The sequence below is a fragment of the Medicago sativa genome, chromosome 5 (genome assembly GCF_051527215.1).
Source record: "Medicago sativa cultivar Bolivia chromosome 5, Bolivia_mono, whole genome shotgun sequence".
In the NCBI taxonomy this organism is placed as follows: domain Eukaryota; kingdom Viridiplantae; phylum Streptophyta; class Magnoliopsida; order Fabales; family Fabaceae; genus Medicago; species Medicago sativa.
In genome coordinates this window covers 53,403,870-53,474,791 of record NC_140753.1, presented here as the reverse complement: position 1 = coordinate 53,474,791, position 70,922 = coordinate 53,403,870, and the positions used below count along the sequence as shown (strand labels likewise).

At 34.7% G+C, this 70,922-nt stretch overlaps 7 protein-coding genes and 1 pseudogene across 11 annotated transcripts; 6 read left to right on the top strand and 2 right to left on the bottom strand.

Annotated features, from left to right (window-relative positions):
• The first annotated feature begins 3,348 nt into the window (after positions 1-3,348).
• On the top strand, positions 3,349-4,624 carry LOC146922990 (F-box/kelch-repeat protein At3g06240-like). The gene has a single exon (XM_085715751.1). It carries the CDS (start codon positions 3,420-3,422, stop codon positions 4,533-4,535), a length of 1,116 nt encoding a protein of 371 aa, XP_085571877.1. The 5' UTR covers positions 3,349-3,419; the 3' UTR covers positions 4,536-4,624.
• Positions 4,625-19,819: 15,195 nt separating this feature from the next.
• Positions 19,820-23,121, top strand: LOC146922989 (cysteine-rich receptor-like protein kinase 26). The gene is made up of 8 exons (XM_085715745.1): positions 19,820-20,396; positions 20,517-20,753; positions 20,932-21,057; positions 21,178-21,311; positions 21,486-21,696; positions 21,811-22,048; positions 22,162-22,312; positions 22,574-23,121. The coding sequence occupies exons 1-8, from the start codon at positions 19,844-19,846 to the stop codon at positions 22,922-22,924; spliced, it is 2,001 nt and encodes a 666-aa protein (XP_085571871.1). The 5' UTR covers positions 19,820-19,843; the 3' UTR covers positions 22,925-23,121.
• A 2,892-nt stretch (positions 23,122-26,013) lies between these two features.
• Positions 26,014-40,779, top strand: LOC146922988 (cysteine-rich receptor-like protein kinase 44). Its single transcript, XM_085711645.1, has 8 exons — positions 26,014-26,142; positions 38,112-38,331; positions 38,551-38,676; positions 38,809-38,939; positions 39,226-39,436; positions 39,551-39,788; positions 39,920-40,070; positions 40,229-40,779. The coding sequence occupies exons 1-8, from the start codon at positions 26,014-26,016 to the stop codon at positions 40,577-40,579; spliced, it is 1,557 nt and encodes a 518-aa protein (XP_085567771.1). The 3' UTR covers positions 40,580-40,779.
• Positions 40,780-41,438: 659 nt separating this feature from the next.
• Positions 41,439-45,355, bottom strand: LOC146922987 (putative inactive receptor kinase At5g58300). 2 transcript variants are annotated; one of them, XM_085715749.1, is made up of 3 exons: positions 45,055-45,355; positions 42,735-44,010; positions 41,439-42,289 (listed from the first exon to the last, which is right to left on the bottom strand). In XM_085715749.1, exons 2-3 carry the CDS (start codon positions 43,930-43,932, stop codon positions 41,673-41,675), a joined length of 1,815 nt encoding a protein of 604 aa, XP_085571875.1. In that variant the 5' UTR covers positions 43,933-44,010; positions 45,055-45,355; the 3' UTR covers positions 41,439-41,672. The 2 variants fall into 2 exon arrangements, with proteins under 2 accessions (XP_085571875.1, XP_085571876.1); XM_085715750.1 differs by lacking the exon at positions 45,055-45,355 and having other exon boundaries at positions 42,735-44,198.
• A 2,697-nt stretch (positions 45,356-48,052) lies between these two features.
• Positions 48,053-48,708, top strand: LOC146922986 (uncharacterized). Its single transcript, XM_085711644.1, has 2 exons — positions 48,053-48,061; positions 48,151-48,708. The coding sequence occupies exons 1-2, from the start codon at positions 48,053-48,055 to the stop codon at positions 48,706-48,708; spliced, it is 567 nt and encodes a 188-aa protein (XP_085567770.1).
• Positions 48,709-50,752: 2,044 nt separating this feature from the next.
• On the top strand, positions 50,753-55,277 carry LOC146922985 (cysteine-rich receptor-like protein kinase 29). Of its 3 annotated transcripts, none has more exons than XM_085715747.1 (8): positions 50,753-51,633; positions 51,754-51,990; positions 52,178-52,303; positions 52,424-52,557; positions 52,817-53,027; positions 53,125-53,362; positions 53,529-53,679; positions 54,561-55,277. In XM_085715747.1, the coding sequence occupies exons 1-8, from the start codon at positions 51,078-51,080 to the stop codon at positions 54,885-54,887; spliced, it is 1,980 nt and encodes a 659-aa protein (XP_085571873.1). In that variant the 5' UTR covers positions 50,753-51,077; the 3' UTR covers positions 54,888-55,277. The 3 variants fall into 3 exon arrangements, with proteins under 3 accessions (XP_085571873.1, XP_085571872.1, XP_085571874.1); XM_085715746.1 differs by having other exon boundaries at positions 51,004-51,633; positions 52,808-53,027; XM_085715748.1 differs by having other exon boundaries at positions 51,004-51,633; positions 51,754-52,032; positions 52,214-52,294.
• LOC146922984 (pentatricopeptide repeat-containing protein At3g42630 pseudogene) lies at positions 54,572-57,877 on the bottom strand (annotated as a pseudogene). Its single transcript, XR_015012658.1, has 2 exons — positions 55,558-57,877; positions 54,572-54,762 (listed from the first exon to the last, which is right to left on the bottom strand). The product of XR_015012658.1 is annotated as a pentatricopeptide repeat-containing protein At3g42630 pseudogene (transcript).
• A 3,374-nt stretch (positions 57,878-61,251) lies between these two features.
• Positions 61,252-64,261, top strand: LOC146922983 (low affinity inorganic phosphate transporter 8). Its single transcript, XM_085715742.1, has one exon. It carries the CDS (start codon positions 61,597-61,599, stop codon positions 63,268-63,270), a length of 1,674 nt encoding a protein of 557 aa, XP_085571868.1. The 5' UTR covers positions 61,252-61,596; the 3' UTR covers positions 63,271-64,261.
• Positions 64,262-70,922: the final 6,661 nt, after the last annotated feature.

Genomic DNA, 70,922 nt, shown 5'->3' with positions numbered 1-70,922 from the left:
GAATTCATATTGGTTTACTTTGCGTCCAAGACACAGTATCACATTACATATATCAATGTTGTGTATCAACTGTCTGTTTTATAAATCTAAAGATGATATTGAAACACATCTATAGTATTTAAGAACATTAGTTATCGAACAAAATGCTCAAATTTGGAATGAGCATTAATGCGCAAAGCTTGGGTTTAGCGCCTTGGCTCTTCTGCAACCTGCGTTCTTTTTATTTTTCTAAACCTTCTGTTTCCTAGGAGAAAGGGCTATGATAATCTGAATTTTGACTGAGAGGTAAGCAAAGTTTGATCAAGGATTGTTCCAGTTAAAGTCAAATTCAAGTACTAATTATGTGTTGATCGATTTACATTAATGTTTTTCAGTGTGTCCAAAATGTGGTTTCTTGTTGTATCAAATCTACTTTGCATAAAATGGTTCCAATTTCCGTTTTTTTCTTTGGGTAAAGTGACTAAGTTAGTTGTTAGGGATCGAACTGTAGACCTCCTGCAAAAACTCTTTTAGAGTCCCTTAGATCACCAATCAAACTACTTATTTGAGACTATTTCTTAGTATTTACCCTTGACTTACCCTTATCTTTTGCGTAGGTTCCTAAATTGTATGAATCGAATGATCTCATAATAAACAAGTATAGCATAAGACAAGAAAGTAAGATATACTGTTGAAAGTAAAAAAGAAAATGTTAATGGCTTCCTTTGGTTTGATCAGCATCATGATCCTTGAATTAGTCAAAAGTTGTGAACATGAAAACTTGAATGCCTAAAATAACATGGAGCATCTGAAAATTTAGAATTCTTACAAAGAAACTTAGAACTTGAAACATTATACCGTAGTGTTCTCTCTTACTATCAGTTGCTTCAGAAGTTAGGAATAAAAACTTAAGTGTCTACATAATCTCAGAATATGTACTTTTCTTTGTGTCATACATTAGATTCAGACTCCGAAGATGTACTTTTCTGCAACTCATGGCTACATAATCTCCACTATATTTCCATCTTTGACACACAAGCAAGTGCAGTCTGAAGCATCTGCACCATCTCTTCTTCAACATATTCTCCTCATAAAAAACTTCAGCAGTCCATTTCCTTGCCAACCACCGACCTAACCCACCTTGAAAGATCAACCATGTCATAATCATAACCATAATATCCAAATGGAGTCTTCCTTGTAAGCATTTCAAGAAGGAGTACACCAAAGCTGTAAACATCACTCTTCTAGGCGGTGACCTTCCTTCCTTGATTCGGAAGCAACTTCTGGAGCACGGTATCCGTTGGATTTTGACATGGTTATGATTGCATTGTCGGTTCCATGAATTATTTACTCATACTTTAAATATAAAAATATTTCTTACAACTTATATTATCATAATAATCATTAACAGTTAAAAGAGATATTAGAATAATAGAACAAAAGACATTAACAGTAATGTTAAGTTATTTTCATATTATTGGTTATGTCCAATATACCAAATTACTTAGTTGAATCTATACTATATATAATGAGAGAGAATGGAGAGAGAGAATAAAAACATAATGTGAGTATGAGAGAGAAAGTTGTCAAGAAGTTGTCACAAAGTGGATGTACAAATATCATTTCTCTAAATATATGGTAGGGAATTATAAGTTACATTGCTAGTAAACATTGATGTAGGAGTGGAAATGGTGACTTAATAAGTTAATAGTATCTAATCATGATTCATTATCTCAATTATACCCTTAAACAACTTTTTCTATAATAAAAATCGTTGTTGGTGTCATTAAAAAAAATTAGATTATACTTTTTTTTGTTATATTGTTAGTGTCATTGAAATAAATAATCATGATTAGTTTGGTTTGTTATAATTTAAAAGCAGCAAATATTTATATTTTTAGTTTTAATCCAAATCAAAATTTCATAAAAAAAAACACGGTTAATATTTTTCAAAAGTTAGCGCAATAAAAAGAGCGGAAAGACAATGTCCGTCTTTTCGCTAGTATATATAGATTTTTTTTATAGATGTATGATCTATATATTCATGAAGTAAAAGATAAATTTGTAAATACTTAGTTGAATATATATGGATTTTTTATCCATAGATATATGATGTGTTGAATTATTTGTTATAGATCAAGTGATGCTGTGTAACTTGTGATCCACTAGTGTGACTTGCCGACTCATTATGACATTTCTTAAGGGAAATCATTAAAACTTGTAGACTCATTAATTAACTTGAATGACACATTAGAGAAAATAATTGTTAACTGCCGCTTTCATTTATCACGAGCTTTCATTCATCACGAGCTTTCCTTACACATAATTCCTATTTGTTAACTGTCTCTTTCATTCATCATGAGCTGTCATTCATCTCGAGCTTTCCATACACATAATTCCTATTTGTTATCCGCCGCTTTCATTCATCACGAGCTTTCATTGCACATAATTACTATTTGTTAACTGCCGCTGTCATTCATCCTGAGTTGTCATTGATCACGAGCTTTCCTTACACATAATTCCTATTTGTTAACTGCAGCTTTCATTCATCACGAGCTTTCCTTACACATAATTTCTATTTGTTAACTGCCTCTTTCATTCATCATGAGCTGTCATTCATCACTAGCTTTCCTTAGACATAATTCCTATTTATTAACTGTCGCTTTCATTCATCATGAGCTTTCCTTACACATAATTCCTATTTGTTAACTGCCTCTTTCATTCATCACGAGCTGTCAATCATCACGAGCTTTCCTTACACATAATTCCTATTTGTTAACTGTCTCCTTCATTCATCATGAGCTGTCATTCATCACGAGCTTTCCTTACACATAATTCATATTTGTTAACTGCTGCTTTCATTCATCATGAGCTTTCCTTACACATAATTTCTATTTGTTAACTGCCTCTGTCATACATCATGAGTTGTCATTCATCACGAGCTTTCCTTACACATAATTCCTATTTGTTAACTGTCGCTTTCATTCATTACGAGCTTTCCTTACACATAATTCTTATTTGTTAACTGCTGCTTTCATTCATCACGAGCTGTCAATCATCACGAGCTTTCCTTACACATAATTCCTATTTGTTAAGTGCCTCTTTCATTCATCATGAGCTGTCATTCATCACGAGCTTTCGTTACACATAATGCCTATTTTTTTAACTGCTGCTTTCATTCGTCACGAGCTGTCAATCATCACGAGCTTTCCTTACATATAATTCCTATTTGTTAACTGCCTCTTTCATTCATCATGATCTGTCATTCATCACGAGCTTTCCTTACACATATTTCCTATTTGTTAACTACCGATTTCATTCATCACGAGCTTTTCCTTACACATAATTCCTATTTGTTAACTGCCACTTTCATTCACCATGAGCTTTGCAGAATAAGCCGATTTCACTGTGACACTCTTTTCGTCTTCCATTTGCATTGCATGTTAACTGTTCAACAAATGGCTCCAACAAACGAGAAGAAGGTTAGTAATGGTAGTAACTATGTTTATGATGACATTGTTTTCTATATTCTTTCCAAGCTTCCTCTCAAATCTATTAAGCGTTTCTCTTGTGCTCGTAAATCATGGTCTCGTTTGTTTGAAAACCCTAATTTCACCAAAATGTTCATTATCAATTCTCATCCACTCTATCATGATGCTTGCCTCAATCTAAGCCAGTCTCCCGAGTTTCCCATTTCTCATGATTTAAATAATTTTTACCTTCTTTCTGGTGACAAGTTTCAGAATAAACTCAAATTGAAATTTCCCCCACCATTTCTCGATCCACAATTTTCCATTATTCGGATTTTAGATTGTGTTAATGGCATTCTTCGTATCATCGGCAAGACTGTAGTTGTATTTTGGAATCCTGCTACTGAGGAAGTTAAGGTCATTCCTCCTTCTCAACTTGAGTTTTCCTGTAGAATTATGGATCATGGATTTGGCTATGACCATGTTAAGGATGACTATAAGATCATCCAATATGTGGATGTTGTGGAGGGTCATGACCCTTTTTGGGAGATATATAGTCTAAAAAATGATTCATGGAGGAAAATGGATATTGATATGCCAAGTCGTGTAAATTTTGATAATGTGAGCTTGAATGGGATCTGTCATTGGTTGGGAGAAGCAAATGATAACTATGATATAGTTGTTGTGTCATTTCACTTGGGCAATGAGGTGTGCTTTGTTACACCTTTACCCTCTTTAGAAGAAATGGATTATGATTCTGACAATGTAAAACTGCAAGTGTTAAATGGGTCAGTTGTTGTGATAGTAAATCATATAGAGACAAAGTCTTTTCACATATCAATCTTGGGTGAAATTGGTGTCAAGGAATCATGGGTTAGACTCTTCGATATTGGACCCTTGTCTTGCATTATGCGTCCTATCATAGTATGGATCAAGGGCAATATAATTGTTAGAAAAGATGATCAACTAGCTTGTTTTGATTTAACTACCGGGGTGATTGAGGAGATTGGTGTTAAAGCAGAACAGTTTTGCCATATTTTCATTTACAAGAAAAACCTTCTTCCATTTGGAGTTATAGACAATTAATTGTATTTTTAGCCTTTGTGTGGAGTTTTCACCCTCAAGGTTAGGAGTCTAGTTCTTAGGATTTGATATTTCATTGCCTAGGTTTAACTTTAAACTGGCATGTTAGTTGCTCATATTATATGTATTATCATGAGGTAGAAGCATTTAGCATTTAGCATTGAGAAGGTTTAAAGAGTATGATGTGTAATAGCATGTTGTTATCTCTAAGGTTGTCTTTCTTGTAACTTTAATCGTAAAGATTATGTATTGTGATGGATTTTTATGCAATGTTTGTATTATTGTCCAATGATATTTTAACATTTGTTAACATAACAACTCTTGATATTCTCACTCAACACTTTACTCACTTTAGAGGAGTACAATTCTTACTTACAACATCCGCATTCAAATATTATGCGTGGCAGTTAGCACTCAGAAAGCTGATTACCTCTTCAAGTATCTCCCACCGCTTCAATAAATTTTGGTTCTTCTAAAAATATGATATCTAGTCTAGATAACGACTGCATTTAAAAGAACTGATTATCAGCTTACTTGAGTTCATCTTGTGATATAAATATTTATTTCAGCTTTTAAGATAACTTATAACACGTTCATAAACTGTTTTTTACTTATTTTTCAATAAGCTTTTTAAGGATAGCTTATATAGGAACAACTTAAAACTAGTATATGAAAACGGTTTAACCACATCCTCTCTTCGAATAAATAGCTTATACACGAGTACTTACATAATAAATGCTTATTCATTAAGTGCTTAATCTAGCTGATTATACAAACACACCCTACTTTAGCATCACATAAACATAGGTACTAGAAGTTAAGATATTCAATTCTTACACACTAAGCTAAGTGTTTATGTACAAAAAAAAAATACTCCCTCCGATCTCAGATATATAAGGAAAAAAATAGAAGTCAAAGTTGATGTATATGAGACAAACTTTTAACCAAATACATCAACTTTGTTTGATTTTTTTTTCTTCTTATATCCGAGACCGGAGTATGTTTTATAAATAATTTTGTAATTTAAAGTGTTTGGTACATAGTAAAGGAAGTGAAAATAAGTAACGAACCAGTGATGATGAGTAGTGAGGACGAATTTGATAGTAAGACCAAGAGAATTAGAAACTTCTAGAACCTTCTCAGGTTCAACTGGGTCCCCCACCGCAGCTTTAGTACTCTCATCAACAATCCTGCAAAAATGAATATTAACAAATTCATAGATTGATTGAGCCAGAAAATGAAAAAGTGAACAAAAAAAGCATACTGCAAAAATGAATAATAACAAATTCATAGATTGCATTGAGCCAGAAAATGAAAAAGTGAACAAAAAAAGCATAATCTTACAAATATGAATAATTGTCTTCCAGGCAAGGAATGTGATGGATTTTCATTTTCTCTTTCTTTTTACTTATTTTTTTTTCTTTAGGTAGCCTAGTGACTGGAGCTCACACATTATAAAGGTAGCCTAGTGACTGGAGTTCACACAAAACTTATTTTTTTTTCTTTAGGTAGCCTAGTGACTGGAGCTCACACATTATAAAGGTAGCCTAGTGACTGGAGCTCACACATTATATTTTTTTTTCTTTAGGTAGCCTAGTGACTGGAGCTCACACATTATAAAGGTAGCCTAGTGACTGGAGCTCACACAAAACTTATTTTTTTTTCTTTAGGTAGCCTAGTGACTGGAGCTCACACATTATAAAGGTAGCCTAGTGACTGGAGCTCACACATTATAAATGTGGAAAAGTGGGGTGTCAGGGGTTCGAACCCCTGCCTCTGCATAAATTATGCAATGTCCCTACCAATTGAGCTAAGCTCACGGGGACATAAATAAGTGTTTTATAATGTCACAATATTATAATATTTTAAGCATAGGTTAATAGCAATTTCAATTTAATTATATGTTTTTACATTTTAAGTCTTTTTTTAATTTAATTACCATATTATTGGTAAGAAGTTTCTCATAACTAATCTTGTTATAGAGTCAGTAGAACATACAAGATGATTTCTTCCCTAATTTTCTATACAAACAAGAGACAAAATCGAATCTCTAATCATTGCTTTAAAGAGTCTAAGTTGGTTACATGTGTGTATAGATTTTATATTATGGTTGATTTTATTGTGTTTATATATATTTCTTTTGAAATTATATTTAGTATCATTACTTACGAGAGAGTACCTTTGAAAAAAGTTATTTTTGTTTAAAATTGATTTTGAAAACGTTTATGATAGAGTGAGTACCCTTAAAAAAAAACTTATGTTAGAGTTGATTGGAATTTCCTTTTTATTACTTTACAAGATTTTGGTTTACTCCTCTAAAAAATAAGATTCTGGTTTATTATTATTTCAAAAAAACAAAAAAATTGGTTTATTACTCTTATTATAAAGTGTCTTCTACTTTATCTTTGAAGTGGAATAACGACAAACTAAAGAGTTTTATTCCTCAAAGAGGCTTAAGGCAAGGATATTATATGTCTCTTTATCTTTTCTTCATTTACATGAAAAAACTTTCTATGTTAATTCAAGAGAAGGTTTAATCCAACGAATGATACCTAATCAAAATCTCCAAAAACGGTCCAACTATTTCCCATTTATTATTTGTAGCTGCTTATCTTTTGTTTACACAATCTAAATCCTCTCAAGCCAGAATAGTGAAAGAGGTCTTAGAGAAATTTTGTCGTGCTTTTAGGTTGAAAGTTACTCCCTCCGTTTTAAAATGAGTGTCTTAGAGAAATTTTGTCGTGCTTTTAGGTTGAAAGTTACTCCCTCCGTTTTAAAATGAGTGTCGCTTTAGCCAAAAAAAATTGTTTCAAAATGAGTGTCGCTTTCGATTTTAAATGGAATAATAACTTTTTCTTTTCAATTGTACCCTTCAATTAATACTATGTTACACTACTTCCAAAATATTATTTTTTCTTTAATGAAAAACAAACCAATAGTTGATTAGGATAATTTGGTAAAATTGCTATGACATTTGACTACTTTATTCCATTCCTTAATCTGTGTGCAATTGGCTAAAGCGACACTCATTTTGAAACGGAGGGAGTAATATTCAAGAATCTTGGTTCATGTCTTTTGCTATAATATCTCTAGAAACAACAAACTAAATAAATTTGCTTATTATAAAGTACACTGGTTTCCTTATGTTATCTGACAGGATAAAAAAATGTTGCCAATTTGCTTATCTCATGGATCACATCAATGGTAGATTGCATAGTTGGAAGACTAAACTCCTTATCATCTTTGTAGGTTTCAAAATTGTATGGATAAAATGGTCTCTTAATAAACAAGTACATCATAATAGAAGAAATCAAGATAAATTGTTGAATGGAAAGAGAAAATGTTTAATGACTTCCTTTGGTTTAATCAGCACCGTGATCCCTGAATTAGACAAAAGTTGTGCAACATGAAAATTTGAATGCCTAAAATAACATAGAGCATTTGAAACATTCGAATTCTTACAAAGAAACATGAAACTTGAAACATTATACTCTAATGTTTTCTCTTATTATTAGTTACATCAGAAGTTAGCAAATAGAAACTTAATTGTCTTAGTGTTCATACCTTAGATTTAGACTCAGAAGATGTACTTTTCTTCAACTCATGGCTACATTATCTCCACTATGTTTCCATCAAGTGAGAGAAGTTAACATACATTAATCGGTATACAAATTGCTATGGGAAAACACTTGACATCTAAGTGTGGAAAATGAATTTGTTTTGGCCATATACGTGGATGAAAGAGTCAAGTAATGGATGACTATGGGACGCATCGTTGTGCATAAAAGCATGATGGGGTGAACACTTCTGAGTCTTGGTTGGCTGAGACAACATCCATTCTGAATTGTAAAGTGAGAAAGGTTCCTTTTTTGTATCTGGGTCTCTCCATTGGTGGTAATCCTTGTCGGTTAGCGTTTTGGGAACCTGTGTTGCATTCTATTAAGTCTAGATTGTCCGGGTGGAAAAGCAGTTTTCTTTCTTTTGGAGGCCGATTGACTTTACTGAAATCCGTCCTGACCTCTTTGCCTGTTTATGGTCTTTCTTTCTTCAAAGCTCCGCCAAGTATAATCTCTTCCATTAAATCTTTTTTTAAAAATTTCTTTTGGGGTGGGAGTGAGGACCACATAAAAATACCATGGATTAATTGGAATATTATTTGTCTTAAAAAGGATGATGGCGGGTTAGGGGTAAGGAAGTTGAGAGAGTTTAATTTAGCTCTGTTAGGAAAGTGGTGTCGGAGGATGTTAGTTGATAGAGGTGATTTCTGGTATAGGGTGTTGGTTGCTAGGTATGATGAGGAGGCAGGGAGGGTTGAGGTTGGGGGCCGGAGTGGTTCTTATTGGTGGAGGGAGGTTGCTAGAATTAGGAATGACATTGGTGATGGCGGGGAAGGTTGGTTTGCAGAGAGGGTGTCACGAAAGGTGGGGGACGGGGCTGATACCTCCTTTTGGTATGACAGGTGGTTAGGAGGTGTTCCTCTTTGTCAGCGTTTTAGTAGGTTGTTTGATCTAGCAGAGAACAAGTCGATTTCAGTGGCTACTTTGTTCTCTCTAGGATGGGAGGAAGGGGGTGAGGCGTGGCAGTGGAGGAGGAGGTCTTGGGCGTGAGAGGAGGAGATGGTAGAGGAGTGTAGGGTCTTGTTATCTAATGTTACTTTGCAGTCTCATATTTTAGATACTTGGCAGTGGCATCCCAACATTGCGGGGGGCTATTCGGTTACTACAGGTTACCAGGTGCTCACTTCTCAAGAACCCCCTATCCTGGACGCTTCAGATAACCTGATATGGCATTCTCAGGTGCCATTGAAGGTTTCCATCCTAGCGTGACGCTTGCTTTGTGGCAAGTTGCCGACAAAAATTAATTTACAAAATCGTGGCATTCTATCGGCCGCAGACACCTATTGTTCGGCAGGTTGTGGGCAGCTTGAAAGCGCTCAACATTTATTTCTTCATTGCGATGTTTTTGGCATCATTTGGCAGCAGGTCTGTTCTTGGATTGGTGTTGTAGGTGTTGATCGCCACAGCCTTCGTGCACATTTTGTTCAGTTTACTAATTATTTAGGTGGCACAAGGGCTCACGGATCTTTTTTACGATTGATATGGCTTCTCTGTGTTTGGCTAGTGTGGAATGAGCGTAACAATAGACTTTTTAATAGCTCTCACACTCCCAATACTGAGCTTATATATAAGGTTAAATTTCATTCAGTCTGGTGGTTGAAGGCTAATAATGCCGCCTTTGTTTTTGGTTGTCAGCAGTGGTGGTCGGACTCGTTAGTTTGTTTCAGTATCGGCTGACTGTGTGCTTGTGTATTTGTTTTCAAAACTCTGTTTTTTTGTAAACGTCTTCTATAGTACGTTTTGTGCTAGAAAGGCGTCTCTGTTTATGTGAATGTAAATCCCATTTTTGATTCTTAATTTTTTTTTTGCTTGTTCCATGTTTACCGTGAGAAATATCCCCATTTTTTTTGTTTCGATACTCATGTCTCAATCAACTCTCACGGGAGTTAGTAATAATAACCACTAAGGAGATCCTGGGGTTTCGTCGCATCGCCGCTTTCCCCTGTGAGCGTGTTGGTTCTCGTTACGTTTAGGTTTCTCCTAATCTGTACGACTGTTGTCTCCCCTAATCTACTCATCATGGGTAATTATGGTGGTGTTGTCTCCCCTAATCTACTCATCATGGGTAATTATGGTGGTAAGGTACGTGTGTATCTATGGTAATTGGGTCAGGTTTCAATTGAATGGTTTATGTTTTATATGTGATTTCATAATCCGATTCTGCTCAAAAAATGATTCTCAGTGGCGTGGCCAATTAAAGTTAATAAGTCTTGGTTATGGATATTGATTGGATGGGTCTGATCATGATTTTTATTACCCTCCATTGTTGAGAACCGAAGCTTTTTTTTTTCCAACCACCTGAATCTCATATTACTCTAGGTATTTGGCTCTTGTGTTGATTGATAATTCACACTCGGTACATGTTGCTGGTTCAGTATGATCATGTTTCGTGTATGTGCTGCTGTTTAATATAATCATGTTTCATGTCTGGTTGTGTATTTCTAAAAATGAGTGTAATTAGTTGGAACTGCCGAGGCCTGGGGAGCCTGAGTGCAATTCCTAATTTAAAGTTCCTAGTTCGGTATTATAAACCGGATGCCCTCTTCCTTAGTGAGACTTTAGTCTTCAGAAATAAAATTGAGGAATGTCGTTACATTCTTGGCTTTGATAACTGTTTTGCTGTTGATAGACAAGGTCGTGGAGGTGGCTTAGCTCTCTTTTGGTGTAATTCTTTTAATTGCCGTATCACTAATTTTTCACAAGATCATATAAATGTTGAAGTTGATGATGGCTCACGGGGTAAATGGCAGTTAACAGGATATTATGGCTTTCCAGAAGGTAGTCGTAGAAGAGACTCTTGGAATTTTATACGGCAATTGGCAAACAGTAATTCCCTTCCGTGGTGCATTATTGGTAATTTCAATATATCCTCCATGCTCACGAAAAAAAAAGGAAGAAGGGTGCGTGCTCCTTGGCTAATTAATGGCTTCAGGAAGGCAATTCAGGATGCAGGCTTGATTGATATCTCGCTAGAGGGGTATCCTTTTACTTGGTTTAAGAGTCTAGGTACAAACAGAGCAGTTGAGGAGAGACTAGATCGTGCGTTAGCCAACGAAGCATGGTTTCAGATTTTTCCAAGTGTACAGTTGGATAATTTAGTTGCACCAGTGTCTGATCATTACCCTATTCTTCTAAACTGTGTTCCTAGTGTTTGTCCTATTAGAGCTAGGAGAAACTTCAAGTTTGAAAATGCTTGGAGACTTGAGCCGAGTTTAGTTGATGTGGTGCATTCTGGTTGGCAGCAGTTCAGCGGAGGAGATTTAGTAACTAGATTAGAGGGATGTGCCGAAGAGTTGACACACTGGAGTAAGTCTCATTCTAACAAACTAAAAATTGATATTGAGGAGTGTAGAAGAGATTTACTCCGATTCCGAGGGACGAATGATACGAGACATTATGAAGGTTTACAACGGAGAATGACACACTTGTTAATGCGAGAGGAAGCATATTGGAGGCAAAGAGCCAAAACTCATTGGTACAAAGATGGTGATCTCAACACCAAGTTCTTCCATGCTTCAGCCACAACAAGGAAAAAGGTTAATAGAATCTCTTTTTTAGAAAATGATCAGGGTGTGCAAGTAACAGATGAAGCAGGGATGGCAAGTATGGCTAAAGAGTACTTTCATGAGCTGTTTCAAGCTAAAAAAAGTGTGAGAACACCAGTGCTGAATGCACTCAGACAAGTGATAACAAATGAGGACAATGTTCATCTTACGACACCTTTTCAAATGGAGGAATTCAAGGACGCGATGTTCTCGATGCAATCACATAAGTGCCCAGGACCTGATGGATTTAATTCGGGGTTCTACCAACATTTTTGGCAATTATGTAGTCCAGACATTTTTCGAGAGTGTGTATCTTGGTTAACTCATGGTCAAATTCCGGCTTCTCTAAATGCAACAAATATTGCTCTTATTCCAAAGGGCACCGAGCAGAGGACTATGAAGGATTGGAGACCAATAGCACTATGTAATGTTCTATATAAGTTGTTGTCGAAGGTGCTTGCAAACAGATTAAAGATAGTGCTGCATAAATGTATTTCTGAAAATCAGTCTGCATTCGTTCCAGGTCGGTATATTTTGGACAACGCGATGGCTGCAATTGAGGTGGTACATTACATGAAGTCGTAAACCTCAGGTAGGAAGGGGTCTGTGGCTTTGAAGTTAGACATCAGCAAGGCATATGATCGCATTAATTGGTTGTACTTGAAAGAAGTTATGGAAAAAATGGGTTTTTGTCCGCAATGGGTGAACTGGATTATGATGTGCATTGAAACTGTAGATTATTCAGTACTCGTCAACCAAGAATCAGTAGGGCCTATTATTCCGGGAAGAGGGCTTCGGCAAGGGGATCCTTTGTCCCCGTATCTTTTTATATTGTTTGCAGAAGGACTATCTGCGCTTATTCATCAAGCAGAAGTCCGAGGCGAATTACATGGGGCAAAAATTTGTCGGAATGCGCCTATCATTACTCACCTATTATTTGCCGATGATTGTTTTTTATTTTTCAGGGCTACAGAGGCGGAAGCGCAAAAAATGAAAAGCATCCTTACAACGTATGAGGAAGCTTCAGGCCAGGCGATCAGTCTTCCTAAGTCTGAAATATTTTATAGCAAGAATGTGGGTAATAATCTCCAACATGTGGTCACTTCGATTTTAGGAGTTCGGGCGGTGCTTGGGACCTGCAAATATCTTGGTCTACCTTCAATGATTGGAAGAAATAAAAAAACAACCTTCAGTTTTATCAAAGATAGAGTTTGGCAGAAGATAAACTCATGGAGTAGTAAATGCTTGTAGAAAGCTGGCAGAGAGGTAATGATAAAATCTGTTATGCAAGCCATACCTTCATATGTTATGAGTATATTTTTGCTACCCACTACGCTTGTTGACGAGATAGAAAAAATGATAAATGCCTTTTGTTGGGGAAACGGTGGAAATAGTAATAGAGGCATTCGTTGGTTATCTTGGGATAAACTCACTGTTCATAAAAAGTTTGGAGGGATGGGCTTTAAAGATTTAACGGCTTTTAACCTGGCGATGCTAGGAAAGCAAGGGTGGAAATTTCAAACCCAATCAGAATGTTTGGTTACTAAACTGTTCAAGGTTCGATATTTTCCACGTAATGATTATATTAATGCGAAGCTAGGACATAATCCAAGTTTTGTATGGCGAAGAATTTTTAGTGCAAGGATGGTGGTTCGCTCAGGTGCTAGATGGAAAATCGGCAACGGGACTAATATCCCAATTTTCGAAGCACCTTGGTTAAGTGATGGTGGCTGCATTTCAGGCGCAGGCCAGTCAAATGAGGTTGTACATCAGACAAGAGTTAACTCTCTTATTGATCATAATAATCACAGTTGGGATTATAATGTAATCAATTATTATTTGGATTATGAAACAGTGCAGAAAATTATCAAAACTCCCCTCTTTCGTCAGGTGGAGGAAGATCAATTAATATGGAGAGCAGAGAAAAACGGGCATTATTCCGTTAGGAGCGCATATCGTTTGTGTATGGAAGTTATAGCAGACAACTCCCACCTTCACCAAGTCGAAAATTGGGATAGTATTTTGAGGCTTGGGGTACCTCCGAAAGTGAAAAATTTAATTTGGAGAGTATGTCGGGGCTACTTACCAACGCGAGCAAGATTGTTAGATAAAGGGGTAAACTGCTCATCTTGGTGTGCTTTATGTGATGAAAGTTATGAGGATGTAACACATGTGTTGTTTGACTGCTACAAAGCAAGAAATGTGTGGAGAGAAAGTTGTTTATTAAGTAAGGTTAATATTGCCATGCAAAAAAGTAACACAGCAGCTGAGATTATCTTTACTTTGTTACAGGACCTGTCACGAGACCAAGCTCAAGTATTTGTAACGATCTTGTGGAGTTTATGGAAGAGTCGTAATATGCGTGTATGGCAAAATGTAACAGAAACATGTCAAACTGTTATAGAGCGTGCACGGTAACTTCTGTTTGGTTGGAGAGTAGCGAATAGCAGCAAGCAAAGGTATAGTGTGGCTGGTAGTGCAGCAGGTTTACATAATTCTGAGCATGTGGCAGCAGCTGGAGAAGGTACAGTGCTGTCAACTCAGTCACGGTGGCAGAAACCGACAGTAGGCAGGCTGAAATGCAATGTAGATGCATCATTTTTGGATGCTCTGAATTGTGTTGGGTTTGGATTGTGCATTCGTGATGACAGCGGAAATTTTATTAAGGCTAAAACGTTGTGGTCGAATCCGGTGTGCGCAACGGACGTCGGTGAAGCTTTGGGACTTTCACATGCGATTCATTGGGTGCGAGAATTACAACTTACAAATGTGGACTTTGAATTAGATGCAAAGAAGGTTGTAGACTACTACAATGGAGGCCATATTGACATTTCCGAGTTTGGTGCAATCATAGACGAATGTAAAAGATGTTGTTTCTCTTATTTTAAAAACTCTAAGGTTGAGTTTAGTCGGAGACAAGCGAATGAGGTTGCTCATACTCTAGCACGAGAGGCCACATTCTTAGCTAGTCCCCACGTTTTTAATGATGTACCTCTTTGTATTGAGACTTTGATTTTTAATGAAAAGCTATAAGCTCTGTTTCTCTAAAAAAAAAAAAAAAAAAAAAAAACCACTAAGGAGATGCCACTGGTCATGCCGTTTAAAATACGCGAGACTTTACTTCCAATTTATTATTGACTTTGCTATTTTCTTGACTTGTCTTATGTCATTTTATGCATTGACGCAATGACTTTCATTTATCATCGCAATTATTTCAATTTTAATTATTTTCTTTAAATGACTGTAAACATTTATTTTTTTGAGGGAAAAAATATTTAAACATTTATTAAAAATTGTAATGCAAAAAGGACAGACAGATTTACGATCTTTATAAATAGTGAAAAATTGTGGTAATTATTAGTACCCCTCTCTCAAATATATATATAAGATTAAAGGCCGAATAAGGGGACATAAATGAGACAACTTCTTTAGACCTCAAATAATTTTAAGTTTTAGATTTAGTATATTTTTAATTTAATTTAGTTTTATTAAGAATTTTCAAAGTTAAATGATATTATTGTTTAATTTCACATAGATTGTTTGATTGCACACGTAAATAGTCATATACCTAAAACTTTAAGATTTTTAGATAAAAATATGATGTCAATTTTTTGTGTGTCTTGCTCAAATAGATGAGTTCTCGGCTTCCTATGAAACACGGACACTCCTCAGATTAGGCGTGTTTCGGTGTCGGACACGTGTTGTGTTCGACATCGGCACATATAATTACATGAATTATGTGATTTTTTTTTAAATTATTAGTTGTGTCGGCGTGTCAGTTGGCTCCTCTCATGACCCAATCAAACCCATTTAAAACATTGTTTCAAATAAAGTTTGTTATAAAGGGACAACAAACATCACCCAGTTTAGTTTTCATATACCAAGAGCATAATATCATACATAATATGAGATTTAAAATTTGTTGTAGTTTTCTCCTTCTCATCATAACCACATTCCTATGTTATGAAACCATAGCCCAGCCAGAATTCAATCCATCATGTGCTAATGATAATGGCAACTATTACGAGATGTTTTGATGAGGCTTTCGTGCCAAGACTAATTATGCTGTTGAATTAAAATCCGCTGCGAAGTTTTGAATATTTATGTTGACCAATTTATGAAGGATGAATTGTTATTTATTCCATTTATGATTTTTAGGAAGTGTAGCATTCCGTTTATGTTGAATGACTCTGATTTATATGTGAAATTTTTATGTTGGAAAAACGGGGTGTTACATATGGCAGATAGCTGGTTTAGGTGATGAGGTAGGTGTCATAATTCACAATAACATTATAGTGGAAGACGTTGTTTTTGCACTATTTTATAAGCTCACAGACGACCATAAACAGTGCATGGCTGCGGTGTTATGGAGCCTTTGGAAACACAATAATCTCAAATTGTGGCAAAATGAACAAGAGCTTGTGTTCATGTTGTTGATCGGGCTCGACACCTAATGGACGAATGATTGTCAGCAAAATCACATTCCCAGCCTTCATCTATGCAGAACGGATCAGAACATGCCGGAGGCACCTCTCAGCAAAGCCTACAACCACAGTCTCGGCATGTGCTTCCACCGCCAGCAGGTTCTTCTTTGTGGCAGAAGCTACAACCAGACAGAGTAAAGTGTAACATTGACGCTTCTTTCTCTTCCTCTTGGAATCGTACTAGTATTGGGGTCTGTTTACACGATGAAGATGGCACCTTTATCCTTGCTCAAACTATGAGTTTTCCTATAAAGTATTCTGTTGATGTTGGGGAAGCTCTTGGTTTGTTTCATGCATTGCAATTGTTAGAAGACATGCAATTCGATAGTGTGAATTTTATAGTCGACTCCAAGGTAACCGTAGATGCTTTTAATTCTCACCACCATGATGCAACAAACTTTGGCCAAGGCATTATAGCATGTCATAATATTTTCTCTTCCTCTTTTGCAAACTCTATGACGGAGTTTAGTCGGAGACAAACAAATGTAGCTGCCCATGTTCTTGCCGGTGAAGCCACTTTAACAACTAGTCCCACAATTTATTATGAAGTACCCAATTGTATTGAATCTATTATCATTAATGAAATGCTACAAACAAAAAAAAAATACAACGTTAATAAAACTCGGCCAGAAATTAATTTAGTGAGAACTTTGAGTCATAATTCAATTAATTTAATTGTAGTTGAATTGAACAATGAATGGAAAAAAAGTAAAAATTTTAAAAATATATAAACAAATAAAAAATGTAAAATATGAACCTCAGTTAAACCAATATCAGTTTAAGCGGTTCAACTCAATTTAATCTAAGAATTCTGCTCTTCCCCCAGCACATTTCGCTCCCACCCAGCTGAAAATATTATAATGCCCCTGCGTTAGTTAACTAACGAAAGTGTAAAAATGTGTGCAAGTTAAGTTACGTGGCGCGTGTTAACTCACGCATAGTGACTACTTTTTTTAATTTATTTACTATATTCAAATTATTTTATTTACTTTATTCTAATTTATTTGTTCACTTTATTCTAATTTATTTATTTTCTAAATTATTTGTTCACTTTATTCTAAATTATTTATTTTCTAAATTATTCGTTCACTTTATTCTAAATTATTTATTTTCTAAATTATTTATTTTCTAAATTATTCGTTCACTTTATTCTAAATTATTTATTTTCTATATTCTAATTTATTTATGCACTTAAAATAAATATTTATTCGAGTTGGCTAATTTAATAAATACAAATATAAATAAAAAGAAATGAACTAAATTAATATTTATTCAGATTTATTCATTAAATACAAAATTAGAAAATAAAAGCAAATATAAATAAAAAGAAATGAACAAAATTAATACATATTTCAACATCTCATTTTATTAATAGAATTCATACAATAATTGATACATTCCCTCAAAAAAAATAAATACAATTATTGATACATTTATTCAAATTCACTAAATAATCTACTTATTTTCTTTTTACCCTCTTGGGGTAAATAGTGATCGGTCATGGAGTAAATAGTGAGCAACCTTCTTGGAGGAAATACATCATCAACCCTTGGGCTAAATCTAAATCTGGTTCTTTTTATATCCCATGAAGATTCTTTTTACCCACGGTAAAAAGTTTTTGGGGTAAAAAGAAGCGGATTTAGTTTTGTCCCAAGGGTTGATCACTTCCTCCCAGTTGGCTACTCACCATTTACCTCAAAACTGACCACCATTTATCCCAAGTGACTAGAGACTATTGAAAGAAAAAAAAAGAGAGAAATAGAGGGAGAGAGTGAGGAGGGGGAGAAAGTGATATGGTGTGAGAAATTATGAAAGTATGGAGGGGTATTTATAGGTGGGAATGGTAGTATAGGTTATAAACACCATTAATGTGGTCAAAAAAACATGTAGATTGAATGTTGAAAAACTGACCAAAGACCAAAAAACGTTTGTCAGTTCTGACCATCGGCCAACGTGCGTGAGTTAACTCGCGCACAGGCCAGTGGTGCGTGATTAAGTCACGCATAGCTTATAACGTGCGTGAGTTAAGTCACACAGCGTGGCTTAACTCACGCAGGAGTATAATTGGCCAAACAGTTGGGCGCGAACAAAAAGTGCAGGAGAAGAGCAGAATTCTTGATCTAATTCAAACCAAACTGTAATGCAGTGGAGATCAACCCAATGACAAATTGGCCAATTCCAGATTCGACCGGTATGCTTTGTAAAAACATCGGAAAAATAATCACTCCATATAGTTAAGTTTTTGACAACATGCAAATTTGGTAACCTTATACCATTAGATTTATGTGATGTGATATTGATGTTTTTGTTATTTGTTTGTGTCTTTGTAAATCAATATTTCAATTAATGCCATGACTATGGTCCACAAAATAACACATCTATGTTGGTTGGTAAATGTGGAGCATGATCTCTTACCGTTAAAATAATGTTTTGAAAACATTGCAAAAACGGTCATTCCATGGGAGAAAAAACAAGAGTTGGCATTATACAATTTTTTATGATAGATGAAAAAGTAAAAACAAGACAAAGAAACTAAGACATTCGTTGCCTAAAATTCCAGAGACACATACAAAATAAGGTTCAATTGAGGTGGTGGAACAATCACTTTTTGAGAAGAAAAAGCAATTTGCATGAATGTGGATATCATGGTGAATTGGTGATGCTCCTTAGAAATCAAATTCAAAGTAATCTTGGAGTCGGATTCCATGGTTACCGTGAGAAATGTCCCCACTTTTTTGTTTTGATACTCCTGTCTCAATCAACTCTCACGGTAATAACCAATAAGGAGATGCCATTGGTCATGCCGTTTAAAATACACCAGACTTTTTCTATTTTCTTGACTTGTCTTATGTGATTTTATTTTGATTCATATTGAGTCATTGACAATGCATTGGCGGAATGACTTTCATTTATCATCTCAATTATTTTCATTTTTATTTATTTTCTTTAAATGATTGTTAACATTTATTAAAAAAATATGTAATTAATACATTGGAAATCATTGTTTATTTTGAAATGCTTAAAGAGTGTCCCGTCCGGAGCACTCGTTAACAATACTCATAAATAGTGAAAAATTGTGGTAATTATTAGCACCCCTCCCTCAAATATAAGATTAAAGGCCGAATAAGGGACATAAATGAGACAACTTCTTTAGACCTCAAATAATTTTAAGCTTTAGATTTAGTATATTTTTAATTTAATTAATATACTATTAATTTCGTTAACCCTCTGTATAAATTTCATTTTGATCATAGATATATAGTTTTATGAAGAATTTTCAAAGATAAACGGTATTATTGTTTGCTTTTACGGAGATGTTTGATTTCACACGTAGATAAGTCATATACCTTAAAACTTTAAGATTTTTAGATAAAAATGCGATGTCACTTCTCGGATTAGACGTGTTCCGATGCCGGTCACGTGTCATGTCCAACATCGACACATATAATTAGACTGCATTATATGATTTTCTTAAATTATTAGTGGTGTTGGTGTCCGTGTCGTGTCTGATGTCCGTGTCCGTATCCGTGCTTGATAGCCGGCTCCTCTCATGACCCAATCAAACCCATTTAAAACATTGTTTCAAATAAAGTTTGTTATAAAGGGACAACAAACATCACCACCCAGTTTAGTTTTCATATACCAAGAGCATAATATCATACATAATGAGATTTAAAATTTGTAGTAGTTTTCTCCTTCTCATCATAACCACATTCCTATGTTATGAAACCATAGCCCAGCCAGAATTCTATCCATCATGTGATAATGATAATGGCAACTATACAATAAACAGCACATATCAACACAACCTCAACACACTTTTATCAACTCTAACTTCCAACACAGAAATCACCTACGGTTTCTACAATTTCACTCATGGCGAAGACAACAACAAAGTATATGCCATAGGATTATGCAGAGGAGATGTTAATCCAAATGATTGCCGCAGTTGTCTTAACAATTCAAGAGTTCTTCTAACACAAAAATGTCCTAACCAAAAAGAAGCAATTGGTTGGATTGATAGATGCATGCTGCGTTACTCAAACCAGTCGATATTTGGACTAATGGAAACAGCACCTGGATTATCTATGTGGAATCCGTTTAATGCAACGGATGTGGATAATTACAATAAAGTATTGAGAAAATTGTTACATGATTTGAAAAATCAAGCTGCAACTGGTGATTCTATGAAAAAATATGCTACCGCAAATGTAACAGGTAGTATAAATATAAAAGTTAATTAGAAAATTTTAGCAATAGTTTTTGTTTTTAAATACTAAACTACTACTAGCAAGTCTAGCTAACTATTCTAACTAACATTTAAATTTCTATTAACAGGTCCAAATTTTCAGGATATATATAGTCTAATGCAGTGTACACCTGATATAAGTTACTTGGATTGCAATCAATGTTTGGATCAAGCTATAGCTAATCTTCCATCTTGTTGTGAAAATAAGATAGGTGGGAGAGTTATTAGACCAAGCTGTAATCTTAGATATGAAAGTTATAGGTTCTATGAACTTAATGTTCAACCTCCGCCGCCGCCACCTACTTCACCATCTACTAATCACAAAGGTATGCATGCATGTAATCCTTCAATTTTTATCATTATTATATGAACAAAAGCAAGTAAAGAAAAAGAAACAATTAGAATAGCAAATTGAGTTCTAGAGTTAAAAGATATAGACACAAGAAAATAATGATTGATCATAGAGTTTTTATAAATCTTACTAGGATTTTCTGATTTGTGTAGGAAAGGATCACACATCAAGAACTGCCATCATCATAGCAGTCCCAGTTGTTACTATTGTTTTGGTGCTATGTTTCATCTGCATCTATTTAAGACTAAGAGTGAAGAAACCAAATGAAAGTACTAGAAGTAAGTCTAAGGCCTCCAAACATGAATTTTTTTATCACTTTGTTATGAGCATGGTATCTGTTTCACCTATATATGCAACATAACTGTTTTTTCTTTTTAACCAACTATGGCATATCTCAGTTCCTTCAGAAGATGATGAAGAAATTACAACCTTTGAGTCATTACAATTACCCTTTGACACTTTAAAAGTTGCTACAAATGACTTCTCTGATTCTAATAAACTTGGGGAAGGCGGATTTGGAGCTGTATATCAGGTAGTTGCTTTCAGATAAATATGATAACTAGCAAAAATAAATTAGCAGTGAAATTTTTAAATATGAAATTTTTCTTTAACTTGTTAAATTTGGTTAAAATATTGTATTACTTTGTCAAAATTTGGCTAAAATAAAATATATTTACTGTACTTACAACTAGTCGCGTCTTTTCAGGGTAGGCTCTCTAATGGACAAGCGATCGCTGTTAAAAGGTTGTCCATTAATTCTGGCCAAGGAGATAAAGAATTTAAGAATGAAGTGCTTTTAATGGCCAAACTTCAACACCGGAATTTAGTTAGACTACTTGGTTTTACTATTGAAGGGAGAGAAAGACTACTTGTCTATGAATTTATTCCCAATAAAAGTCTTGACTACTTCATATTTGGTATAATTAGAATATCGTCATAATTAGATTGTTGCTCTATCATTCAACTTTGTTTCATGATAAAGACTAACTTTCGTGATAGCTAAAATGCGGGTGACTTTGTTATGTATGTAGATCCACTGAAGAAAGCACAGTTAGACTGGGAAAAGCGCTACAAAATCATTCAAGGTATTGCTCGAGGCGTTCTTTATCTTCATGAGGATTCTCGACTACGCATTATACACCGTGATCTCAAAGCAAGCAACATTCTCTTAGACGAAGACATGAATGCTAAGATCTCAGATTTTGGCATGGCAAGACTAATTCTTGTGGATCAAACCCAAGCAAATACAAGTAGAGTTGTTGGAACCTAGTAAGTGTTGGGTTATGTTTGAACTTACATATTATATTAAGAGCTTGATTTAAATCATGTCAATATTTTTTGTTTACTGTTTTCATTTACACGCAACAATATTTGGCATGTAGCGGATATATGGCACCTGAGTATGTAATGCATGGAGAATTTTCAGTGAAATCAGATGTCTTTAGTTTTGGTGTACTAGTTCTTGAGATTATATGTGGCCAAAAGAATAGTGGCATTCGTCACGGGGAAAATACGGAGGATCTATTGAGCTTTGTAAGTCTTCCTTTATTCATTATTGTTGGTTATGAGTTGTATTATTTTGATAGATAAACTTACCATAAAGAATCGACAAAACTGTAGATGGTTAGCAGAGTTTAAAAATATGGTTGGGAATGGCATATAGAAGTTACATCGAGTAAATATCACCATAAATTTACATTGCTAGTAAACATTGATGTAGGAGTGGAAATGGCAACTTAATAAGTTAATAGTATCTAGTTAATCATCTAAAATTGAGTAAATATATACCTGCAGGCATGGAGAAGTTGGAGGGAAGGAACAGCTGCAAATATTATTGATTCATCACTATACAACAGTTCAAGAAATGAAATCATGAGATGCATTCATATTGGTTTACTTTGCGTCCAAGACAACGTAGCTAGAAGACCAACCATGGCTACCATTGTACTCATGCTAAGTAGCTATTCTCTCACTCTCTCTTTACCTTCAGAACCTGCATTTTTTATGGACAATAGAACTAGAAGCCTTCAAGAGATGAGGCTGTGGGAAGAGAATTCAGGGACAACAAGATCGAGTCAATCCACAAGTAAATCAGCTACAGAATCAGTAAATGAGGCTTCATTTACTGATCCATATCCTCGTTAGATTCTGAGTTTATATTAATTAGTACCATCAATGTATTCAACAAAATACAATGTCTTCAAACTCATAATTTTTTCTACAAAGTCTTGCTTAAACAGACTACATATCCTGTTTGTAATATAACTAGTATGGAGAACCTGTTAACTTGGAGAGATGATCGTCGAAAGAATATATCATACATATGTCTGTTACAATTATAATCTGTTATGTTCATTAATTTAGTAGCAACCGCGTTTAAGAATAAATCACAGTATCACATTACATATATCAATGTCGTGTATCAACTGTTAAGTACTTCATTTATAAATCTTAACACGTCTATAATATTTAAGTAGGCACATCGAGAGCATTAGTTATGGAACAAAATGCTCAAATTTGGAATGAGCATTAATGTGCAAGGCTTGGATTTGGCGCCTTGGCTCTTCTGCAGTAACTGCTCTTTTTATTTTTCTAAACCTTCCGTTTCCTAGGAGAAAGGGCTATGATAATCCGAATTTTGACTGAGAGGTAAGTAAAGTTTGATCAGGGATTGTTCCAGTCAAAGTCGAATTCAAGTACTTAGGGTTGAATTAACCTTATCTGAAGTTCATTAACCATTTGATGTCTTGATTTACATTAATGTTCTTTAGTGTGTCCAAAATGTGGTTTCTTGTTGTATCAAATCTACTTTGCATAAAATGGTTCAAATTTCCGTTTTTTTCGAGCAAAAATGACTAAGTTAGTTGTTAGGGATCGAACCGTAGACCTCCTGCAAAAACTCTTTTAGAGTTCCTTAGATCACCAATCGAACTACTTATTTGGGACAGTTTCTTAGTATTATTTACCCTTGACTTAACCTTATCTTTTGCGTAGGTTCCTAAATTGTATGAATAGAATGATCTCATAATAAACAAGTATAGCATAATTAGACTAGAAAGCAAGATATACTGTTGAAAGAAAAAAAAATAAAATGTTAATGGCTGCCTTTGGTTTGATCGGCATCATGATCCCTGAATTAGTCAAAAATTGTGAAACATGACAACTTGAATAACATGGAGCATCTGAAAATTTAGATTAAGTCTGATTAAAACCATATTGAGGGTGTTATTTCTCGAATGATTACTTACGTTGCAGTGCGTAATCGAAAAGGTAAACTGGACTGTTTTATCCTGTAGGCGGCGCGGTTATTGATCTACCTTGCACAAACTCAGGTAGTGCCGCGAAACGTCTTAAAAAAAAAGTGACTTGGTCGTGTCTCAACCCAGTAATATCTTCGGTGGTGATTTCTTTTTCAAAATGGTACTTTTCTAAATCCGAAAACAACAGATAGATATATGAAATGACAATATTTAGTAAAAACTCACACACATAAGCGGATGAGTTGATATTCGAATCTCAATCACGATATTCGACCAATTTTTTTTTGGTTTAAATTTGTAATTGGTCCCTGCACTTTCAACAGATTTTGGTATTGGTCCCTGCACTTTTTTTTTGTTGGCATTGGTCCCTGCACTTTGTAAAAATATTGGCATTGGTCCCTGCACTTTTTTTTGTTTGGCATTGGTCGCTGCACTTTGTAAAAATATTGGTATTGGTCCCTGCACTTTGAAAAAATATTGGTATTGGTGCCACATGGCATGAAATGATTGGGATCAATACCAATATTTTTCCAAAGTGCAGGGACCAATACCAATATTTTTACAAAGTGCAGGGACCAATGCCAAACAAAAAAAAAGTGCAGGGACCAATTCTAATATTTTTACAAAGTGCAGGGACCAATGCCAAACAAAAAAAGTGCAGGGACCAATGCCAAAATCTGTTGAAAGTGCAGGGACCAATTACACATTTAAACCTTTTTTTTTAACATTTTTATCGGTTAAGATTTTTGACGGACTTATCACACAAATGAAGAAGCCAAGAAGGTGCTTTGTCCATTACCGTGACAAACACTATTTTGTTTCTCTATTCATTCATCCACTCAGGTCTCAATCAACTCTCAGCAACCATATGTCACAGGTCATGCCGTTTAAAATACTTTGCTATTTTCTTGACTTTTCTTTATGTGATTTTATTCTGTCAATGTATTGACGCAATGAATTTCATTTATTTTCTCAATTCATTTATTTAATTTAAATGGTTGTAAACATTTCTAAAAGAAATTGTGATTTTATTCTGTCAATGTATTGACGCAATGAATTTCATTTATTTTCTCAATTCATTTATTTAATTTAAATGGTTGTAAACATTTCTAAAAGAAATTGTAATGCAAAATCATGATTAGTATTAAATTATCAAAGATCTACCAGATGGGTGGTTAAAATATACAGCAACGTTGAAATTATTAAAAGGAATTTTTCCTATGATTCTAATAACATCTAGAGATAATTTCTTTTAGGAAAAAAAAAAAAGTTAGAGATTTGTCTTTACATCATACATTTATCATACTTGTTGACGTTCTAATTAAAAATTCCAAATAAAGAAGTTATTTCAATACATTTATTTAAAAAGTTAAACATTTCAATTTCTAATGCGACTACCCATATTTTAATAAAATATTATTATTTTAAACTCTTAGACCGTGTCCTTAGAGCATTCACTAGCACTTGATTATACTTTCTAGGTTTTTTTTTAGAGAGGATAATTTTATAGTTATAAAGGACAACAGACATAACGTGGTTTGGTTCTCATACCAAGAAGAGCATAATCATAATATGAGATTTATAATTTCTTGTAGTTTCCTCTTTGCCATAATAATAATATTAATCCTATGTTATGAAACCATAGCTCAGACAGATTATACTCCATCATGTGCTGATGATAATGGCAACTACACAAAAAACAGCACATATCAACACAACCTCAACACACTTTTATCAACTCTAACTTCCAACACAGAAATCACCTACGGTTTCTACAACTTCTCATTCGGCGAAGACAACAACAAAGTATACGCCATAGGATTATGCAGAGGAGATGTTAATCCAAATGATTGCCGCAGTTGTCTTAACAATTCAAGAGTTCTTCTAACACAAAATTGTCCAAACCAAAAAGAAGCGATTGGTTGGATTGACAAATGCATGCTGCGTTACTCAAACCGGTAGATATTTGGACTAATGGAAACATTCCCTGATTTTTCTATTCCGAATCCATTCAATGCAACAGATGTGGATAAGTACAATCAAGTGTTAGGGAAACTGTTGTATGGTTTGAAAACTGATGCTGCAACTGGTGATTCTAATGCAGTGTACACCTGATATAAGTTATTTGGATTGCAATCTGTTGGAACAAAATGTGTTTAACAATGAACCTTAAAGAGTTTTGATGATAACAAGGTATTAAAAATTGTAAATTGGATTAGCTAATATTTGTTCAAGTGTACAGGACCATAATTATAAAGTTACATCATCATTGGTTCTGAATGAGCAAATAAAGAGCAAAAGAAATTGAAGCTTAGATGATTCTGAAGGCAAAGCGCTCCTGAAGTCAAGCTGCTCCTGAAAGAAATAACGCTCCTGAAGTAAAGCTGCTCCTGAAGAACAGTGCTTCTGAAGACAAGAGGTCCAGAAGCCACATCATCAGAAGCTGCACCATCAGAAGCTGCAGAAGTTGCTTCATCAGAAGCTGCATCATCAGAAGCTGCATCATCAGAAGCTGCCTCATCAGAAGTCATTTCACCAGAAGCTGAATCTCAACTGGATTTGCAAATGATTCAAGAATTGAAGATTTATCAATGCAAAAGCTGTCCATTGGATTCGTAAACACAAACAAAGAATTAGTGGAATTTTGCAACGGTCATTTCAAAGGTGTCTGAAGGCCTGTGCTTGCAATTTGGACGAAAGCGTTGACATTGTACTTTGTACGAATTGTACAACCACGTTCTCCACTACTCTGTTTTGTGTCCACGCTTCAAGACAAGAAAACAGCTCCAGAATACGGTCTCGCCTGCATATATGTTCCTTTGGATAAGGAATGGATTTCAAATTGGTTCTTCATAGGACAACAACCAAATCAGGCAAAAGATCATTGGTGAAAGATCAAGCTTCAACAACGACTCTTTGGTGTGCTGGCAATTTCACAACGTCTCTTTCACACCTCTATATAAAGGAGTGAAGACTTAGAGTTTTGGTAATGCAAGAACGCTGAACGAAAGACTCACAAGATTTTCACAAGTACCAAACCTCTGCTGAAATTGTTCTGCATTCACTTAGAATTTCTGTGTCTCAAAGTCATATCTTAGAAATTCTTAAGTCCATTGAGTCTGTATCTGATTTGTATTGTGAGCACCTCTGATTGTATATCAAGTGTTCAACCTTAAACAATTTTCTGTGTAATTTTGTTTAGTTAGGAAGTCTCTTGCAGTTGTGCTTGAGCAGGAAGTCTCTTGATTGTGTTCTTGAGCAAAGGAAGTCTCTTGCTTGTGTGCTTGAGCATTGGAAGTCTCTTGCTTGTGTGCTTGAGCATTTGTAATCAGATATTACTCATAGTGAAATCTCCTTGGAAGTGCAAGGGGGACTGGACTACTTCCGGTTTGTGGAAGGAACCAGTATAATTGCTTTGTGTCGTTCTTCTTCTCTCTCTCTGTTTTATTCCGCTGCATTTAGATTCTGATTATCACTTCAGAAGCTGTCTCACTTAGCTTCTGATCAGTGTGTTCAGTTTTTAGGAGAAACGAAGAATTTTTCAAAACACAATTCAACCCCCCTTCTTGTGTTTTTCTCACCTTCAATTGGTATCTAGAGCCTTGGTCTGTTGTGTAACACTTAACCGTGCAACAGTCAAAGATCTGAGAAAAACATGTCTACTCCTCCTCTTACTGGTCCTAGTGATACTAGCTATAAACATGTCTCACATGATTATAGTGATAGTAAGAAAACCAGTGTTGGAAAAGTTCCAAAGTTCAATGGAGATGCTGAAGAGTTCTCTTGGTGGAAGACCAACTTTTACAGTTACATCATGAGCCTAGATGAAGAATTATGGGATATTCTGGAAGATGGTGTTGGTGATTTAGTCCTTGATAAAGAAGGAGCTGCTGTGGATAGAAAGAAACATACTCCAGAACTGAGGAAACTCTACAAGAAGCATCATATTATCAGAGGAGCTCTTGTCACTGCCATACCCAAAGCAGAGTATATGAAGATGAGTGACAAATCCACTGCTAAAGCTATGTTTGCTTCTCTCTGTTCAAATTATGAAGGGAGCAAGAAGGTCAAAGAAGCAAAGGCTCTCCTGCTTGTACATCAGTATGAGTTATTCAAGATGAAGGATGATGAAACTATTGAGGAGATGTACTCAAGGTTTCAAACCTTAGTTTCTGGGCTACAGATTCTAAAGAAGAGCTATGTTGCTTCTGATCATGTAAGCAAGATACTCAGAAGCTTACCTGCCAGATGGAGACCAAAGGTGACTGCCATTGAGGAAGCTAAAGATTTAAACACTTTAAGTGTCGAAGATCTTGTTAGTTCTCTCAAAGTTCATGAGTTAAGTCTTAATGAACATGAGTCTACTAAGAAGAGTAAATCAATAGCTCTTCCATCCAAAGGCAAGTCATCAAAAGCTCTCAAAGTAGTTGAATCTGAAGAGGAAGAACAGTCAAGTTCAGATTCTGAACCAGATGCTGCTGAAATGGCCATGCTCTCAAACAGACTTCAATATCTGGCCAAGAAGAACAGAAAGTTTCTCTCCAGAAGGGGTAACTCCAGAAGCTCAAAGAAAGAAGATCAGAAGGGATGCTTCAACTGTAAGAAGCCTGGACACTTCATTGCTGAATGCCCTGATCTTCAAAGAGAAAAATCAAAGGACAAGTCAAAGAGGTCTACATTCAAACCAAGCAAACTCAAGAAGCAGATTAAGCAGAGTTTAATGGCAACCTGGGATGATTTGGGTAGTGAATCTGGATCTGATAAAGAGGAAGCTGATGAAGATGCAAAGGTAGCTGTTGGGTTGGTAGCAACAGCAACTTCAGAAGCTGGATCAGATTCAGACTCAGAAGATGAAAACGAGGTATATTCCAAAATTCCCAGAAATGAACTTGTTGAGTCACTTAAAGAACTTCTTACACATTTTGAAGTAAGAACCAATGAGTTGAAGGATTTAAAAGAAAAATATGCTGATTTGGTACAACAGCAAAAATCAACTCTATTGGATCTGAAAGCTTCTGAACAAGGACTTAGGGGCTTTGACTTCATGTGTAAAACATATGAAGATCAACTCAGGTTCTTATGTCAGAAGCTACAAGAAAAGTGTAATGAAAAACCTTTAAGTAACCATGAAATTGCTCTTGAAGATTTTATTATATCTGGCATTGATAGAAGCAGAGTGGCTTCTATGATTTATAGCATTTACAAGAACAATGGCAGAGGAATTGGTTTTCCAGAAGTGAAACTTGAGAAAACCAATCTAAAATCTTGTTGTGAATGCATCAAGGAAGGTCTGAAAACATTCTTTGTACCAGAAGGGGCTGAGTTGGAAACTGTTGTTCAATCAGAACCTGAAGCTTCTAGTTCTAAGGCTAAGATTACTTCAAAGCCAAAGAACTCTAAGTCAAAGGCTATGATCAAATCTGATTCCAAGACTTCAAAGGTCAGGATCCTGAAAAGATCAGAACCTATTCCTCAGAGTCTGGTGAAACCAAAATCTGGGGTTCTGAAGTCTAAGTTTCAGAAGAAGACAGTTGCTGCTTCTGAAGTACCAAAACCTAAGGTGATGGTTAATCAGAAGCAACCCAACTCACAGCACAAGGTACAAGAAGTGAAGAGTAAAGCCTTAAGTACTAACCTTCCAGGACCCATAGAACAATGGGTACCTAAATCTAAAAATGTCAATGATGCAGGTATGTCTAAGAGCAGTGCCAAAGCAAAGATCATGGTACCTAGACAGCGGTTGCTCAAGACACATGACAGGAGACAAGTCCATGTTCCTCAGCCTAACAATGAAAGAGGGAGGAAATGTGAAATTTGGAGGCAACCAGTCAGGCAAGATTATAGGTACAGGAACTATTGGTAATTCCTCTACCTTAATTAATAATGTATGGTTGGTAGATGGTCTTGAACATAACCTTTTGAGCATTAGTCAATTTTGTGATAATGGTTATGATGTGCTTTTTGAAAAACCCAACTGTACAGTAATCAACAAGGAAGACAAATCCATTGTGTTTAAAGGAAAGAGAGTTGACAATGTCTATAAAATCAATTTTTCTGAACTGGCTGATCAGAAGGTGGTTTGCCTACTATCAGTGAATGATAAGAAATGGATGTGGCACAGAAGGTTGGGACATGCTAACTGGAGGTTAATCTCTAAGCTTAGTAAGTTACAACTTGTGAAAGGGCTACCAGACATTGACTATCATTCAGATGCACTCTGTGGTGCATGTCAGAGAGGGAAAAATTGTGAAATCATCTTTTAAAACCAAAGACATTGTTTCAACCTCAAGACCTTTAGAATTACTCCATATTGATTTATTTGGACCAGTGAGTACTGCATCCTTATATGGAAGTAGATATGGATTAGTCATTGTTGATGATTACAGCAGATGGACTTGGGTGAAATTCATAAAGAGTAAAGATGTTGCGTGTGATGTATTCAGTAGCTTCTGCACTCAAATTCAATCTGAAAAAGAATCAAAAATTTTGAAAGTCAGAAGTGATCATGGTGGAGAATTTGAAAATGAGCCATTTGAAGCTTTTTGTGAAAAACATGGAATTTTCCATGAATTCTCTTCTCCTAGAACACCACAACAAAATGGGGTTGTAGAGAGAAAGAATAGAACTTTACAAGAAATGGCCAGAACCATGATTCATGAAAATAATTTACCAAAACATTTTTGGGCAGAAGCAGTGAATACAGCATGCTATGTTCAAAACAGGATCTATATTAGACCTATTTTGGAGAAAACAGCATATGAACTCTTTAAAGGAAGAAAACCCAATATCTCTTACTTTCATCAATTTGGATGTACATGTTACATTCTGAACAACAAGCTCTACCTAAAGAAATTTGATGCCAAGGCCCAAAGAGGAATCTTTTTAGGTTACTCTGAAAGGTCAAAGGCATACAGAGTGTATAATTCAGAAACACTTTGTGTTGAAGAATCTATGCACGTTAAATTTGATGACAAGGAGCTTGAAGATAAAACTTCAAAGCAAGGTGAAAGTTTTGCAGAGATACAGGTTCCTGAAGCTACTCCAGAACCTGATCAGATAGCTGAGTCTGAAGATAGTCCAGAAGCTGAACCCACATCAGAAGCACAAGATGAAGCTGCTTCTGATGAAGCACAAGATGGCTCACATCAAGCAGATCCTCCCAGAAACACATTCAAACACAAGTCTTCACATCCTGAGGAGCTAATCATTGGAAACAAAGATAGTCCAAGAAGAACAAGATCACATTTCAGACAAGAGGAGTCAATGATTGGACTAATCTCAATGATTGAACCTACAACAGTTGATGAAGCACTTTCAGATGATGGATGGATTCTAGCTATGCAAGAAGAGTTGAATCAATTTCAAAGAAATGATGTGTGGGATCTGGTACCCAAACCTCAGCACAAGAACATTATTGGAACAAAATGGGTATTCAGAAACAAGCTGAATGAGCAAGGTGAAGTAACAAGAAACAAAGCCAGACTTGTTGCACAAGGATATAGTCAACAAGAAGGCATTGATTACACTGAAACGTTTGCTCCAGTTGCAAGATTGGAAGCAATCAGGTTACTTCTTTCCTATGCAGTTAACCATGGCATAATATTATATCAAATGGATGTCAAGAGTGCATTTCTAAATGGTGTCATAGAAGAAGAAGTGTATGTCAAGCAACCTCCTGGATTTGAGGATATTAAATATCCTGACCATGTTTTTAAACTGAAGAAATCACTATATGGCTTGAAACAAGCTCCCAGAGCTTGGTATGATAGACTAAGTAATTTCTTAATCAAAAATGATTTTTAAAGAGGACAGGTTGATACTACACTCTTCAGAAGGACCCTTGAGAAAGATATTCTTGTTGTGCAAATATATGTTGATGATATAATATTTGGTTCTACTAATGCATCTCTTTGCAAGGAATTTTCTGAGTTAATGCAGGATGAATTTGAAATGAGCATGATGGGAGAGCTGAAGTTCTTCCTTGGCATTCAAATCAATCAATGCAAAGATGGAGTCTATGTTCATCAATCAAAACACAAAGGAGCTTCTGAAGAAGTTCAAACTTGAAGATTGTAAAGTGATGAACACTCCAATGCACCCTACGTGCACCTTAAGCAAAGAAGATGAAGGAGCTAAAGTAGATCAGAAGCTGTATAGAGGTATGATTGGTTCTTTGTTATACCTCACTGCATCTAGGCCAGATATTTTATTCAGTGTATGCTTGTGTGCAAGATTCCAATCAGATCCTAGAGAATCTCATATGACTGCTGTCAAGAGAATCTTCAGGTATTTGAAAGGAACAACTAATCTTGGACTCCTTTATAGGAAATCCTTAGATTATAAGCTAATTGGATTCTGTGATGCTGATTATGCTGGTGATAGGATTGAAAGAAAGTCAACCAGTGGCAATTGTCAATTTCTGGGTGATAATCTTATATCCTGGGCTAGCAAAAGACAAACAACTATTGCTATGTCTACAGCAGAAGCAGAATACATTTCAGCTGCAAGTTGTTGTACACAACTACTTTGGATGAAACATCAGTTGGAAGATTATCAGATAACTGCTAACAGTATTCCCATTTATTGTGATAATACTGCTGCTATTTGTCTGTCTAAAAATCCAATTTTGCATTCAAGAGCTAAGCACATTGAAATCAAACACCATTTTATCAGAGATTATGTTCAAAAAGGAATTTTAGATATTCAATTCATTGATACTGAAAATCAATGGGCTGATATATTTACTAAGCCTTTAACTGTTGAAAGATTTGATTTTATAAAGAAAAATTTGAACATGCACTTTGTATCTGATTAAATGCTTGCTCGCTCCTGAATAGGATTTTAGGTTCTGAAGTTAGTTCAGAAGCGGTAGTCCATCAGAAGCTCTTTATTGAGGTTCTGAGGAAAACTCGCTTCTGATGATGACGTCAGCATCTAAAGTCCAGAAGCTGGATTTGTTGCTTCTGAATAGTTGAATTAGTGGAAACGTTGGAAGTTACCTTTTAAAAAGTAACTTCTGGCCCACTAACTTGGTAGTTACTCTGTGAACTTCTTACGTGGCCTGTATGTGTTGGTGTATAACTAAAAGGGCAATGATGATTTAATTGCTTTGAAAGTACTTTTCACGCGCCCCCAATTTTGTCATTAATGTTATGTTTGTTTGTCTCTTTTGAATTGCAATCGTTTTACTTTTAACACTTTGACAATTCACACACTACTCACTCACAACAAACACATTTGCTCTCAAACCTCTTGCGAAGTAAGCGCATTTTCTCAACCTTAGAACCCTAAAATCTTCATCTTCTTCAAATCTTCGTCAATCATCAAATGGCATCATCAAGCTCGCAACGAGAAGTTTCAGAATCTACTTCACGGATGGTCCCTGAATTTGACTACAAAGGAAGAAGCATGAAATTGGAAGAATGGGAACTACAGGTTCAAATAGAAAATCCGGTGGATTTTGAATCACTCGCCTTCCATGAGTGTTGGATCAGAAGCTACTATGAAGAGCAGGAACTTATGCATTACTTCAAGATGTTGAATGGACCAACATACGAAGCATTGGTAAGACACTTCTGGGTGAGGGCTAAGGTTTATGACAAAGCTGCGTCTATAACTGAAGAAAGTCAAATGGTGTTGATTTATCCCGAACTGGAAGGGAAGACCAGAGAAGAAATGGGACTTGAGCCATTTACAGGTATTGAAATCAGGTCAAGTATTTGTGGTATTCCAGTAAGAATTGCGGAATGGCAGATAGAAGCTGTACTCTGTAGAGAGGCCTCTGGAAAATACTCTGGAATTGATCTCTCAAGTACAGCTGAAGAACGCCTCTGGAAAGAGAAAGTAAACTTGGCCCTGTACAACTCAACGCAAGCAGGAAAGTATGCTGATCTAAGCATGGATAAGAAGCTGCTTCTGAAGATTCAGAATGAGGATTTACTTCCATGTGGTGGTAGTGAGAAACCCAATTTGGCACAAAAGGTCTTTCTTCAACACTTCATTAAGAAGGAGAAAGTGAATGTGCCAAAATATATGTTCAAATACTTGATAGAGTGTCTGAAACAGAGTCAGCTGCAGAATAGAACCTGGGTACCTTATGGAAGACTCTTGTCAGAAATATTCTATCAAGGAGGAGTCTTGGACAAGCTAAGCAGTGCTGAAGCCTTCACAGATGAGCTGCTTGATACTAAAACTGGAAAGTTCATTAATGCACAAACCCTCAAGAATATGAAGTTGATCCCTGCTGTCACCAAGCTTCATACAGATTTGAGTGAATCACTTGTTAAGTCTGATCTTATGAAGGACTTTCCACCCATCTGCAAGAAGGATCCCATTGAAGTGCAGATGTACTATATCAAGGAACATTTTGAGGCAACCAATGAGAGAATCAGATTGGAAGATATTCCAGAGGAAATGTATGGTGGTGCTCTGCCACGAGCCAGAGGCAGAAAGTCAAAAAGAAAGATGACTGCAGAGCAATATCTAGAGGTTGAACAATCTGGTAAAAAGGCAAAAGTTGCTACTGACAAGCTCAAAATTGGTAGTTCATCAGTACCTTCAATTGAAGAAGCCATTGAAGACATGGATTCCAGGATGATCATGGATGTTGGCATTACTCTTGATCAACCTGCTATACCAAAGAAGAAAAGAAAGCAAGCAGTAAGGAGGACCAAGAACTTTCCTCGTGTTTCTAAGAAGACTGAAGCTGCTACTAATGTGTCAGAAGCTATTGGAAAAGCTATGGAGATTGCTTCTGAGCTTCAAGAGAGGGTAATAACAGAAGCCAAGCAACTGTTGCTGATGACCAGTGAGTCTGCTAAAGAGGATTCTGATCCTGAACCAGAGAAGGTAATTAATATATCATCAGATTCCGCATCCACACCATTATCAGATTCTGATGATTCTGATGATGAGATACCCTTAGCCCAACTTTTTCAAAAACCAGTAAAAAGCCAGTCAACATCAACCAAAACCAAGAAAAAGCCCTCTCAGTCAACTACTTATGAACCAGTTGGTCACATAATTAATGAGAAGTTGGCTGAAATGGCTGTGCAGAGAGAAAGAGTCATTGAGACTATCTTTCGCCTTAATCCTCAACCCCTTAACATTCAACCTCTCAACATGATTCCTCCAGAAAATGTTGAGTTTACCTCAGAAAAAGCCTCTGAAACAACTCCAGAAGCAGCTGCTTCTGAAAATGTTGTTTCAGAAAACCCCCATCAACACACACCTGAACCACATAAACCCACAACACCCCCACAATCACCAACAGCTACTATTGACCCCCAACTCAACACTCAAACATCAACTTCACCACAACAACCACAAACTGAAATTGAACACTCCCCAGAACCAACTCCCATGGATATTGACAACTCTCAAGTCAATGTTCAAGCCTCAACCTCTACCGCACACTTTGCTTCTGACCAGCCTTCATCTTCAAACACACAAACTCACCTTACCATTCCAGTTCCTAACCCTGTTCAAGATTTGGAAATCAGTGATTCTAATCTTGAAACCCTTGAACAACCACCTACAAACATCCTGGAATCTGTATATATTAATTCTGAGCTTCTGACAATCCTTAGTCAGTTGCATAATCTGGTGGATCAAAGAAGGACAATTGATCTCACAAGTGCATATGAAAACTCCTGGACATCTCTTCAGAATCGGGCAGCTGAGCTAATTGAAAGCATAAGGGCTAAGTGCATCAGAAGCAAGGAAGCTTCTGTCAGGAAGTTAATGGAGCATCTGAATCAGAGTCTCAGAGTAAGAAGTTCTACACTGCTCCTGGCAAACCAGCCTTTCTTCTTAGAAACGGATTACTTGACCAGAGAAGCAAGGTTGTGTAAGCTTCTGAAGAAACAGATGGCACAGCAGCAGCAAGAAGCTAGAGAAAGGGAACAGGCTCTTCTCCAGAGGCAACAACAGCTTGAAGAAATGTTGCAGAAGAAAATTGAAGAAATGGAGGAGATGAAGAAACAACAACAAACCAACCCTTAGTTGCACACCTTTGTGTTATTTTTGTTTGTTGTTTGTTTTAAATTCTTGTCCTTGCTTCTGAACCATATTGATTTATTTTTCTATGCTTCTGAATGCTTACTGCTTCTGACTGATTAGCTGCTTCTGATAATGGATATTCATGCTCCTTTATTTTGATCTGTTTTATTTAATTTATTTCTTGTATACTCTCTCATGTTTGAGTTTTTTTCTCAAATCTTTTTGTCTTTTATGCTTATTTGTTTATCTCATTTTTTTTGATAATGACAAAAGGGGGAGTATATGTGACAAGTATTTAAAGGCTCTGAGCCCCATTAATGGCATTTGAAATTTTTGAAAAACTTCTATCATTGTGACCTTATTGGTATAAGCTATGAACGAACGAAGAAGTATCAAAATTCAAGTAAAATTAATTGAACCATTCTTCTTTTCTATAAGTTAATTCTTTCAATGATTCAATTTTTTTAAAAGCTCTGATATTTTTATTGTGCGAAAAATGAATTTAATTAACCTGGATAGAACTTAGGGGGAGCTTACAAACCTCACCTTAAAGACTATCAGACTCAGGGGGAGTTTGAGCTTACAAACCTCAGACTCTGAGCTTACAAACCTCAGAACCCCAAAGTCAACTTGTTAATTAGATTAACAACAATTGATCAATTTTAAATACTTTTGTTTGTCATCATCAAAAAGGGGGAGATTGTTGGAACAAAATGTGTTTAACAATGAACCTTAAAGAGTTTTGATGATAACAAGGTATTAAAAATTGTAAATTGGACTAGCTAATATTTGTTCAAGTGTACATGACCATAATTATAAAGTTACATCATCATTGGTTCTGAATGAGCAAATAAAGAGCAAAAGAAATTGAAGCTTAGATGATTCTGAAGGCAAAGCGCTCCTGAAGTCAAGCTGCTCCTGAAAGAAATAACGCTCCTGAAGTAAAGCTGCTCCTGAAGAACAGTGCTTCTGAAGACAAGAGGTCCAGAAGCCACATCATCAGAAGCTGCACCATCAGAAGCTGCAAAAGTTGCTTCATCAGAAGCTGCATCATCAGAAGCTGCCTCATCAGAAGTCATTTCACCAGAAGCTGAATCTCAACTGGATTTGCAAATGATTCAAGAATTGAAGATTTATCAATGCAAAAGCTGTCCATTGGATTCGTAAACACAAACAAAGAATTAGTGGAATTTTGCAACGGTCATTTCAAAGGTGTCTGAAGGCCTGTGCTTGCAATTTGGACGAAAGCGTTGACATTGTACTTTGTACGAATTGTACAACCACGTTCTCCACTACTCTGTTTTGTGTCCACGCTTCAAGACAAGAAAACAGCTCCAGAATACGGTCTCGCCTGCATATATGTTCCTTTGGATAAGGAATGGATTTCAAATTGGTTCTTCATAGGACAACAACCAAATCAGGCAAAAGATCATTGGTGAAAGATCAAGCTTCAACAACGACTCTTTGGTGTGCTGGCAATTTCACAACGTCTCTTTCACACCTCTATATAAAGGAGTGAAGACTTAGAGTTTTGGTAATGCAAGAACGCTGAACGAAAGACTCACAAGATTTTCACAAGTACCAAACCTCTGCTGAAATTGTTCTGCATTCACTTAGAATTTCTGTGTCTCAAAGTCATATCTTAGAAATTCTTAAGTCCATTGAGTCTGTATCTGATTTGTATTGTGAGCACCTCTGATTGTATATCAAGTGTTCAACCTTAAACAATTTTCTGTGTAATTTTGTTTAGTTAGGAAGTCTCTTGCAGTTGTGCTTGAGCAGGAAGTCTCTTGATTGTGTTCTTGAGCAAAGGAAGTCTCTTGCTTGTGTGCTTGAGCATTGGAAGTCTCTTGCTTGTGTGCTTGAGCATTTGTAATCAGATATTACTCATAGTGAAATCTCCTTGGAAGTGCAAGGGGGACTGGACTACTTCCGGTTTGTGGAAGGAACCAGTATAATTGCTTTGTGTCGTTCTTCTTCTCTCTCTCTGTTTTATTCCGCTGCATTTAGATTCTGATTATCACTTCAGAAGCTGTCTCACTTAGCTTCTGATCAGTGTGTTCAGTTTTTAGGAGAAACGAAGAATTTTTCAAAACACAATTCAACCCCCCTTCTTGTGTTTTTCTCACCTTCACAATCAATGTTTGGATCAAGCTATAGCTAGTCTTCCATCTTGTTGTGTAAATAAGGCGGGTGGGAGAGCTATTAGACCAAGTTGTAATCTTAGATATGAAAATTATACGTTCTATGAACTTAACGCTCAACCATCGACCAATCACACTTCCTCTCAAGGTATGTAAGTTGAAAATCCTTCCATGTTCACAGTTTTAATGGTGCTGTTTAGAACTTCTAGTCTCCTTAGAAGTCAAGAACACATTACTGTGAGCCTATAGAACATATCATGTTCAAGTATGGTCGTAGGGTTTGGTTGTTTGGGAGAAAACGACTCTTTTATCCAATCTGTACATTGATATTTTATTAATCTTGACAAGGATTTTCAAATTTGTGTAGGAAAGGATCACACATCAAGAACTGCCATTATCATAGCAATCCCAATTGTTATTATTGTTTTGGTGGTCTGTTTCATCTGCATTTATCTACGACTACGTGTGAAGAAACCAAGGAAAACTAATCAAAGTGAGTCTAGGGTCTCCAAACATTTAATTATCACTGTTATGAACACGATAATTGTTTCACCTATATATGCAACATAACTGTTTTATTTTTTTGTTCTTTCTTATTTTGGTACAAACTATGGCAATATCTCAGGTCCTTCAGAAGATGATGAAATTAGAACCTTTGAGTCATTACAATTCAACTTTGACACTATAAAAGTTGCTACAAATGACTTCTCTGATTGTAATAAACTTGGCGAAGGCGGATTTGGAGCTGTTTATCAGGTAGTATACATTAGCAGTCAAATTTAAAATATAAAAGATCTAAATATGATTTTAGTCCATATAATTATAGTATTTTTAAGTTTTAATCCCTGTAAATTTTTTTGTTTGGGTTCGGTCGTTGCAAATTAAAAAATTGTTGCTTTTAGTCTCTAACGTCGTCTTATTTAACTATGTGACATGATTATATTAGGGCAGGCTATAATACTAGATTACTTTGTCCAAACATGACAAAATTTGGCTATAATAAAATATTTTACTGTACTGACAATTAGTCGTGTCTTTTTAGGGTACGCTCTCTAATGGACAAGTGATTGCCGTCAAAAGGTTGTCCGTGAATTCTGGCCAAGGAGATCTAGAATTTAAGAATGAATTAATCTTGATGGTTAAACTTCAACATCGAAATTTAGTTAGGTTACTTGGTTTTACTATCGAAGGGAGAGAAAGAATACTAGTCTATGAATTTGTTCCCAATAAAAGTCTTGACTACTTCATATTTGGTATACTTAAAATTTCATCGTCATTAGATTGTTGCTCTATTATTCAACTTTGTTTCATGATAAAGACTGACTTTCAAGATAGCTTAAATGTGCATGACTTTGTTGTATATGTAGATCCTACAAAGAAAGCACAATTAGATTGGGAAAAACGCTACAAAATCATTAAAGGTATTGCTCGAGGTGTTCTCTATCTTCATGAGGATTCTCGACTATGCATTATACACCATGATCTCAAAGCAAGCAATATTCTCTTAGATGAAAACATGAATGCTAAGATATCAGATTTCGGCATGGCAAGACTAATTCTTGTGGATCAAACACAAGAAAATACAAGTAGAGTTGTTGGAACTTAGTAAGTATTAGATTATGTTTGAACTTAGCGATGATTTTTTTTTTTTTGGTCATGAAACTTACCGATGAATTTAAATCATGTAAATTTGTTTTTTCTGTTTTCATTTATCGGCTATAATACTTGGCATGTAGCGGGTATATGGCACCTGAGTATATAATGCATGGAGAGCTTTCAGTAAAATCAGATGTCTTCAGTTTTGGTGTACTAGTTCTTGAGATTATAAGTGGCCTAAAGAATAGTGGCACTCGTCATGGGGAAATTACGGAGGATCTATTGAGCTTTGTAAGTTTCATTTGCTCATTATTATTTCTTATTCTCATTAAAAAAGTAGAGAAGATTATACATTACTAGTAAACATTGACGCAGAAGTGGAAATGGTGACTTAACAAGTTAATAGTGTCTCTTTAGCTATGTAAAATAGAGTAAATATATACTTGCAGGTATGGAAAAGTTGGAGGGAAGGAACAGCTACAAATGTTATAGATCCATCACTATACAACAGTTCAAGAAATGAAATCGTGAGATGCATTCATATTGGTTTACTTTGCGTCCAAGACAATGTAGCTAAAAGACCAACTATGGCTACCATTGTACTTCTGATAAGTAGAAATTCTCCCACTCTCCCTATACCTTCAGAACCTGCATTTTTTATGGACAGTAGAACGAGAAGTCTTCCAGAAATGCGGTTGTGGGAAGAGAATTCAGGGACAACGAGATCTAGTCAATCCACAACTAAATCAGCTCCAGTATCAGTAAACGAGGCTTCATTTACTGATCCATATCCTCGTTAGATTCTAGCTTAGTTTATATTAATTAGCACCATCAATGTTTTGAACAAAATACAATGTCATGGAACACATAATTTGTTCCTGCAAAGTCTTGGATAAACAGACTACATATCCTGTTTGTAATATAACTGGTATTGAGAACCTGCGTAACACATCAAGAGATAATCATGTAAAGAATATATCATATATGTCGGTTATAATTATAATATGTTAGTGTTATGTTCAGTAATCGAGCAGCAACTGCATTTAAGAATAGATCACAGTATCACTTTACATATATCAATGTTGTGTATCAACTGTTAAGTACCTCTTTTATAAATCTAAACATAATATTAAAACACATCTATAATATTTAGAATGAGCGTTAATGTTTAAGGCTTGGGATTGGCACCTGGCTATTCTGCAACCTTTGCTCTTTCTACATAAATGTTCGTTTGTTTTTCTAAACCCTCTGTTTCCTAGGAGAAAGGGCTAAGATAATCTGAATTTCGACTGAGAGATATGTAAAGTTTGGTTAAGGATTGTTCCAGTCAGAATCGAAAATGTGGTTTACATTAATGTTCTTTAGTGTGTCATGTGGTTTCTTGTTGTATCGGATCTACTTTATATAAAATGGTTCAAGTTTCCTTTTTTTTCTTTACGGGAAAATGTGACTAGGTTTAGTTGTTAAGGATCGAACCCTATACCTGAATAAAAGTCTTTAGATTCCCTTAGGTCACCGATCAAACTACTTATTTGGGGACTGTTTCTTAGTATTTACCCTTGACTCTACCTTATCATTTGTGTATGTTCCTCAATTGTAAGGATAAAATGATCTCATAATAAACAAGTATAGCATAAAAGAAGAAAGCAAGATCGACTGTTGAATCGAAAAAGAAAATGTTAATGGCTTCCTTTGGTTTAGTCAGCATCATGATCCTTGAATCAGACCAAAATTGTGCAACATGAAAACTCGAATGCCCAACATAACATGGAGCATCTGAAACATTAGTATTCTCGCTAAGAAATATGGAATTTAAAACATCATACATAGTGTTCTTGTCTCTTTCTCGCAGTTGTAGCAGGACTTGAGAATCAAAGCTTCATGTCATAGTGTTTATACATTAGATTCAGATTCAGAAGATGTACTTTTCTTCAACTCAGGGTGCCTAATTTCCACTATGTTTCTAACAACTTCGTCCATTGTTGGCCTATTATCTACCACCTTTGACACACAAGCCAAGGCAATCTGAAGCATCTGCACCATCTCCTCTTCAACATACTCTCCCCCTCCAATCATCTCCTCATCGAAAACTTCAGCCGTCCATTCCTCGTGAACCACGGACCTAACCCACCTTGGAAGATCAACCATGTCATGATCATAACCAGAATATCCTAATGGAATCTTCCCTGTAAGCATTTCAAGAAGGATTACACCGAAGCTGTAAACATCACTCTTCTGAGTGGCAATCTTCCTTGATTCGGTTACTTCTGGAGCACGGTATCCATTGGATCTTGACATGGTTGATAAGGTGTTCATAAGGGGAGTAAGTCCAACATCAGCGATGCAACCATCGAGTTCTTGTGTTATGAGTACATTGGTTGACTTGATGTTGCCATGAATAAATTTTGGACCTCCTTCTTTGTGGATGGAAGCAATTCCTTTGGCAGCTCCCAGCACAATCTTCATTCTTGAATTCCAGTTTAATGGAGTTCTTCCTTCACCCTGGTTTCCTATGTTGTTTAAAAATTGAGTGCATATTAGAATTATAGAACAATAGGCATTATAAGTCATGTTATGTTTCATATTATTGATTGTGTCTAATATACACCAATGTTTTAAACTTGGGTTAGGATCGTGTTGTAATCATGCCACTATCCTTGATATTGTGGAAAAATCGTCGTCAAATATGTTTGATACAGTTACTCTTGCTGTCGCGATGTTTTCATACCGACATCAAAAGCCCTGATATCACGGCGACAATTGCTGTTGCAGACTGTTTTTTGCTATAGAAGTTACTTTATGCTCATGTAAAGATCTAATCTTTAAGTTTAACATTTCGGTTTACTTTTCACAAGAGTAGTTAATTAAATCTAATACAGTCAAAAAACGATGAAAAAGAAACACATTATGGACTAATGAAACAAAAAGAGAGAAATGTATGAATGAAAAACATACCATGAAGTAATGAAAACAAGCTTCCACCTAGCATGTAGTCATAAACAAGAAGTTTCTCATCTTTGGAATAGTAATGAGCTCTAAGTGGTATGACATTAGGATGTCTTCCAATTCTTCCAACAACCTCCATCTGTTGCTCAAACTCCTTTCCAACCACAACTTCTTTCAACCTTTTAACCACAACTGTTATTCCTTCCTCCAATTGAGCCTTGTATGTTGTTCCATAACTTCCTTTTCCAAGTACTTCAGCTGAAGCCTTCAACAAGTCTTCAAGGTCAAAACTATAAGAACAGCCCTCAAAGAAGAACAATTTGTTCCGTTCATGCTCCAACACTTCACTCTCAAAACTTTTTGAAATCGAATCCTCATTCTTCGTCTTTCCTTTCGGTATATCATCACTGATGTTACTCTTTCTCTTCTTCAAAAAACACACAAAGATCACCAAAACTATGAGAGAAAGAAAGGCTATTCCTCCAATTGCTAAAGCAAGTATAGAAGCTACTCCAAAGAATTTCTTTGAAGTTGTAGTCTTATGATATCGAGTAGTTGACGGAGAAGGAGATGGAGAAGGAGAGATTGTAGAACAATTTTTGAGAGGTGAACCACATAAGAGAGAGTTTCCAACAAAAGAATTTAAAGGGAAGTGATTGATGGAAAATGGGATTGAGCCATTCAAGTTATTATAGCTCAAAGTCAAGTATTTGAGCCTAGTAAGGTTGAATACAGGAATAGCTCCAAAGAAAGAGTTAAAGGAAAGATCCAACACAATGAGTTTAGAGGAGATAGAAGAAGGGATTAGGCCTGTGAAATTATTGTGTTGAAGATTAACATATTGAAGTGAAGGAATAGATAGAATGTTAGATGGAAGATTTCCACTAAGTTCATTTGAATGAAGGCTTAGGATTCTAAGGGAATCAAGTTTTCCTAGGCTGCTGTTGTTTGGAATGGAGCCCTTTAATCCAATTCCTGGAAGATGGATGCTTATGACATTAGTTTCATTTTGGTTGCATGTTATTCCAATCCATGAAGTGCAAATTGGAGTTGAGTTATTCCAGTTCAATCTTAAGGCATGTGGGAGAGTAAAAGAGAATTCAAGGAGAGAATTTTTGTCTGAGATTAAGTCAGCTAGAGTGAAGTTAAAGAGAGATGATATGAAGCTTAGAAGAAGAAATGGAACAATGAAGAATTGGAACTTCATTGATGATGCTTGTTTGGTGATAAAAGTTGTATTGGTAAGTTGTAGCTTCAAGTTCTGACTTCAAATGATCTTCATTACCTGATTTGAATTTGAAAAATCATGGCAATTTGTTACATGATAATATAGCTAAAATTAGTAATGTGGCATTTGGAAAGTGGTCTATAGACTTTAAATAAGCAATAAATAGTGGTTTTGATTGGTTTACATTCACAGCTGGGAGAGCCAAAAGTGATGACAGACACATAAAATTGATTTTGGTATGTTTGAGGTAATAATTCAAATTCTTTCAACTAAAAGAAAAAGTTAAAGTATTCCATCTGATGGGAGACTAAAGTGCACTTTTTATTTTATTGATTATAAAGAAATTCTCACATAAAATCAGTTCTCATGTGTTTGAAAAACAAGTGAGATGGGAGATTGGGAAAAGGCATGGTAATAATTGAGAATCACACAATCCAAGAAAAACAGAACTCAAGAAAGGAGAAAGAAAAAGTTTGAATATCTTTGTACTTTATAAAATAAATAACATTCTTTTCATAAAGTCGGCTTCATTCTCCCAATTTCTTTTGTCTTAATCCTTCGGTTTTTAAGGGAAAGTGACTCTGATAATCTTGAGTTTGGCTCAGAGGTAAGTAAAATATGTCCAGGTGAGTTAGGCTACGTAATCAAGTACTCCTTATCAATTCGACCTTAATTAAAGTTCATCGATCACCTGTGATCAACAACTTGCGTCATTCTCCTAATTTAAAAAGATATATTGTGAATCATTTTATGAGTGTTGATTTCTGGTCATTTCCATCTTACTAGGTCAATGTATATACTCTGAAAAGGTGATATGAAATAGTGAAAACTATTTGCCTCATGAACCCTGTTTTGATTTTTTGGTCAAAACTCATGAATCACATTGAGACATTTAGGGAACAAAGGATAGTTAAAAAGGGATGCAGATGGGCCAAGTATTTCACTAAAATAGTCCAAAGAAAGCATTCCATCAATATTTTAACCAAAATAACTTCATGATTCCTCTAATAAAGTCAAGCAAACAATACATCATTCAAGCTTATAAACATTGAGTTGGTGATGCAAGTATTAGAATTTTGAAATTAGAATACGAGATATTACCTTTTATATATGAAATGAGGACACCAAGAACACATCATAGCATGAAGCATCACATCAAATGAGTTGAGGATTACTATACAATCCTGTACAAGAAAGAGAAGTATTACAACTGAAGTTTATGTAACTTGAAATTATGGAATGGAATATATAAAGGAGTTAAATTGTACAATTTTACCAAGGGATATTCATATTCACAAGTATATAATTTTGATGATAAAAAACACTTTCATATACTGAACTAAAAATGACAGCAATAATGAGTGCTTTAACTAACAAAGGCTTTGTGTCTAACTAATGAGTACATTACATTAATTTCCACTGGTTGGTTGCGGTTGAAATTAGACCAACATTATATTAAAGGACAAAATCATACTCTCTCCGTCCCTTTTTATAGAAGTAGTTTACAAAAAAGTTTTGTCCCTAAATATAAGATCATGCACAAGTATAAGTCTAAAGCCAGGGTACGTAGGTTGTGGAGTAAAGTTTTGGAAATAATAAAATTGGTTTTAAAGATGAAAAAAACTTGTTTGTCCAAAGCCAGGGTAGGTGGTGGAGTAAAGTTTTGGATGGACAGCCACGAGTGTTTGCAAGTGAACAAAATCAAAATGGATAAGTCTAACTTTACTTCAATTGGTAATTTTTTTTTTTGGTTACAACTTCAATTGGTAATTGATTTGAATACTTTGTTGAGAATTAAGAAAAATGCTGAATCTCGCGACAAGTTGTATCACGAATTTGTCCCGATAAGCATGCAAACATACACTTGCATTCATTTTATTGGTGAAAACTTGCATTATTTAACTATTAATTGAGCAATATATATAAGACCGCAACCACTTCACATCTAATTATTAATTTTATATAGCTTTATATGCTTTCGATTGGAATGAGGCATTGAGTTATAGAGTTGTTTAAAAGGGATACTGGAATAACGTGTGACGGTGGATTTTTTCTTTGAGGGCGTGTCCCTTTTCCTTTTAGACACATGACCTCGTTTTTTTTTTAATATAATAGTAGTATATATGTGAAAGAAATGTAACAATAAGTTTATTCGGGATAATCGTGAGCAAAATGGTTCGGGAAATATAGCATCACTCGAGAATTAATAGCTATACAAAAGTGTTTCGTGATCGGTTCGTGAGGAATTCTGTCGGGAGATATAGCAGTGCTCTTTTTTTAATCCATAAAACTTAAAACTTGATAGATTATATAGAAAACTTAAAAAAGATACGTGATCTCCAATAAAACTTAGGGTATATTTGAATTACAAAATATTTTCTATTGAGTTTTGAATCTCTTAATTACAAAAATTTCAACTTGATTTCACATGATTTCTTGTTTTCAAATTTAAACAAATATTTTTTTGAGTTAAATATGTTTTTGGTCCCTATAAATATGCCAACTTTTTGTTTTAGTCCTTCTAAAATTTTCCTTCAACTTTTAGTCCCTATAAAATTTTCAATCACCACTTTTAATCCCTATTTTTAAGTCAACTCATGCGTAGTATTTGTATTTTTTTTTAATGAAATTGTGGAGAATATTGTAAGTCTTTCCAAAAAAAAAATAGAATTTTTTAACAAGGCATAAATTAAATATATATGAATTTTTAACCATAAAAATTTAAAATTCATATTTAATTCATGTTGTTAAATTTTTTTTTTTAGAGATTCTTATAATATTATAAATTTTTAAACAAATTTATATTCAAAAATATAAATTCTGTATATGAGTTTACTTAAAAGGAGTCATCAAAAGTGAAGATAGAAATTTTGAGGACTAAAAGTCGAAGAAATTTTTTAGATGAAGTAAAACAAAAAATTTATATATTTATAAGGACCAAAATCATATTTAACCCTATTTTTCTTTTAGTATTTGTTGTTTTTATAAAAAAAAAATGAGAATAAAATGGTATATTTTTTAGTCATAATAACTGAAAAAAAATTAAAATTTAAATCAAACAGATCCATAATTTTTCTACTTGAGAAATTGAATCCTACACAACTAATAAATTTTTCTGTAGCTTGCACATGTATTTAGGGCTCTCTCTAGGAGAGAAGCTATTATTCATTTGATCATGATGTGAATGTGATGTTTCTGGGTTTTGAGAATGGTAAGATTGTCAAGATTTCGGTGCTTAGTATAACACTATTACACAATACACATTATGGGAAGAAATTAATGAGAAGCAGTGTTGAATAGTGCTATACTAAGCACCGACAATCAGATCCACATTAATTTCTAGTAGGCATTAATGTGAGTTAACTCAGGCAGTGTGAGTTAACTCACGCAGGATTAACACATGCGTGACTTAACTCACGCCAGAGGCATTTTCGAAAGTTTGATTGGAAATGAGCAAAACTTGTTAGGAGAAGAGCATTTTCTCAGTAAAAAGACTTAAGGCCCAGCTTGCTTGGGGCTTAAGTCACGCGAAAACAAGCCCACAAAGGGTTATAAATACACCTCTTGAGAGCATTATCAGGGGATCACATACAACAGTCTAAACCCTAGTTTTTGTTAACTCAGGCAGTGTGAGTTAACTCACGCAGGATTAACACATGCGTGACTTAACTCACGCCAGAGGCATTTTCGGAAGTTTGGTTGGAAATGAGCAAAATTTGTTGGGAGAAGAGCATTTTTCTTAGTAAAAAGACTTAAGGCCCAACTTGCTTGGGGCTTAAGTCACGCGAAAACAAGTTCACAAAGGGTTATAAATACACCTCTTGAGAGCATTATCAGGGGATCACATACAACAGTCTAAACCCTAGTTTTTAATATTGTACTCACTGCAAGTACAACACTATTATATAAGATTTTTATATTTTGATGTTTAAGTAATACAACTCATCTATAATACAATGTTGGATGATAAATGTGGAATATGTTCTCTTAACCAATTCTCTTACCATTCAAATACAATGTTGGCTGAAATTACCACAAAAAGTCAAGAATTTCATTTGGCATCTTTGTCGTGGGTGCCTACCAACCAGAGTACGACTACATGATAAAGGTGTGTAGTGCCCTACAAGTTATGTCAGTTGTAACGATGAAGACGAGGATGCTGCACATGTTTTCTTTCAGTGTCCTTTTGTTGTTCAGGTATGGCAGATAGTTGGTTTAGGTGATGAGGTAGGTGTCGTAATTCACAATAACATTATAGTGGAAGACGTTGTTTTTGCACTACTTTATAAGCTCACAAACGACCATAAACAGTGCATGTCTGCGGTGTTATGGAGCCTTTGGAAGCATTGTTATCTCAAATTGTGGCAAAATGAACAAGAGCTTTGTGTTCATGTTGTTGATCGGGCTCGACACCTAATGGACGAATGGATGTCAGCACAATCTCATTCTCAGCCTTCATCTGTGCAGAACGGATCAGAACATGCCGGAGGCACCTCTCAGCAACGCCTACAACTACAGTCTCGGCACGTGCTTCCACCGCCAGCAAGTCCTTCTTTGTGGCAGAAGCCACAACCAGGCAGGGTAAAGTGTAACATTGACACTTCTTTCTCTTCCTCTTGGAACCGCACTAGTATTGGGGTCTGTTTACACGTCGAAGATGGCACCTTTATCCTTGCTCAAACTATGAGTTTTACTATAAAGGATTCTGTTGATGTTGGGAAGCTCTTGGTTTGTTTCATGCATTGCTATTGTTAGCTGACATGCAATTCGATAGTGTGGATTTTATGGTCGACTCCAATGTAACCGCAGATGCTTTTAATTCTCATCGCCATGATGCAACAGAGTTTGGCCAAGTCATTATAGCATGTCAGAATATTTTATCTTCCTCTTTTGCAAACTCTAGGGTGGAGTTTAGTCGGAGACAAACAAATGTAGATGCCCATGTTCTTGCCGGTGAAGCCACTTTAACAGCTAGTCCCACAATTTATTATGAAGTACCCAATTGTATTGAATCTATTATCATTAATGAAATGCTATAAACAAAGTAAAAATAAAAAATACAACGTTAATAAAACTCGGCTAGAAATTAATTTAGTGAGAACTTTGAGTCATAATTCAATTAATTTAGTTGTAGTTGAATTGAACAATGGATGGAAAAAAAGTAAAATTTTTAAAAATATATAAACAAATAAAAAATATATAAACAAATATATAAACAATGGATGTATAATATGAACCTCAGTCAAACCAATATCAGTTTAAGCCGTTCAACTCAATTTAATCTAATTCAAACCAAACTGTAATGCAGTGGATATCAACCCAATGACAAATTGGCCAATTCCAGATTCGACCGGTATGCTTTGTAAAAACATCGGAAAAACAATCACTCCATATAGTAAAGTTTTGGGAAATGCTAACAGGTGCTTCCGGGGAACTGGTTAAGGATATGAAAAGGGAAATTATATAGTAGTTAATGCATTGAGATTGTATAATTAATTTATAATAAAGTCAAAAACAGTTTCCTTTTATGATAATAATTCTCTTTTATGGTATGTTTAACCGGTGCCTCGGGAACACCGGTTAGCAGGACCCTGTAGTTTTTGACAACATGCAAATTTGGTAACCTTATACCATTAGATTTATTTGATGTTTTTGTTATTTGTTTGTGTCTTTGTAAATCAATATTTCAATTAATGCCACGACTATGGTCCACAAAATAACACATCTATGTTGGTTGGTAAATGTGGAGCATGATCTCTTACCGTTAAAATAATGTTTTGAAAACATTGGAAAAACGGTCATTCCATGAGAGAAAAAACAAGAGTTGGTATTATACAATTTTTTTATGATAGATTAAAATGTAAAAACAAGACAAAGAAACTAAGACATTCGTTGCCTAAAATTCCAGAGACACATACAAAATAAGGTTCAATTGAGGTGGTGGAACAATTGGTGATGCTCCTTAGAAATCAAATTCAAAGTAATCTTGGAGTCGGATTCCATGGTTACCGTGAGAAATGTCTCCAATTTTTTGTTTTGATACTCATGTCTCAATCAACTCTCACGGTAATAACCAATAAGGAGACGCCATTGGTCATGCCGTTTAAAATACACCAGACTTTTTCTATTTTCTTGACTTTGTCTTATGTGATTTTATTTTGATTCATATTTCATTGACAATGCATTGGCGGAATGACTTTTATTTATCATCTCAATTATTTTCATTTTTATTTATTTTTTTAAATGATTGTAAACATTTATTAAAAATTCTAATGCAAAAGGACAAAAAATTGAAGATCTTTCTAAAAAGAAATGTTAACGAGTGCCCTTCGCCTCGGAAACTCTTTAAAGACCATAAATGGTAAGTATTTATGAAAAAATATGTTATTAATGCATTTGAAATCATTGTTTATTTTGGAATGTTTAAAGAGTGTCCCGCCCGGAACACTGACCCATAAAGTAAAAAATTGTGGTAATTATTAGCACCCCTCCCTCAAATATAAGATTAAAGGCCGAATAAGGGACATAAATGAGACAATTTCTTTAGACCTCAAATAATTTTAAGCTTTAGATTTAGTATATTTTTAATTTAATTAATATACTGTTAATTTTGTTAACCCTCGTATAAATTTCATTTTGATCATAGATATTTAGTTTTATGAAGAATTTTCAAAGATAAATGGTATTATTGTTTGCTTTTACGGAGATTGTTTGATTACACACGCAAATAAGTCATATACCCTAAAACTTTAAGATTTTTAGATAAAAATGCAATGTCAATTTTTTGTGTGTCTTGCTCAAATAGATGAGTTCCCAGCTCCCTATGAAACACAAACACTTCTCGGATTAGGCGTGTTTCGATGCCATACACGTGTCATGTCCGACATCGACACATATAATTATACTGAATTATATGATTTTCTTAAATTATTAATGGTGTAGGCGTATCGGTGTCTGTGTCTTGTCTGATGTCCGTGCCCGTATCCGTGCTTGATAGCCGACTCCTCTCATGACCCAATCAAACCCATTTAAAACATTGTTTCAAATAAAGTTTGTTATAAAGGGGTAACAAACATCACCACCCAGTTTAGTTTTCATATACCAAGAGCATAATATCATACATAATGAGATTTAAAATTTGTTGTAGTTTTCTCCTTCTCATCATAACCACATTCCTATGTTATGAAACCATAGCCCAGCCAGAATTCTATCCATCATGTGCTAATGATAAAGGCAACTACACAAAAAACAGCACATATGAACAAAACCTCAACACACTTTTATCAACTCTAACTTCCAACACAAAAATTACCTACGGTTTCTACAATTTCACTCATGGCAAAGACAACGACAAAGTATATGCCATAGGATTATGCAGAGGAGATGTTGATCCACAAAACTGTCGTAAATGTCTCCACAATTCAACAGTTCTGCTTACACAAAACTGTCCATACCAAAAAGAAGCAATTGGTTGGATTCATAGATGCATGCTGCGTTACTCAAACCGGTCGATATTTGGACGAATGGAAACAGAACCTGGATTTTCTATGTGGGATCCGTTTAATGCAAAGGATGTGGAAAATTACAGTAATAAAGTGTTGAGAAAATTGTTATATGATTTGAAAAATCAAGCTGCAACTGGTGATTCTATGAAAAAATATGCTACAGCAAATGTAACAGGTAGTATAAATATAAAAGTTAATTAGAAAATTTTAGCAATAGTTTTTGTTTTTAAATACTAAACTACTACTAGCAAGTCTAGCTAACTATTCTAACTAACATTTAAATTTCTATTAACAGGTCCAAATTTTCAGGATATATATAGTCTAATGCAGTGTACACCTGATATAAGTTACTTGGATTGCAATCAATGTTTGGATCAAGCTATAGCTAATCTTCCATCTTGTTGTGAAAATATGATAGGTGGGAGAGTTATTGGACCAAGTTGTAATCTTAGATATGAAAGTTATAGGTTCTATGAACTTCCTGTGCACCTGCTGCCGCCACCACCTATTTCACCATCTACCAATCACAAAGGTATGTATGCACGTAATCCTTCAATTTTCATCATTTTTATTTGTTCTGATGAACAAAAGCAAGTAAAGAAAAAGAAACAGTTAGAATAGCAAATTGAGTTCTAGAGTTAAAAGATATAGACACAAGAAAATATTGATTGATCATAGAATTTTTATGAATCTTAACAAGGATCTTCTGATTTGTGTAGGTAAGGATCACACTTCAAGAACTTACATCATCATAGCAATTCCAGTTGTTACTATTGTTTTGGTGCTATGTTTCATCTGCATATATTTACGACTACGAGTGAAGAAACTAAGGGAAAGTAGTAAAAGTAAGTCTAAGGCCTCCAAACATGAATTTATTCCCACTTTGTTATGAACATGGTATCTGTTTCACCTACATAAGCAACATAACTGTTCTTTCTTTTCTACAAACTATGGCCACATCTCAGTCCCTTCAGAAGATGATGAAGAAGCTACAACCTTTGAGTCATTACAATTTAACTTTGACACTATAAGAGTTGCTACAAATGATTTCTGTGATTCTAATAAACTTGGGCAAGGTGGCTTTGGAGCTGTTTATCAGGTGAGATAATATATAGTTGTATTTATATATAAAAAATTTAAAAAATAAAAATAACGATGAAATTTTAGACATGTAAATATGAAATTTCGTCTCTAATTTTATAATTAAATTTAGCGGTGAGAGAATTGGAGACTAATTTTATTCTTCTGTTAAAAATTTGGTTTATAATTCTATTTTTTAAAATATTCTATTACTTCATCAAAATATGAAAAAACTTGGCTAACATTCTTTTACTAACTCAATCAAATAGTGTCTTCAGGGTAGACTCTCAAATGGACAAGTGATTGCGGTGAAAAGGTTATCCATAAATTCTGGTCAAGGAGATCTAGAATTTAAGAACGAAGTTCGTTTGGTGGCCAAACTTCAACACCGAAATTTAGTTAGACTCCTTGGTTTTACTGTTGAAGGGAGAGAAAGATTACTTGTCTATGAATTTGTTCCTAATAAAAGTCTTGACTACTTCATATTTGGTATAATAAGAATATCATTATAATTAGATTGTTGCTCAATTACTTAAAGTATGTTTTCAAGATAGTTAAAATGTGCGCAACTTTGTTGTACATGTAGATCCAACAAAGAAAGCACAATTAGATTGGGAAAAGCGCTACAAAATCATTCAAGGTATTACTCGAGGCGTTCTTTATCTTCATGAAGATTCTCGACTACGCATTATACACCGTGATCTTAAAGCAAGCAACATTCTCTTAGATGGAGACATGAATGCTAAGATAGCAGATTTTGGCATGGCAAGACTAATGCTTGTGGATCAAACACAAGCAAATACAAGTAGAATTGTTGGAACCTAGTAAGTAATAGATTTTGTTTCACCTTAATTAATGAAACAAATTATAAATAATGTAAACAAATTATTTTTTCTGTTTTCAGTTATCCACTACCCAAGTGAAAATTGTATTACCATCAGAATACTCATTTTTTTTCACTAACTATATTTGTTTGTATTTGGCATGTAGTGGATACATGGCACCTGAGTATGTAATGCATGGAGAATTTTCGGTGAAATCAGATGTCTTTGGTTTTGGTGTACTAGTTCTTGAGATTATAAGTGGCCAAAAGAATAGTAGCACTCGTCACGGGGAAAATTCAGAGGATCTATTGAGCTTCGTACGTATTTCTTTTCACATTATTGTTTCTTAGTTGTCATTAAAAGTAGAGAAAATTACACTCACCTCCTCAGACTACCTTTATTTTTCGAGCAAATTCCACTCACATCTCAAGGTATACACGAGACAAACCTTAAGTTCTTAATGGGTTGTGTTATTTTGACACAGAAACTTGGCATCAGTATTCGACAATAATTCAAATGGTCGACACAATTCAATGATATGGTTAATTATATTAAGTAGAAGGATAATGAATACAACAAAGTGTCACAACGCATTAACTATCTACCGACATAATTATATATGATTGTGTTTAAATATCCATGATTAATGAGATTCAAAATCATGGTTAATTCTGTTTTATGAATGGTTAATAACTTGTGACATCTTGTTATATTCATTAACTATCACTAAACGTATTTAACCACATATTTGAACTGTGTTACTCATCTGAATTGTTGTCAAAATTTTCATGTCAATCTTTTGTATCAAAATATCATTTCTCATTATTAATATTCAAAATATCATTTCTCATTATTAATATACTAGAGTAGAGGTGTGTGTAAAAGTTAGGAATTAGAAGATTACATTCCTCTTACACATTCATGTAGAAGTAATAATGGTGTGACCTTTTTTATTCGTACTCTGATAGACTAAATATAATATCTAAATAATTATATAAAGGGAAATGTTAACTAGTGCCCCCGGGGCACTAGTTAAGGGCTTTATAATATCATAAAAATATGTGTAATCAATGCATCGGAAATCGAAATATTTGACTTTTTTATAAAATACTTTCTTCTTTTGGAACCCTTAAAGAGTGCCCCAGGGGCACTCGTTAACAACACCCTTATATAAAATAGAGTAAATATATACTTGCAGGCATGGAGAAGTTGGAGGGAAGAAACAGCTACAAATATTATAGATCCATTATTATACAACAGTTCAAGAAATGAAATCATGAGATGCATTCATATTGGCTTACTATGTGTCCAAGACAATGTAGCTAAACGACCAACCATGGCTACCATTGCACTCATGCTAAGTAGCAGCTATTCTCTCACTCTCCCAATACCTGCAGAACCTGCATTTTTTATGGACAGTAGGGTTAGAAGCTTTCCAGAAATGCGGCTGTGGGAAGAGAACTCAAGTAAATCCACAATTAAATCAGTAAACGAGGCTTCATTTACTGAGCCATATCCTCGTTAGATTCTAGCCATGAGTTTATATTAATTAGTACCATCAATGTTTAAATAGACTACATATCCTATTTGTGTTCATTTATCGAGCAACAACGACGTGTAACAATAAATCACAATATCACAGTAGACATATCAATGTTGTGTATCAATTGTTAAGCACCTCTTTTATAAAGCTAAGCCTAACATCAAAAATATTTGAGAAAGCATGAGCACACATACAAAAAAAATAGTTATGGAACAATATACACATCAATAGTGACAAGTTTGGCTTCTGCACATTGCCTATTCTGCAAACAGTGCTTTATTTTGTTTTATCCCTCCTTTCCTAGGACAAAGGGTTTGATAATACGAGATTCGATTGAGAGATAAATAAAGTCTGACTAAGGATTTTTCTAGCCAATGATTAAATTCTGGTATTTTCGATGAATTCAACCTTCTCTGAAATTTATTAAACACTTTATCTCAAGTCTCAACCACTTGATAAAGATTACCATGTAGTTAATTCAATACTTTTTTGAGATGCATCAGTGAGGCAAGAAAAATCCTAACTTTTACAAAATAAAGCCAATACTTTTTCTTGCCTCACTTATGGATTCCTCTCGAGGACAAAATAAAGATTTGATGTATCATGTGATTAACGGAATTTTGTACGGTTAACTTATGGATGATGTTCATACCTTTCTTTCCATTCTCATCTAGTTCATACAGTTCACCCCAAATGTCAATCCAAGTTGGATCACAGATCCTTTGGTCTTCAGGAAACTGCCCTAGGTCCATGAAACATTCCTTCTCCTTGATTGAGGACTCATCTTCCACATATCTAAAGCTATTCCGGAGGCGACTAAGTAAGTCTTTATGAGACTTCAAAATGGACTTACTTTTCAATCACTCCACAATTTGTCATACGACAAAAGGCTGCTTACTGAGAGATCCACCAATGATTTCAAGGGCCAATGATGAGCAAGCACAGAACAACATCCTATAACATCACTTAATATTGTTTATTTTTAACAAACATGATTAGGCTCACATTACTCATCACATCTAAAATATTTTTCTTTTCTGGTTTTAGTGCATTTCAACCTCGGCAAGCCTTTTGTATCTCCCACTATGCTCTTGCACACTTCCATAGACCATAGTAGATTTATTCAAATCATAACCTTCTGCATATCTTTTAAACTTTTAAATTAAAGCTGCCAGAATCTGTCTCTTTCAAACTTTTGATCTGTGCATCATGCACCTCCTGCGGCAACTATTTCTCCTCCTTCTCTTGGTTTTCCTGATATTTCTTGGCCTCTCTTTCTTTAACCCAACCTTCATGAGTGTGCTCCAAAGACACCAACATTGACTCTGTTCTTGTGGTAGCCATCAAACAGTCGCATCAAATACTAAAAGCTCTGTGGAGGGGCTCTGAAACCATTTGATAAAACTTGTTCGGATTATGAATGTAGAGAATGAATTTTCATTGAAGAACCTTAATATCAATCCTACTTGCATGTGGTACAGCACCAAGTGTAGGAAAAATGAATATGAATTCCCTGGATTTTCAGGTGCAAATTGTCAAACAATGAAATGCACCGCCTTTCATTTTCACCAAGTATTCAAGATTGAATGCATATGATGTTCGATTCTTCTACAAATATGCATGGAGTGTTCTCTTTTAGAACGATGTTTATCATGTCTCAACCTTGACACTTCATAAGAACAACTTTGTTTCAAATTAACTACATAACACTGAAAGTGTGCAACAAATCTGTCAAATTAGTTAGTAGTTCCAAAATATTTGGTCCCTCCGATACTGTTTCTTAAGGTATTTCTTTATCAAAACCCTATAACTCCACTCATGTCGTTGTGTCTTGTATTCCATAAAAGCATCTGAACTCAAGTGAAAGTCACCTTTACCTAAAACCTCAAACACAAACGGATCCGTCAACAACTGTGGACAATCATCCACATCCATTTTATTCAAAACAAACTCCAAATTCCTTCCAAGCCTTCTATCCAAGTAAGCATCCACAACACAGCCATAAGTAACCAAATCAGGAACCACATTCTCACTTCTCATATGTTCAATACTAAGATGAAGATCCCAAAACAGTGCCATCCTCGAAAACGCCAAAGCGCAAATATTAAAGGTTGTAACATCAGGACGAAACCCTAATTCAACCATTCTAACAAACTCTCTCTGCAAACCCTTCATCTTAAAATTAGCAGCATAAGAAAGCAACAAAAGATTCCACAAAAGATTCCCTACATTTCTCCTACCTAAACCAACATCTCTAACAAACTGACTCAATTCATAAAATTTTCTCTTCTTTATATAACCATAAGCCATAGCCCTAGTCACATTTTCCTCAATCAAATACCTTGATCTCTTAAACCTTCCATAAGCATTCTCCATTTCATTCAAACTACCAAAAACACTATAACACAAAAGAATTTCATTACCTGTTTTGGAATCTATTTGAAAACCCTTTGAAACCATTTCATTGATTGTTTCTTCCATCAATTTCACCTTTCCTGCATCTCCAAAACAAGAGATTGCTAATGAGTAAAATTGAGGCAAAAGGGTCAAATTTTTTGAGCTTAGTGAATGAAGAATGATGATGATTTGGTTGAATTTGTTTTGTTTTGTGTAGGATTTGAAGAGCTTTGAAATGAAATGAAGAGATGGGTTATATGAACTGTTTAAGAGTTGTTCCCATGTGGTTTGTGATTGTTGAAAGAGGGAATTTTCTGTGTAGTGTAACATCAATGAAGGTAAAGAAGAAGGTTTGTGTTTATCATTTTGAAAATGTAGTGAATTGGGTTGGTGCAAAAATGGTTTTTTTGAAGTGGAGTTTTGGAAAGATTCAATTTTGTTGATGGTGTTATGATGATGGGGTTGTTGTTTTTGATGAGATGATGATGATGATGATAAAGAAGAAGAAGATGGAGGAGGGTGTTTGAAAAGAAGAATATTATGAGAAGTGACAGGAATTCCCATTGACAATGAATGAATGATTCGAGAAGGAAACAAGATTATGATTAGATTATGTTTTTTTTTTTTTTTCTTCAAGTAATTTAGTGGTCGGAGTTCGCACGTTTAAATTTTAAATGTGGAGAAATCGTGTCGGTTTAAACTTCAACCTTTTTATTATTATATAATGTTTCTACGTTAACTTAAAAGAGACAAATAATGTTGTTTTTCAAGACAATATATCACAATTCAAGATTAATCACTTGAAAAAATAGAATCATAATTGAAGATTATTAAACAATGTCTTACCTAAAATCACCAATTCAACAACATAATTAAAAAAATAAAAAGAAATAATTTGATTGATAGATTTGTTCATCTTATTTTGACATTTGTGATATTTTAATATACATTTTAAATAAGTAAAATTATTGTTAATTTTTTTTTCTTTCTAATTAGTTAGACTTAATATATTGTTTGGAAATGGATGTGCAAAAATATATAGGGGATGACATTTTATGGCTGGAGATTATGCCCTTCAGAATGTTTAATGATGTTGTAAAAGTTGAACATTGTGTATTGAGTATTTGAGTTGAGTACTCTTGTACTCTCTATCAACAATGTGTATATCTAAATAAAAAAAAAAGTTAAATATGTTTTTGATCTCTATGAATATGTTAATTTTTCGTTTTAGTCCCTCTAATTTTTTTTTCAACTTTTAGTTCCTAAAAAATTTTCCATCTTCACTTTTGGTCCCTCTTTTAAAGTAAAATCATATATAGAATTCATATTTTTGAATAAAATTTTGCAGAAAAATTCATAATATTATAAGAATCTCTCCCAAAAAAATTAGAATTTTATAACAAAACATGAATTTAATATGAATTTTTATATTTTTGATGGTTAAAAATTCATATTTAATTTATGTTTTGTTAAAAAATTCTAATTTGTTTTGGGATTTTTTTTACAATATTCTACAAATTTCTGAACAATTTCATTAAAAAAATAAAAAAAATTAAATTAAAAATAGAGACCAAAAGTAGTGATTGAAAATTTTATAAGGACTACAAGTTGAAGAAATTTTTTAGAGGAACTGAAACAAAAAGTTGATATATATATATATATATATATATATATATAGGGACCAAAAACATATTTAACCGAAAAAGTTTAAAAAGAAAATTTCCATGCCCCTACAACTACATATCCTGATCGGCAAAGGCTACGGTGGGAGACCTTGATAGGTCTCCTACCGGTGAGAGACCTCCTTTTTTTTTTTTCCTTGCAAAATATGAAAAAAAAATGGAAAATTATATAATTTTTTGAAAAATGAAAAAAAATGGAATATATAATTTTGAAAATCATTAAAAAATCTGATTTTTTTTGAAAATATATTATTTCATTTTTTAACGAAAATTTCAATTTTAAAAAATTATTTCATTTTTTTCGAAAAATCTGGATATATTATTTCATTTTTTTATGAAAATTTCAATTTTAAAAAATTATTTCATTTTTTTCGAAAAATCTGGATATATTATTTCATTTTTTTACGAAAATTTCAATTTTAAAAAATTATTTCATTTTTTGTCGAAAAATCTGGATATATTATTTCATTTTTTTACGAAAATTTCAATTTTAAAAAATTATTTCATTTTTTTCGAAAAATCTGGATATATTATTTCATTTTTTTACGAAAATTTCAATTTTAAAAAATTATTTCATTTTTTTTCAAAAAATTTCGGTAAATTATTTTAATATTTTAAATTTATTATTGCTTTTACCAAAATACCCCTAATTTAAGAATGAAATAACAAAAGCATCATTTTTGTCCTTTTTTACTCAACCATTGGATTTAATCCAATGGCTCCATTCATTTTGCAAAAAAAAAAAAACAAAAAAAATGAGGTCTCTCACCGGTAGGAGACCTATCAAGGTCTCCCACCGTAGACGGCGCTATCATGATCGGCAAAGTTTTTTTTCTTCTTTTTTTCACACTTATATACTAATTAAAGTCAAGACAAATTCTGTACCAAAAAAAAAAAAAGTCAAGACAAATTCGCATGCACGCGCCAAGCTAAGGATTTATAGTTAAATTAGCACATATTCCAGGAGTAATCTAATTGGAAATGTTTCTTCAACAAGCTAAAGGGCTATGTTTTTGTTTGGAACATTGATGTCCACCTTTATGTTTCATTTGACACTACAAAACTTTCAAGTTAGTACAATGTTCCAAAATTCTTGGCAGTTTAATATCTTTTTGTTTTTTAAAAATATTACTTCAAGTACAACAAATTTTGGCTGTATAGCTAGTAAATATAATTGTAGTTAATTTTCTGCCTTGTTCTTGATGTTTGAAATCAGTTTGTACCATTAACATTTTTCTTGTCATCATACCATATTAAAATAATAAAAAATGAATAGGATTCGATAATAACTAGAGCTCAATGATTCCTCATTGACAATATGATGATAACAAAGGAACGGCATAATCAGACTTCCTAGACAAGGCTATTTGAGTAGTGCTAAGAACATTCTGTCCTTTTATTGCTCCAAATTAACTTTTCTCTCATACTAACTTTGTGTTGGACAAGATTACCACCTAATTGCAAATTACATCATTCTCATTAAGTTCTTTCAATATAGTAAAAAAATTGTTGTTTTTAAATCTTATTTGGCATTGTAAGGTGCACCGTAACAAATTTTATTTTTGGTTTATAGACGTAGTAGAAAGTACCATCGAAAACACGCACATATAAATGAGAAGATCCTAAGTTTGAATCCATGTAACTACAAAAAGGTTCAGTCTAACAATCTCGACATTGTCGGTTGAGTTATATCCTAGACATAAAAGTTTATTTTTTAATAAAAAAACTAAAAGTAATTTAGGAATCCAAAATGTGTTATCTTGTTAGACATGCTCCTATATTTCCTCATTTTATTTCCTTCTTATACCAAAAGTAGCATTTGATTACTTTAAAGATAAATGATATTTTGACAACCACTTTTTGACAACTTTTGAACAACTTTCTCTCTCATACTCACATGATGTTGTTATCCTCTCTCTTCCTTTTTCTCTCTCCATTGTTTTTGACCAATAAGAAGTGAGAAAAACAAGGTTGTCAATAAAGTTGTCATCAAATGGATGTCAAAATATCATTAGTATACTTTAAAATTGTTATATTGTACTATGTAAAGAAACAATATGAAAGATAAAATTGTAAAAAAAAAAATAAAAGGCATTACCTTGTAGTTTCCGAATATTATTGTGAATTCAACGAAATATTTGGAACTTCATGGATTTTATCTATCTTCATGTTACCCTGGCATATTCAAAAGAAAAGCAAGGAATTATAATTACTGGTAAAAGACAGAACTGTAATGCAGACAGCAATGTGAAAGACAACATAAAAACAAACATGGCTACATTATTTTATATCAAATTGGAAGGTGGCTTAGGGTGGAAGAAACTGATTGCAGCTTAGCCAAGATAAAGGTTTTCAACCATTAATGCCAACAAACAATGTGTGTTCACAAATATCAATGCCATTTTTCCTTGATGAAGCTGATATTTAAATAACTCGTTACTTACTATGAAATTTTTACAGCTTTTAGAAAGCAATATCATTTGTCAAAATCCCAAAAGACAAGAAATTATTTTCACATATCAAGTCCTTATAATCTAGCATATTTCCTTCCTTTCTTCTTGTTCTCATTTTTACATCAGATACACAAAACTAACCATCCATTGTTCAATGCCATGGCCACTAACCATGGTGTTCTTTCATCTCTTGACAATGCCAAGACACAAAGCTACCATTACTTGGCAATAGTGATAGCAGGAATGGGATTTTTCACTGATGCATATGATCTCTTCTGTATCACAGCCGTTACAAAGCTTATCGGTCGATTGTACTATTCTGATCCGACTAGCCATAGTCCAGGAATACTTCCAACAAACGTAAACAATGCAATAACCGGTGTTGCGTTGTGTGGCACCCTTGCAGGGCAACTCTTCTTTGGCTGGCTTGGTGACAAACTTGGTAGAAAAAAAGTTTATGGCATAACTCTTACTACCATGGTTGGTTTTGCTTTAGCATCAGGTCTTTCATTTGGTTCCACGTCAAAAACCGTGGTAACTAGTCTTTGTTTCTTCAGATTCTGGCTAGGATTCGGCATCGGTGGAGACTATCCTCTATCAGCTGTGATCATGTCTGAATATGCTAATCAGAAAACACGAGGAAGTTTTATTGCTGCTGTTTTCGCTATGCAAGGAGTTGGAATATTGGTTGCTGGAGGCGTAGCCATGTTCGTCTCGAAACTATTCTTATCGTACTTTCCAGCTCCTGATTTTGAAACTGATCCTGTTCTATCTACTCAACCAGAAGGTGATTTCGTTTGGAGAATTGTGTTAATGTTTGGTGCTGTTCCTGCAGCATTAACTTACTATTGGAGAATGAAAATGCCGGAAACTGCGAGATACACTGCTTTGGTTGAAGGAGATCACAAGAAAGCCGTTGAAGATATGGCAAAAGTTCTTGATAGGAACATAGTTTCAGAAGAATCTAATACCAGGATTGCTATCAGGCCACTCGAGACACCCTCTTATGGACTCTTCTCTTCGGAGTTTCTTAATAGGCATGGCCTTCATCTTCTAGGAACAACTAGTACTTGGTTTTTATTGGACATTGCTTTCTATAGTCTTCAACTGACACAAAAAGATATTTATCCAGCTAGTGGACTTGTATACAAGGCTTCCAAAATGAATGCTATACAGGAAGTGTTTCAGCTCTCTCGAGCGATGTTTGCTGTTGCCTTGGTTGCCACAGTACCTGGATACTGGTGCACGGTTTTCCTAATTGAGAAGATCGGACGATTCAGAATCCAGCTCGTTGGATTCCTTGTGATGTCTGTTTGTATGTGGTTTCTAGGACACAATTATAGATCATTCAGGGGAGAAGAATCTGCATGCAAGAATGGTTCAAAATATGGTTTTTGTAATGGAAACCCAGTCATGTTTGCTATACTTTTTGGACTTACACTTTTCTTTGCTAACTTTGGACCTAATAGTACTACATTTATAGTGCCGGCAGAGCTGTTTCCTGCGAGGCTCCGTTCGACGTGTCATGGGATATCCGCTGCAGCTGGAAAATCAGGAGCTATTGTAGGTGCCTTTGGGGTGCAGAGCTATATAGGTAATGCTCATGATGAATCAAAAGGAACCAAGCAAGCAATTATGGCCCTCGCCGTTGTGAACTTGCTTGGATTCTTTTTCACTTTCTTGGTGCCTGAAACACAAGGTCGATCGCTTGAAGAAATCTCGGGAGAGGAGAAAGATTTCCAAGGAAACAATGTAGATGAGGAAATAAGTGGTGAAAACGATGGAACAAGAAATGCTAGTGTCGATAAGTCTCCCGGAACTTCAATGGTTTAGTTCCTAGGCAAATCCAATTCTAATACACCAGAAGCATCAATATGAGAATAAAATTGAAGGATCAATATAAATAGTGTTTGTTTCAGTGACTTGCATCATAAGTTATTTAATGTTGTGCATGTTTGTTTAGTTTTCCCTTTTCCAAACTGAGATCAAGAGAATAATGTCAGTTTATGTAACTGTCAGAATAAGTGATTCTTGGTTAGGTGTGTTTTATGCTTCTGTTATGATTCATATTTATCAACATAGTGTGTATTAAATTTGTTACTTTTAAGTTTTGATTGTATCTCTAGATTCTCTAACAAGAATATTTGTCACTTCATCCCATGACATGACAACAAATAACCATGAGACAAAAACATTTTGAACCTCTTCAATTTTTTTTGGTTTGTTTTAAAACATACCCCAAAAAATGGAGAGCTAGGTGAAGGAAGAATGCACAGGTAGGTGACCTATCTATGAAACACTAACGGTGAGGCAGACACGAAAACTAGACACAACGTCAACACTGATAATAAGTTTAGAAAATAGAATAATTGTATGTAATCATGTGTGTCGGTTTTGTGTTAGTGTTAGACACCGACACGTTGCTTTCCAACAAATACTGGAACAAAGCTTGGTCTGATTTCACTCACTCCCAGATTCTTGCGATTGACTGACTTAAACCATTTATGGCTTTTAAACTTCACAGGAGCACTTTGTGTGTTTGGAGGTTCTTGATTAGAATTGATTCTAACATGTAGCTAAGTTTGTAGCATTTGTTTAGAATGTGATTTTGACACTAAAATTTAGTAATTAAATTATTTTCATATGAACATATCCAAACTTAAATAATTTCAGAATCAATTTTTGTTTTCCCTTAACCAATTACACAAAAACTAAAAAAATGAAGAAAAAAAATTAAAATAAAACAAATAAAAGACTTATATGTACTATTTGCCCTCAAGCTTCTCAATTAATCGATTTTGACTCCCTACTTTACAATTGTATGAATTTTAACCCCCTTGCATTTTATGTCCTCTCATGTCAATTTTGACCCATTTTAACATTTTTTTTTTTTGAGAGAAATTGACCCATTTTAACATAAAACTTGCTGACTTGAATTTTTTGCACGTGTCAGATTTATATTGGATAGGCAAAAAGTGTTAAGTTGATTTAAAAAAAATAAAAAATATATAGTATTGAATATTGAGAAGTCAACTTAAATTAAAAAAAATATTGACCAAAAGAACCCTTATAAATTTTGAAAAAGAATGAAAGCATGACCAAAAAGAGCTCAGAAAGGGAAGAAATTATGTATTTATCTAAAAAATATGATTTTTTTTATGTATTTGGATTGCATTATCCTCTTTATTCAGAACATATCATGTGGGTCAATTTAAATTTTCACAATTATAAAAAAAAACACGTAAATAATGGGTTGATTATGTTAAAAAAACACGTAAATAATGGGTTGATTATGTTTTTTGTAGAGTTATTGTTATATTTTTTTTTAGTGGTCGGGGTTTGAACCCCATACCTTGCATATTTTATGCATTGTCCCAACCAACTGAGCTAAACTCACAGGCACTAGTTATTGTTATATTTACATTCTAAGTAATGCACTGGAATTGTAATACATTCTAATCACTTGTACTACAAACAAGCTATTCTTGTTTTGATTTTAGTTTTTCTTGGCTATGGTGTAATAATATGCTTTTTAGTCTATTTTTTGTGATGTGCAAATTTAAACTTCCATGAAACTAAATTTGATTCCCCATAATATGGTTCCGTGACAAGATCAGTTGAAGAATTTAAATTCTATAAATAAGATTAGTAACTTTGTTAAAAATTTCAAGTTTAAAAAAGAAAACAATTCTGATGAAAAAAATAAAAGTCTTTCATAAATGTTGAAAAAGAAAAAAATTCAATCAACTCAAAAATAAAAAAAATAATATATATATATATATATATATATATATATATATATATATATAATTCAATCAAGTTGAAAAAAAAAATCAACTAAAAAAAAGTGTGTATATAGTTACGAAATAAATTGAGACAAAACTTGTAAATTGAGTGATCCGGAACTTCTGTTGTGTTCTCTAGTTCTCAAATTTAAGCAAATTATTTCAGGTTGTGGTGTTCCAAATTGCCAAAGTAAGTAGGAAATGTTTAACTCCAATTTGTTATTTTAAGCCTACTTCCCAAATAATCCCACATGTGACCTTAGCCCTGTTACACCATGAAAGTCCTTAAAAGTGTGTATTGTGATGTAACTTTGATTGATGTTTAGAAGCTTGTCAAGTTTTGGTAATATAGTGATTGGTATGTCGACTTGTGTACCCTTTTATCCATGATATTGCGTGAAGTTGTGGATGGATGTTTTGGCAAGCAAGTTAGCCCACTAATGCTAACAAGAAGATGGACTTTTGATATTACCATTGCTGAGGTAAATGCTATTTTACTGTTAATTTTCATTTTAAAGTAAGTTCCTTGAGGACAAGTAACGATGCAAGTTTGGGGTTGTGATGACACTAGGTCATATAGCACTTTTGTTATAGTTTTTATGTACTTTTGAGCTGAGTTCAGGTGATTTTGCATGAGTAAGAAGCTACAAATGACACATTTCATGTTGGCAAACAAAGGAAAAATTGTGCTCCGATTTAAGGCATCAGGCTACGATTTTGGTGCAATTTTGAGACATTTGGTCTCGTAAAAAATCGGACTCCGGTGGAACAAATTGGGCTACGATTACAGCATCAGAGTACGATTTTAGCGTATCCGAGAATTTTCTTATAAAAGGGAAGTGGTTTTCTAAAGGAAGGGTTGGAAATTTTGGAGAAAAAAACTGACTTTTGGATAGGGCCAAACCGCAAGTGCACGGCCTATCGAAGTAATAGTAGTAAGTAGAGTATCGTTCCGCTAGGGAGTTGTTCAATTCAATTAACCTTTAAAGAATGATTAGAGGAGAAGAAAGTTTAGTAAAAGGAAGTTTTGATTGCTGAAGGTAAATAACAATAATATTAAAGAGCCTTGGGATTATTGGTTTGTCATAATAACAAACCATTCACTAGACAAGACTTAAACATCTAATTTCATGGTTTACACACTAATTTCTAAAGACCGGTTTCCCTTAGCCCCTCACCTTTCCGATGAAAGTCCGGTGAGAGTTTACTTCTAGTAACCAAGCCTATTTCGCTGACTTGATTACTAGAAGATGCATATAGGATTGAAACTACTTGTGTCTCAGTAATTGCAAAGACTATTTCACTGTTTTGCAATTATTGTCTAGATTCACTTGTTCCAACATCAAAACTCCGCTCTCGCTTTATGAATTGATGTTTGGGATGATGGATTACCGATTATCAAACCCTCCGCTTTCGCTTCCACAGTTTGATAATTGTTAATCCATGTTAAGACGGTGAATCTAAATTAGAAATTAGGGTTACATAGAAATTAGGGTTTAAGCTTGGTTTGTTTAGGATTATGTCATTAGACTCCCCAACAATCCCAAGACGAAGAAGTCTACTCACTCATATTCATCGTAGACATGGGGGAAGAAGAGAGAAAATAACAATAAAGTAAAATTGCAAGAAAGAAAGTAAAGAAATAAAGACTTTTATTGATAATAAAAATATTCTAAGAAAAAGTAAAAGGTGAATGTTTATGGTGGAGAGCTACTCTATTTATAGCTTTACAATTGACTTAGAAACTAAGCAACTAAAAGGATAAAACAGTAAAGCTGCAATAGGGTAACTTGGGCCCGAAGAAAAAGCAGCAAAAGAGTGTTCTGGGACGGGCACGGTCGTGCCACATGTTGGCACGGGCCGTGCCAAGCTTCTGGTAAGGGGGAATGTATTTTTGCCCCGTATCTTCGTATTCTTGCGCTGTATTTGCTCCAGTCCTCTTTCTTTCCTCCAAGGCACCTTCCACCATATATTCGTTCCTAAAATAAAATAAAAAAGCAATTTAAAGTAAAATATTCTAAAAGGAAATAAAATGCAATAAAATAAAATCAAATCTTAATTAAAACTAAACTAAATAATGCAATAAATTAGACTAATCTATGACTCATCAAACTCCCCCACACTTGAATCTTTGCTTGTCCTCAAGCAAAAGGCAACAGACATAGCAGCAACAAAAGATTATTCATGGCAATATTAAGAACACATGTCTCAAAAGAAAGGTTTTGCTTCAAGTACACTAATTACAATTTCAAATACTTCTCATGAACCTATTCTACCCAACATCAAGTCCTCAAGTGAGTGTGTGTGTGTGTGCAGTCCAACCTTTTTCTTGCTCCTATAATATATAAGACAGATATTATGAGGAATATGTTCTATCCTTAGTGCTAAAGTAACCGAGAAAAGTCCTTTCTTCATTTCATATAAGAGTGATGGGAATTTAAGTTAAAATTAAATTAGATTAACAATTAAGCACAAGGGGCTGCAGATGCTTAGGGGCTATCTATCCTCGTAGGAAGTTTTCTCGGATGTAATTGTCCTTTCCCCCTAGATTCAAAATCACCCTAAGCAGTGCTGCAAAATTTTATTTATTTCATCTCCGCGTAGGAAGTCTTTTTGGATGTAATTGTCCTTTCCCCTAGCATTGATGAATTTGTTTCACTTTAAGTTCAAATTAGGGAGTCACCACCACAATTAGGAAGTTAGGGATTGTCCTTTCCCCACATGTTGGTGCCATTCTTCAGCCCCATTTAACTTTTAACAATTAAGAATATAACAATAAGGCACAATTGATTAATTTCCCACACAAACTTATACTACTTTTACTCTTAAGACTTTAAAGGGTCTAAGTTAACACTAAAGATAGAACGTGTTCCTTAAAATACCTATTCATACATTTGCTCAAAGATTGCAACCGGGTGCTTTTCTCATTGGAGAATTTCACAATAAAACAAGACATGGGTATAGTAAGAACACAAGAAACACAAGAAACTACTTTCATGTACAAGAAACAACCTTTAAAGAAGAGACAAAACAAAAATTTTATGCCATATTTTACATTAAAACAAGCTACTAGTCATGCCTCTTGCTATAAAAACAAAACAAAAAGAATAAAGTTCAAGGAAGTTTGGACACTACGACTCTAGACACTTTATTAGGCCCCCCCACACTTAGGTGAAACATTGTCCTCAATGATTCAAAAGAAGAAGAAGAAGAAGAAGAAGAAGAAGAAGAAGAAGAAGAAGAAGAAGAAGAAGAAGAAGAAGAAGAAGAAGAAGAAGAAGAAGAAGAAGAAGAAGAAGAAGAAGAAGAAGAAGAAGAAGAAGAAGAAGAAGAAGAAGAAGAAGAAGAAGAAGAAGAAGAAGAAGAAGAAGAAGAAGAAGAAGAAGAAGAAGAAGAAGAAGAAGAAGAGAAGAAGAAGAAGAAGAAGAAGAAGAAGAAGAAGAAGAAGAAGAAGAAGAAGAAGAAGAAGAAGAAGAAGAAGAAGAAGAAGAAGAAGAAGAAGAAGAAGAAGAAGAAGAAGAAGAAGAAGAAGAAGAAGAAGAAGAAGAAGAAGAAGAAGAAGAAGAAGAAGAAGAAGAAGAAGAAGAAGAAGAAGAAGAAGAAGAAGAAGAAGAAGAAGAAGAAGAAGAAGAAGAAGAAGAAGAAGAAGAAGAAGAAGAAGAAGAAGAAGAAGAAGAAGAAGAAGAAGAAGAAGAAGAGAAGAAGAAGAAGAAGAAGAAGAAGAAGAAGAAGAAGAAGAAGAAGAAGAAGAAGAAGAAGAAGAAGAAGAAGAAGAAGAAGAAGAAGAAGAAGAAGAAGAAGAAAGAAGAAGAAGAAGAAGAAGAAGAAGAAGAAGAAGAAGAAGAAAGAAGAAGAAGAAGAAGAAGAAGAAGAAGAGAAGAAGAAGAAGAAGAAGAAGAAGAAGAAGAAGAAGAAGAAGGAAGAGAAGAGAGAGGAGAGAGAAGGGAAGAGAGGAAGAGGAAAGCTCACAATTTATTGAGGTCCATAAGGAGGACCTTGTAGTTGAAGGTGTTGCATCATCCGGCGGAGCATCTCGTTGTTTTCATTATTCACACGGTTGCCTCTTTGGACATCGTTTCGAAGTCCGGATAACTCAACACCTTGCCTTTGTTGCTCGGTGCTCATCCTCTCGATCTCATTGTGAATCCATGCCCATCTTTGATTTTCATCAAGCTCACCGGCTTCATGGCCATGGTGCCCCTCTTGGTGCAAGTTAGCACCTTCTCCCATGTCATGGTGCAAGTTAGCACCGTCTCCTTCATCATCTTGTTGCTCTAGAACCTGCACATCATCAACATACAACCAATTTTCTTCCACCTCGGTGGTAGTCCGAGATGGGTTAGGCAATAAAAACATGATTGGCACATTAAGCTTGAGTTGGTAATGGAGTGGTGGATGTCGTTTAATGAAATTCATAGCAACGAGGGTTTCCCTATTGAGCCTATTGTTTCCCTCAATTGGTTTGATCCCCTCATCCTCATTCACCCCAAAACACCTAGTTATGTATGTGATGATGCACCCACCACTATGTCTCCTTTCCGGGTGGTTTATTACCTAAGAAATCTAGGTAGTCAATCAAATAGAAACATGTGTTAACCGGGTGGTTGTATAGCATTGCCCATAGCATGAACAATTCATCGGTTCTAGTGTTTCCTAGCTCAGTTCGCCCCCAAATAGTGCAAGCCATTACCCTTTGAAGGTACCTAAGGACAGGGTTGTGAATGTGGCTAGCTTTGTTGGACCTAGGGACATAATCATCAAGGCCGGTGATACGTTTCCAAAAGGCAGCTGGGTCATAATTAACCGGTTTGAGGCTAGGATCCCAATGATCATGAATATACCCTTCGTTTGCAAAACCTAAGGCCTCACAAAAGTGCTGAAGTGACATGTCATAATCAATATTCATCAACCGGAAAACAACTCTATGGTTAGGGTTATCAAAATTCAGCTTATCTTTAGTGAAAACAATTGAGCTTAAAAATTCATAAGTGAAATTTTCATAACCCCGCATAGGTGTTAACATATCAGTCCAACCTAACCTACCCATTAGCCTAAGAACATCATCTCTAAGCCCTAGCACATTCAAATCATAAGAATCAGGATATCGAGAAGGATGCAAAGTTTTAGAAGTAAGATTTTTATACCTGGCCTTTTGGGTGTCATTTTTAAACTGGATTCCATGATTTTTGACTTTTGCTTGCTTCTTGAGGGAGGACCCGGAAGAGCTTGCTGGTTCCTTACCACTTCTTCGTGAAGCCATTTGACCCTTGTTTGAATTGGTTTGAAGGTTTAGGGTTTTAGTGAATTATGGGTTTGGATGGATGAAAGATGTTTTTGATTGGTGGTTTTTGTTTTGGATGAAGTTTGTGATTGATTGGTGAAAGAATTGAGTGATTTGGTTAAGTTTTGAGTGATATATGGAGGTTTGAAGGTTATGGAGGTTTAGAGAGAAGTTTGAAAGATGAAAGAGGGTTGTGGTTTGTGAATGAGGAAGAAGGAAGAAAATTTTGTGTATATAGGCTGCAAGAGATCGGGCACGGCCGTGCCACCCTTGGCACGGGCCGTGCCAACACTCTGTGGCTCCTGCTTCTTTTTCTTCATAAACCATGGCACGGTCGTGCCAGCTTCAGCACGGGTCGTGCCAACCTTCTGGTAGGGGCTTCAAAATTTTTCCTTTTTTCAATTTTTTCGAATCACACT

What these genes read in the sequence shown, in the direction of transcription:
- LOC146922990 (XM_085715751.1), top strand. Translation starts at nt 3,420, where the DNA reads ATGTTAACTGTTCAACAAATGGCTCCAACAAACGAGAAGAAGGTTAGT.
- LOC146922989 (XM_085715745.1), top strand. Translation starts at nt 19,844, where the DNA reads ATGAGATTTAAAATTTGTAGTAGTTTTCTCCTTCTCATCATAACCACA. An exon ending in GATTTGGAGCTGTATATCAG is followed by an intron (nt 21,312 to 21,485) that starts GTAGTTGCTTTC and finishes GCGTCTTTTCAG; the next exon opens with GGTAGGCTCTCTAATGGACA. An exon ending in CGGAGGATCTATTGAGCTTT is followed by an intron (nt 22,313 to 22,573) that starts GTAAGTCTTCCT and finishes ATATACCTGCAG; the next exon opens with GCATGGAGAAGTTGGAGGGA.
- LOC146922988 (XM_085711645.1), top strand. Translation starts at nt 26,014, where the DNA reads ATGGAAACATTCCCTGATTTTTCTATTCCGAATCCATTCAATGCAACA. An exon ending in ACCAAGGAAAACTAATCAAA is followed by an intron (nt 38,677 to 38,808) that starts GTGAGTCTAGGG and finishes GCAATATCTCAG; the next exon opens with GTCCTTCAGAAGATGATGAA. An exon ending in CGGAGGATCTATTGAGCTTT is followed by an intron (nt 40,071 to 40,228) that starts GTAAGTTTCATT and finishes ATATACTTGCAG; the next exon opens with GTATGGAAAAGTTGGAGGGA.
- LOC146922987 (XM_085715749.1), bottom strand. Translation starts at nt 43,932, where the DNA reads ATGAAGTTCCAATTCTTCATTGTTCCATTTCTTCTTCTAAGCTTCATA. An exon ending in CTTGTTTTCATTACTTCATG is followed by an intron (nt 42,290 to 42,734) that starts GTATGTTTTTCA and finishes TAAACAACATAG; the next exon opens with GAAACCAGGGTGAAGGAAGA.
- LOC146922985 (XM_085715746.1), top strand. Translation starts at nt 51,078, where the DNA reads ATGAGATTTAAAATTTGTTGTAGTTTTCTCCTTCTCATCATAACCACA. An exon ending in TGCTACAGCAAATGTAACAG is followed by an intron (nt 51,634 to 51,753) that starts GTAGTATAAATA and finishes TTCTATTAACAG; the next exon opens with GTCCAAATTTTCAGGATATA. An exon ending in TCTTGACTACTTCATATTTG is followed by an intron (nt 53,028 to 53,124) that starts GTATAATAAGAA and finishes TTGTACATGTAG; the next exon opens with ATCCAACAAAGAAAGCACAA.
- LOC146922983 (XM_085715742.1), top strand. Translation starts at nt 61,597, where the DNA reads ATGGCCACTAACCATGGTGTTCTTTCATCTCTTGACAATGCCAAGACA.